The 72,089-nt window shown below is 40.1% G+C and overlaps 1 protein-coding gene and 1 long non-coding RNA gene across 2 annotated transcripts; one reads left to right on the top strand and one right to left on the bottom strand.

Annotated features, from left to right (window-relative positions):
• Positions 1–24,144: 24,144 nt before the first annotated feature.
• LOC146325650 (uncharacterized) lies at positions 24,145–63,775 on the top strand. Its single transcript, XR_014770727.1, has 3 exons — positions 24,145–24,283; positions 55,948–56,220; positions 63,564–63,775. It is a non-coding gene; the product is annotated as an uncharacterized LOC146325650 (long non-coding RNA).
• Positions 27,441–32,774, bottom strand: krt8 (keratin 8). The gene is made up of 8 exons (XM_084721780.1): positions 32,251–32,774; positions 30,404–30,612; positions 29,646–29,706; positions 29,443–29,538; positions 29,055–29,219; positions 28,810–28,935; positions 28,444–28,708; positions 27,441–28,303 (listed from the first exon to the last, which is right to left on the bottom strand). Exons 1-8 carry the CDS (start codon positions 32,647–32,649, stop codon positions 28,050–28,052), a joined length of 1,575 nt encoding a protein of 524 aa, XP_084577906.1. The 5' UTR covers positions 32,650–32,774; the 3' UTR covers positions 27,441–28,049.
• Positions 63,776–72,089: the final 8,314 nt, after the last annotated feature.

Below are 72,089 nucleotides of genomic sequence, written 5' to 3'. Positions count from 1 at the left end.
TGGAGATCTTCACCCATCCTCACATCAGCACAGGGGTGAGTAGATATTGTGTGAAATTTCATTTTTGGGTGAACTACTGCTTTAAGCTACAATATCCTTCAATAAAGTCCAGTAACATGTAATTATTGGTCAGCTGCACTAAATTGCCATCCTGTGAGAATATACTGCTTTCTGCTTTTTCACTTAAAATGTCACAGCTCTACAGGGAAGAGACCAAGCATCTACTTCTGTTTATGGTTGTTAAAGATGACCTTAATACTAATACTTCTGAAAGCCATGAAAGTGGCATAAGAAGCATCTGTCAACATTCTGAACACGTGCCAGTCACTGGGATACACCTTTCTACAGCCCTAATCTTCTGCAACCACACCCAGCACTACAATAGCTAGAGGGCAAACTGGCACAGTGGAGGCAAAGCTGAACTTGAACTTGAAGAGCCTCACATATTTCTTCATTGCCTTCATTGACAAACAAAACTAGGGTAGATCTGTGCATGTCAATGTGTAGTGTTTGCCCACAAACATAAATTTTGAGTGTAGTTTATTTGATTTGATTTGTGCTCATTTACGCTCTGGCTAGTCACATTCACAGTCTGTGTGTGTCTATGTTCGTGCATGGTTAAGGCATGAGACCAGCAGAAGTGACTGTTGTGAGGTCTGGGAAAGAGGAACCACACCCTGGGAACAATACTGGCATCCTGAATGCACACAGGTAGACAAGATAATGTAAGACCGTCATTAAAAAAGGGCTTTAACTTTGAAGTAACCACATGCATGTTTACCACCGTGTTACACCACATTTTCTTTTAATGGCACTCAGTAAGTTAGTAACCGGGGACACTCATTTTTGCAGTTTTGAAAGTGAAATTCATCCCCCTTCTTGCTCGATACACGACTTTGGGTGCTCAGCAGTCCGGGGTCTCTGCTGTAGTGTTTTGCACTTCATAATGCACCACAGATTTTCCATGGGAGACGGATCTGGCCTGCAGACAGGGCAGTCTAATGGCTTCACTGTTTTATACATAGCCACACCATTGTAACACGTGCAGAATGTGTCTTGGCATTGTCTCGCTGAAGTAAGCGGGGATGTCCCTGAAAATGACATTGTCTGGATGGCGGCATGTGTTGCTCCAAAACCTGTATGTACCTTTTCAGCATTAATGGGGCCTTCACAGATGTGACAGTTAGCCATGCCATTGGCGCTTACACAATCCACACCATAACAAATGCTATCTTTTGTAGTTAGCACTGGTAACAATCTGGCTGGTCTTTTCCTCTTCAGCCCAAAGGTCACAACGTCCATAACTGTGGTACAAATATGATAATTATTGCACATAAACACACTGTATATATATGACTTTAGTATTTGAAAATGTTCATCTACCAAAGTCACACAACAAATGTATGAAATCTACACACACTCCTAAAACAGTCATCAAATGTGACAGGTAAGCAAACTTGCCATGCCACATTGAAATGCACAGGCTTATATAACTTTAATCACCTCAGCCTTTCTGTCAAATATGTTTTATATCATAAATCATGTCCTGACACTGCGTGAACTTTAAAATGAATGCACACACAACAGAGGGAGATTTCTTATGAGACTAATTATTTAGATGGTGCTTTTGCGTCTATGATTGACATGTATCCTAGAGACGAGTTAGAGAGGGACTCTGTGTACCTGCTCAGCGCATGAGGCAGCTTGCCACTATACAGCTATGATATAATACCTCTTCTCTATGTTAGCAGCTGCATGATCAAACCCTATAGAACAGGGCGCCCTGGGGCCATGATTCACCCAGTGAGAGCAGATATATATTTACTGCAAAGGTCAACACTCTGCAAGACCGGCACAGATCATTTCAGATTGTAACATTTCATATCAAGATGCTAACCTTGTGTTTTATCAGTGTGGTGCAGTGATTAATTGTTTTAATTCCAGGCTGTCATCCATGTCACTCCCTGAAATAGCTGAAGGTAACTGATGTGACATCTTCAAGGTACAGTGTGCACCCAACCATACTCAACGACTCGGAGGATTAGGCTGGTGACATATTTGTTTTATTAAAAGACGGCGCTTGAAATCTGTAATCGCAAATTATTTGCTGTTGCCTATCAAAGGAAAACAAATGCGGTTTCATGCAAGTTGAGTGTCATTTGAAATTGTGTGTAAGATTACACAATTATTATTGAGATACTGGAGAGGAAGATGATTGATGATGCACCTAGAGGCATCCCTGCGACTGCTGAGTTAACAAACATCATGTAAGAATGTGCAAGCCTAGCTTTTTATGTAAAGTCGACTTAACTTCCGTCTCACTTTTTTTTTAGAGAAAAAAATGCATGTTTGCTGAATGGCCCACCGGCCCTAACCAGCTGCACACTCCCTGCTTTGAACAACCAGGCCCTCATTGCAGAGTGACTGCAGCTGCTGCCAATCACTGCAGCTTCAAGGGGGAGGAGGGGCAGAACAGGAGCGCACAGCAACACACCCACACACACACACCCACCCCTAAATGTCCACAACTGGTGATTTTATAAGCCCCTATTCAACCCCCTTATTTCCTTCCCTAGTGAGTGATCTTTCAAAACGCAAATTCAAGATATCCCCATGAATTCTACACAACCTTGCAATTTTGTCCTGTCCCCGCAACTTCTCTGCAACTTTGACCATCATCCTGAGTTCCACCAATCATAGCAGTTCTCCGTGCCTCAATGAACTGACTCAGTGTCTTATCATTGACAGTTTGTTTTGTTTTGACTCGGTTTGAGCTCCAAAAAGAATACCAGGCAGATGCACTTCTTCATTTGAAAATAATGAAAAATTTGGTAGAATTTCTGTAATCCCAAGGTTTTCTGGTAAGGTTACTTGGAACACACAGAACAGTGTTAAAAGCTCAACTTTTTATTGCAATTTCCACCTGCTCCCATAGCGAACAATGCCTAAAAACATTGCAACAAGCATCACAATTTCTTTCTTTCTTTCTTTCTTTTTTTTTTTTTAGAAAGGTTGCTGTGAAATCTGGCATTTTAGGCCACAACCAGTGGCAGCCTCAGGCTGTCTGTGGGTCAGGGGCAAAAAAAATAAAAAGGGCACCAGCACACTGAAAGTGATGATGTGCATTTTGCTCACTGGTAGGGCACTCTAGGAGGCACTTTATCATTTGTCTGGGACATTGGGACACTCAAGAGGGTACTTTACCACGCTTTGTCTACTGGATGAGAAGGCACTATTAGGCACTTCATGTTTTGACTACTAGAGGACAGTTTTCTCCAGTGGAAGGACACGCTAGAGGGTACTTTGTCATGTTATCTTGAACACTGGGCCACTCTACAATGTAAGGTAAGTGCAGATTCAACAACTTTATCACAGTGTGTCAAAATAAAACAAGATGGTGGACCCAAAAATGTAGACAGTGAAGCAGAAGACAGTTCAAATGGATTTATTATTAGTAAAGAAAACAAATAATCAAAAGCTTACGTCATGCTGAATGCAAAAGCTCAACTGAATGTGAATACATTAATTTACTTTGCAAATAAAGATTTTCCTTCATATCCTTTGCACTTTTTTTCCCCCAGCGTAGACGTGAAAATCAAAAATACATATTTTCCCTCCAGCCTGCAGTGCTATCTATCTATCTATCTATCTATCTATCTATCTATCTATCTATCTATCTATCTATCTATACTGTTGTGGTGTGAGCTGCAGAGTTTTGGAGATATCGGCCATGGAGATGACTGCCTTCTCATCAGTATGATGGAACTAAATGGCACTGGTCCTGTGGTGGTCACAGCACCAAAAAATTTAAAAACTCACCTGCAATGTTTGTCCAGAAATCATGACCCTGTTGCTTAAAATAATCCACATTGTTGTGAGTTTCATGTAGGAACTACTTTCTTTCTGCAGTAGAATCTACCAGAACTACTTTTTTTCTAATGGAAAAAAGCTTGTTCCAACATGAAAATGCTCACAACCAGGTCTGCGGACTGTCTTGAGTAACCAAGTGATGATTTTTGGACAAAGTTGGTTTCAAATTTTTCAAATGTGTTTTCTGTTTTTGCAGGACTAGTGCCATTTAGGTCCATTATATTGATGAGAAGGCAGACATCTCTATGGCTGATATCACCAAAACCCTGCAACAGCACGACAGGCCAGGGGAAATAGTATGTATTTTTGATTTTGGACTGAACTGTCCCTTTAAATTCCATTCATAATGGTTTGCAAAAAGTCTTAAATTTAACCTGCTGAAACCTGCATAACATTTGGTGACTGCTGACATCAGTTTATTTGAGCTCTCTTGGTGACCCGTTCTTGCGTAAGAGACAACTCTGCAAACATTCAATACAAGGCTTCTTTTATAGAGTGATCTCATCGGCGTCAATTCATAGTGACACTTTGTTTATGCGTCTCTTTGGTTGGCTGGCTGTTAATGCAAACAGTTGAGTTAGACACTCAGACTGCTGAGAGTGCTTTTTTTAGCCAAGGTGCCATCAACACTTAGCACCTTTGTCACCACCTGCCTCACCCTGCACACACCTCCCTGGACTCACCCCACAGTTTGCACCCAGTTTGCGACTCAATTCCAATCATTTCGAGATTTCCCATGGTTAATTATTTCAGTGTGAATTAACCTGGTGAGTAAGCTTGCGCACTTACCACTGACCCCAGCACCAGGCTCTCGCTGCACTACTGCTTGTGCAAAGGTGATGAAATGTGTGCATTTACTCTTTGTATTGTCAGAACAGTTGCACATTTGAAGGAAATGAGGGAGTGTAAACTGTGTGTCTCAAAGGTTTACAGAAATCTATGTACTTTAGCATAAGCAGATACAATAAGGTCAGTATATCTGCTGTTTGCTTGGGTGAGAGTGGGATTTAAAGGCAACTTTAGGGGATAGGGGTTAGATCAGGTTTAGAGAACAGGGCTTAGTAAATGTATAATGACACAGCCTGATACCTACTACAAAGCCTAATAACGGGTCAAAATGGGTCAACATCAAGACTGAGCTTTTATAGGAACACTCATCCAACTGTACCACTGTTCCACAGGTCACCTTGTTAGTCCTCTTCTTCATTAGGGCCCGAGCACCGAAGGCGGTGCGAGGCCCTATTGAAACTGAAGGAATTATTAGGGCCCGAGCACCTCGGTGCGAGGCCCTATTGAAACTGCTCGGATTATTCTTCTTCTTTTTTTTCTTCTTACAATAGTAAATCGCTTATTTGGGGGCCTTAACATATATGAAAACTCATGAAATTTGGCGGCGGCGTCAGTCCCGGCGAAAAATTACGTATTTTAAGGGTCTCGCGAATGGGCGCGGCGAAATGACTCAGTAGCGCCATCTACAGACGAGCCCCGACGGCATGTTTCTCCGACGCGCACGAAACTTGGTACGCAGATAGAACACACCGGGACGCACAAAAAAGCCTCTTGGAGCCATGGCCTAAACCCTACAGGAAGTCGGCCATTTTGGATTTTGTGCCCGTTTTTGGCGTTTTCCACGTGTCGTATTTGAACGAACTTGTCCGACACGGTTCGTCATAATGACTTCAAAATCGCTGTGTACCATCTAGACAACTGTGTGATTAAAAGTTATTAAAAGATATACGGCATGTTAAAGTGCCTGGATGTTATGTGGCGGCGAATTTTGGCGTTTCGCCATAAAACAGGAAATGGCTATAATTTTGGGGTACATGGTCAGATCTGCACCAAACTTCATGTGTATGATCAGTGTATGGGCCTGAACACAAATATATGAAAATATTCCATAATTGTCATAGCGCCCCCTGGTGGTGACAGAAAATGACTTTTTTTAGGTTGTGACGTGCTGCTCCAGGCGTGTTGATTATTTCTAGCTCAAATTTGGTGAAGATGACCTTAACAAGTGGGTGATGCTACATTTTGAACGGCGTGATGGTCCGGCGAAGGGTGTCGACGCGAGAGAGCGGCGAAGGACCGCGGCCCGAAAACATGACATATTTAACAATAACTTCTGTGTGCAAGTTTATATCGGCATGAAATTTCACATGTGTGTGACAGGTCCCGGCCTGAACATATGATATTAATTTCGTTGATGGGCGTGGCCAAACGGCTTGACCACGCCCTTTAAACTTCAGCCCCCCCGCCACGTTTCTTGGACATGAATGAAACTTGGTACACATGTGTATCACACCCAGACGCACAAAAAAGTCTCTTGGAGCTATAGGCCAAACTCAACAGGAAGTTGGCCATTTTGAATTTCCTGGTCATTTTTGGCGTTTCACTTGTCATGCATTTTAACGAACTCCTCCTAGAGGAAGAATCAGAATGGCTTCAAATTCACTGCCTACCTTCTGGACTACACTCTCATCAAAAGTTATTAAAAGATTTTACTCATGTTGAAGGGCGTGGCCATAGTGTGGCGGCGAATATTGATGTTTCGCCATGAAACAGGAAATGGCTATAACTTTAATAAAAAAGGTCATATCTGCACCAACATTCACATGTCTGATAATACTCCGGCCCTGAACACACCTATATGAAAATATTCCATATTTCTCATAGCGCCCCCTGTTGGCGACAGGAAATGTCATGTTTTACAGTCTGACGTCCTGCTCCCACCACGTTGATTATATCAAACTCCAATTTGGTCTGAAAAGTCTTAAGACCTTGATGATGCTATATTATGAAGATCAGGACGTCTCGTCAAACGGCGTTGCCCTGGCGGCGTGGCGAAGGTCCATGTTTCGCCATAAAACAGGAAGTTGCTATAACTGGACTGTACATGGTCTGACCTGCCTGAAACGTGACATGCTTATTAAGAGTCCCGGTCTGAACATATGGTATGAGTTTCGTCCATGTCTGTGGCCAAATGGTTTGGCCACGCCCATTAACGCGTTTCGCCAAAACACAGGAAGTGGCTTTAACCTCCCTGTGCTTGGTCAAAACTGCCTGAAATTTTACATGTTCATTAACAGTCCCAGTCTGAACATGTGATATGAGTTTTGTTCATGGGCGTGGTCAAATGGCTCGACCACGCCCTTTGACGTGCGGCGCCGCAAATAGTGAGTTTCGCCAACGTGCACGAAAATTGGTACACATATGTACCACAGGGAGATGAACAAAAAAGTCTCTTGGACCCGTAGGCTAAAGTCAACAGGAAGTCGGCAATTTTGAATTTCGTGCTCAATTTTGGCGTTTTCCACATGACCTCTTTTAATTAATTCCTCCTACAAATATTTTTCAATTGACTTCAACACTGGTGTGGAGCATCTAGACAAGTGTGTGATTAAATCTCATTAAAAGATTTAGTCAGTGTTAAACGCTGTGGCTGTAGCGGGGTGGCGAATTTTGCCGTTTCGCCATGAAACAGGAAATTGCTATAACTTTAATGTAAATGAGCCAATCTGCATCAAACCTCACATGTGTGATAATAAGCATGCCCTATGTAATACTGGGGGCAGGAAATGACAGTAAATTCCTTTAAAAAGTAGTTCATTCAAAAATGAAATTGCACTAAATATCTACTCATTCCTGTGCTGATGTGAGGAGGGATGAAGATCTCCAGTTCACAAGACACTCCCATAGTTTAAGCAGAAAACAGAACTGTAGTCAAATCCAGTGCAACTGAAGTGAAGAGTGATCAGATTTAAAATGAAAAAAAAATAAACAGAAAAACAACAGAAAATGCCTCCATGCTGCACGAATGCTGTAATCCTGGAAAACACTCAGACAACAGGCAGAGTTTTTCTCAGAAACAGTGACCTGTTATGCATAGAGTTTCCTGAGCAAACTTTCAAAAAAGAAGAAAATGTCCGAGCACTTGGACATAGAGGAGAAACGGTGTTTTTTGGCTGCAGCTGTGCCGCTTGGGATAGAGCTTGTGTACGTGCTTCAGCCGTGTGCATGCATTTCCAGTCTCAGAGGCTACAGTTGACAATGAGGCTGAAAACACGGTGTAAATGGTGTCTTTTTGGGTTACATTTTACTGTCGCCTCTCACAGACACTTAAATCACACCGCAAGAGCGGTACAGAGACAGTTTGTGGGTTATTTGTGCGCACTTGAGGTTTTCACTCATCATCGCATCAGCACGGCGGAGAGTGGCTGTCGAATGCAGTTTGGTTTTCCGGGCTCACTGTGGCTTCGGGGCGACGTCCGACGGTCGCAGCCACGCGTGGCCTCTCCGCTCCCGGCCGGGTCCGGCCGGCGGGCGGCGGTGGCCGGCCCCCCGAGTGGCGCGGGGGTGCTCGGGCCCGTTCATCGCTGCTTGCAGCTTTAATTCTTCTTCTTATTATTTTTTATCTTTTTCCCCTAAGATCGCATTTTTGAGGGCCTAAACAGGCTCAAAAAGTCCCAGATTTTTGCACACTCATCAGGTCTTGCGAAAAATTCGATATTTTATGGTCGTTAGAAAGGGGCGTGGCAAAATGGCTCAACGGCGCCCCCTAACAGTTTTCAAAATTGAAGCCCCCTGCTTTAACTTTGCCCTAGGCGTACGAAATTTGGTACACATATGTATCATGCCGGGACGGACAAAAAAGCCTCTTGGAGCGACCCCCTAAACCCAACAGGAAGTCGGCCATTTTGAATTGTATTTTCAAAATAAGGTCATTTTTGGCCATTTTCACACGTCGTACTTTAACGAACTCCTCCTACAGATTTCAGCGAATTGACTTCAAAATTGGTTTGTGCGAGCTCGACAACTGTGTGATCAAAAGTTATTAAAAGATCTTCGTATCGTTGAAGGGCGCGGTCGCTGCGGAAGGGCGAATTTTGATATCTCGCAACACCCACATAAAAAAACACGAAATTGCTATAACTTTAGCATAAATGGTCCGATCTGCACCAAACTTGCTGTGATGGATAATAGTCCCGCCCTGACCACATCTATGTCACAATATTCTGTGATTGTCATAGCGCCCCCTGGTGGCGACAGGAAATGACATGTTTTACTCTTTGAGGTCCTGCTCCAAGCACGTTGACCATATCCAACTCAAATCTGGTCAAACCGTCTTTAACATGTTGATAATCGTGTATTATGAAAATCGTGCCGTGATGTCACACTGTGTTTCCGTGACGGAGCGGCGAAGTTGATGTTTGGCCAAAAATGAAAAATTAGCATTAACTTCACTATACTTAGTCGAATCTGCCTGAAACTTGACATGTGCATTAACGGTCCAGGCCTGAACATGTGATATGAGTTTCGTTAATGGGCGTGGCCAAATAGATTGGCCACGCCCTTTAAACAGAAGCCCCTGCGGCACGTTTCACCGACAGGCACGAAACTTGGTACACATATGTATCACACCCAGACGCACAAAAAAGCCTCTTGGACCCATTGGCCAAACCCAACAGGAAGTCAGCCATTTTGAATTTTGCGTCCATTTTTGGCGTTTCTCACGTGTCGTATTTTAACGAACTCCTCCTACAGGATTGATCAGAATGGGTTCAAAATCACTGTGTACCATCTAGACAACATTGTGATTAAAAGTTATTAAAAGATTTGATCAGACTTGAACGGTGTGGCCGGGACATGGCGGCGAAGTTTGTCTCGCCATGAAACACGACATTGCTATAACTTTACCATAAATGGTCCGATCTGACTGAAACTTCACATGTTTATAAACAGTCCAGGCCGGAACATATGGCATGAGTTGGGTCGATGGGTATGGCCATATGACTTGGCCACGCCCCTTAAACAGCGCCCTCCTCAGCAGGTTTCACCGATCTTCACGAAATTTGGTACACATGTAGATCATGCCCAGACACACATAAAAGTCTGAGGGTCTCATAGGCTAAACCCAACAGAAAGTCGGCCATTTTGAATTTAGTGGTCATTTTTGGCGTTTTCCACGTGTCGCATTTTGACAAACTCCTCCTACAGAAATGTTCCAATTGACGTCAAAACTGGTGTGTACCATCTAGACAAGCATGTAATCAAAACTTACTAAAAGATTTGGTCAACGTTAAACGGTGTGGCCGTGGCGTCGAGTTTTGATGTCTCGCCATGAAAAACGAAATCGCTATAACTTGGGTGCAAATGGTCCGATCCTCACCAAACTTCACAGGTGTCATAGAAGTCCCGGTCTGAACACATCCACATGCCAATCAGGAGACATACTCATAGCGCCACCTAGCGGCGACAGTAAGCGGCATCGAATTCCTTAAGGAGACGTCAAAATGCCGTGACAATCACAGAGCCTCTTCGCCCGGGACGAATCCTGCCACGAGGCCGCGGCCGCCGGCCCCCCGAGTGGCGCGGGTGTGCGAGGGCCCGTAAAACGCTGCTTGCAGCTTTAATTTTGTTCTTGCATCTCTGCATGCATTCCTACCCCAACACTTGACATGTTACTAATGCAATGATGCAGTTTCATAACTGATGCTACACAAAGAGATAAAAGAGGTTTCGATCCATCTTAGTGTTACTGTTTGTGCCGCAGAGACTGTGTCAACACGCAGCTTGTTTTTTAACGACTTGTCATCTCAGCATCATCAGCTTTCACTTTGGAATTAACATTGTCATACGCCTGATTTATGGTCAGATTTACGGTCAATTCTGCTTTCTCTATCCAACGTCTCAGTTAAGGCTTGGTTCCCTGGGGCAAGTGTGGGACCAGCCCTGTCAGAAAAGAATGCCAACCACCTTGAGGTAAAGCCACACCTCTAAGCGTATATTTGAAAAGAGCGCAATGGATTTTTACTCTCGCTCCGTCAATCACAGCTTGTTCCTGTCATGCCGCTTCTGACACATTTAAAAAGGTCAGCAAGATTTAACGACAGGTAGTGAGCAATTAACTGCATGCCACTGGAGTCACTTTCATTGAATGAGCTTTTCTTTTGGCTGGACTAATGCCAAAGGTGATGCTAAGTATTAATTTTATGTTGTAAGACACATTTAAATCCTAGATACATTTTTTTGTATGGCAGTTTCATCAGATGAAGAATTCTACATTGTGGTGCATAATTTCCAACACATTATCACTCCCAACTCGTCAAATATGGCAGTTTGGTCAGTGACCCTAGGCTTCAGATTATGACACTGTAGGCACACCTGTAGCATCACTTTTGCACATGCAAGGCATCACAGTCAAGTGGGCAATAATATATGCAGCACCGGTAGAATTTCAAAATAAGACACAAAAACTTCTTTGTGAGGTTCAGGCTACAAAACTGTTTGATTAGGTTTAAGCAACATTCATTTTCTGTAACCGCTTATTCCATTAGCGTCACGGGCTGCTGGAGTCTATCCCAGCTGACATTGGGTGAGAGGCGGGGTTCACCCTGGACAAGTCACCAGTTCATCGCAGGACTGACACATAGACAGACAACCACTCACACTCACATTCACACCTACTGGCAATTTAGAGTCACCAATTAACCTAGCATGCATGTCTTTGGACTGTGGGAGGAAGCCGGAGAACCCGGAGAGAACCCACGCAGACATGGGGAGAACATGCAAACTCCACACAGAAAGGCCCTGCCCCAGCAAGCCGCTGTGAGGTGGTGGCTTAAGCAACAAAACTACATATTTAAGCTTAGGCACAAAAACTACTTAGGTTTAAGCAACAAAACTACTTCACTCGATTTGAGCAACAACAAATTTTTTAGGTTTAGGCAACAAGACTAATTGGTTGGGTTTAGACACAAAAACTACTTTGTTAGGTTTAGGCAACAACACTGCATGGTTAGGCTTAGGCAACAAAAACTAATTATTTACAGTTAAGCACAACAACTGCTTGGTTAGGCATAGGCACAAAACTTCTGGTTAGGTCTTGGCAACAACATTACTTGGTGAGGTTTAGTCACAAAAACTACTTAGGTTTAGGGAAGAAAAACTACTTGGTCAGGACTGGGCATTAAAAGTAGGTGGTTACATTTAGGAAAAGATCATAATTTGGGTACACTTTTTTAATGTAAGTTGCATACAAAAGTAACTTGCTTAAGTTAACGCAAGTAACATAATTTGCAGAAGTTATAAAGAAGTCAGGTTGTTGGCTTCATATAGGACATGAACCCTGGTCTCCTGAGTGAAAATCCTATGTGTGTGACCCATCCATCCACCCCTCACTCTCCATACATAGACTTAATCACTTTTAATTCAACATTACCTGACTTCGATGGCATGTCAAAACTAACGATAGAGGGGCACCCCCAAAAATAACACTGGGTGACTACCTACAGCATCATAATTTGAAACATAGGGGAATTCTATTGACATGTTGGGAGTGAAAAAGGTTTTACTGACTATAGACCACAACTTCAGTCAGTTTGAGGGACCACCAGAGCCCAGGAGTAGCATGTCAGACAGCGTAAATTTGCATGCTATTCTACTGTGGCAGGTAATAATAAATTGAATGTGTGAACGGTTGTTATTTAAGATCTCTAAAGGACTGGTTGTTGATTTTATTCAGGATGCTGCAGAACAGGTCTCCTCCCTCTTGTACTTCCAATCCCTCTCATGGGAACTTAACTTCAGTAATGCCTTACAGTCAACAAAGCTCATCAGCCACTCATTTATTGAGCAGCTGACAAAGTTCAGTATTAGTCATGAGGCCTTGATTCTCATTGACACAGCTGTGATCTAAAGTGTGTCACAGACGAGGTCCAGACAAATTCAATGACACATGCAGCAACAGAGACAATCAGGATCATCTTCTATTGTTTTAAGACTCTAGCAAGGAGGGCAAAAACTTAAGTCACTGATAAGTCAACCAGTATTATCCGTCTGCAGTCGACTCCCATCAGACCGAAGGTGCATGAAATGCAGGACTTCTCACTTAAGATACTGCACCAGAGAGAGAGAGAGAGAGAGAGAGAGAGAGAGAGAGAGAGAGTCGTATATCCATCACTTCACACTGACTTATGCGAATGTTTGTCTCAAAGCTTCTGAGAGTCACAGTTTACATCCCCCTCATTTATGACACTTCAACTGTGCAACAGGTTTGACAATGCAAAGAGTAAATCAATACCTTTTGTCACCTTTGAACAGTGAGGCAACTATATCAGCTTAAGTTGAATACCAGGCCTGGTCCTCGGTTCAGAGGTAAGAGTCAAAGCTTGTTCACCAGCATAAATAACACTGAGGTAATTAAACCATGGGAAAAGAAGAAGTAATTAGTTTATGTAAGTGTGTTGGGTGCAGACTGTAGGGTGAGTGCAGGGAGGTGTGGGACAGGGCGAAGCCCAAACTCATTCCAATACAATTACCAATTATCTGTTAAACAATGTACTCAAGTATCACAATATTATAATAATGTAATTTGGATTACCTGAATATCGAATGGTGAAATTGTTTAGCCTAACAATGTTTTATGTTAGTTGTTAAGTTTATTCATTGTCAGTTTGTTCTTTTGTTATGCATGCTAACCTTAGTGGTTTCTTTGTGTTGCTAATGTTAGTGGTTAGTCTGTCTTGCTAACATTTGTGGTTAGTCTGACCTGTAAATATTTCTTTATATTAGATGTGTTCTTGGGTGATGACAGTATTTAACATCTGAAGCCAGAACTGACACTGTATTGTGATATTGTTCCTTTTTTTATTTAAAGACAACTCTACAAACACAGTATGTTCCTGCAGTGTTGCAATTGTGACATGCCAATGCGACATGTTATCGACATTACTTCAACTTTACAGTTACAGTGTTACCACTAATTACACTGCTGCTCCATTGTTGAAATGTTACCGGCATTCTATGGTTTTCATGGGCACTGACTTGAGTTGAACATTGGGGGCAAAAAATGGCAGCCTATAAAATGTTAGGGTGTGATAAGGGGTAGGGATTAATATTTTCCCAAAACTTACACATTTCTATCCTGGGAACAGAAGCACAATAACCTGATGTATGTGGGTTCCAAACCTGATCACTGTAGTGCATTATCTGGTGGTTTAATCATTCGTTAAAACAAGTCATTTGGTGTTTTCAAAGTCATGGTATTGACCTGAAACAGATCCACATTCTGTTCGCATTCTAAGGCTGCTGCCGAGCGCAACAGACAGCTCGCACTGTGTGCGCTTCAATGTTCAGTATAGCAGGCTTAATAAAGTTAATGATCACTCAAAATTAAAAGCAAAACTCTATAAAAGCACTCAGTCATTTGGTGTGAGGCTTTGGGTTTATTCTTCAGGAGATTTTGGCTGTCTTTCTCCAGGGTAGGGTGCTTTTGCCACAGCAAGGTAAATCCATTATATGCTGCAGCATTTTATCCCAATGTATTCTGGATAAAATATAAATCTGGTGTTCTTGAAGCTCTGGGCTTTCACCTGGACACATAACTAACACAAAGAGACACAAAACAACTACAAAGAGATGCAAAACGATCATAAAGACATGTACAATACTTACATAAAGACACAAAACCACTACAAAGGGGCACACAACTACCACAAAGAGACACAAAACAACTAGAAAGGGGCACTGAACTACTGTAGAGTTACACAAAATGACTTCAGTTAGACAAAACTCCCACAAGGCAGTAAAAACAACTTCGAAGAAACACAAAGCTACCACAGAGAGAGACACAAAATTACCACAAAGAGACACAAAATTAACCTCAAGGAAGCACACAACTACCACAAAAAGACACAAAACAGACCATATCGCTTCTGATCTGGGTGTGTTCCTATAAAGGAGGGGCAGGGGACCTTTTACATGTCTGTGCCCATGGACACACATCACAAACTACAACATTTCAGCATTAGACTTGCTCTTTCAAAGCATCCCATTGTAACACTAGTCTGTTTAATCACTGATGCAGCTTTTCATGCTGTTGGAATCTTTTCTGAGGTTTAAAAGGTAATTATCTTTAGTCAAAACCGCTTTAGCTATATCAAAATGAAGCCACATCATCTGAAAGTCTATCTTTGTTACAAATCTTGACTTTTCTGCAACTGAATGGACACTTTGGAATGAGATCTCCACTTTGACGGTGGAGCAGAGCTGCTTGTGGCTGTGGGTGAAGTCACATTTGTAGCTTTTGTCTCCATGCAACCAGTGTGAGTTGCTGTATTTTACTACACATTCCTGGTGGTTTTGGAGTTGGCGTCTCTCATTTCTGATTTACGCCTCCACGCCCTTTCACACCCATGCACACACCCACAAAAATGCACAAACACTACATGCAAAGACTAGTCTGCTTCATGGATCATGAAAAAAACACTATAAAATACTATTAAGGTTGGCTAAAGATGGATTTGTATGTTCTATTAGTTCATCAGCTGAGATTTTCATTGATGACTTTTTCTATCTGTCTTTGATCGTCTTTGGTTTCTGCACCACTCCTTCCAGCCACTGCATGAAGACAGGCTCCAACAAGAATTAAACCTACCTGTAACCCCTCCAAGAACCACTTTCTTTTTTTTCATTGGGAGTCAAATCTGACTGGTTTCATACTTGGTGAATTATGCTGATGCCTTGCCCGAACCTGCTTTCTGCTGGCAGTGGTAAAAACAAGCCTTGCCTACAGGCACCAATCAGTAAAGGGCTGTAATAACTGTGTAGGGTGAGTCTGATTAAAAATGACAATGAAAGCACTGAGATGGTTGCCACCCTGTGCCCCCTCCCCTCACACTTGAGAAGCCCCTCAGTTTCCTTAAAGCTTCTCGGTTTTTGTCTTTTTTTTTTTTTTTTGGACTCCAGTACAAGTATATCAAAGCAAGGAAAAAGCCCTGAAGAGATGATTATGTAACACACCTTATGTAGGATTCCAGCTGCTTGTACTGCTGCTGGTGAAGGTCAGGGTTAAGATAAAGTTTATTTTAAAACTACTTTTACAGACAAACCTTTATTTTTTTCCACCCACAACCCTTGTTGTGACCATTTTCATCTGGGATCTATTTTCTTTCTGCAGTAGATTCTACTGAAACTACTTACTTTCTTCTAGAAAGAAAATAGCTCCAACATGAAACTGCTCAGGGTCATGTATTCTGGAAAGAGACACCGCTGTTGAGTTTCTCAAATGTATTTTCTTGGTGCTCTGAGCACCGAGCTGAGAACCATTTACTCGCATTATATTGGAGAGAAGGCCGATATCTCCATAATTCTGCAACTCAGACCAAAAAAATCTAGATGGATTAACAGCACTACAGGCCAGGCAAAAAAATATATAGTTTTAATTTTGTGCTGAACTGTCCCTTTACACTGTTTGGGAACTAAGAGCTTGAAGTCCTCCAGTAGCTGTAGACCAGTGTTGGAAAGTAACTCAGTCTGTTTACTCAAGTTCTTAACTTCAGTAGAATTTTGAGATTCTTGTACTTCACATGAGAATTTGCTAATTTGATGCCACGTTACATTTCTACTCCACTTCATTTCAGTTTTGTATGTGCAGGTCAAGTTATCAATAATAACTATGCAATGTTGGTTAGACTTTTAAAATAAAGCATGCTGAGACGCATGAAAAATTGTGAAACGGTTGCAGTTTGGTTAAGTGTAGGAACCAAAACTATCCGGTTGTGTTAAGGAAAAGATAATGGTTTGGGTTACAATAAGTACATAACTGATAACCCATCCTCATACTTAACTGCCAGAATAGGTCATTCATCAATTACTGGTGGAGAGTACTAACAGTAACCGGCTTACAGGATTTTAACTACTAACTAATAACTTTTAACTTTTAAATAACATTACACGTGGTTTATGTTGTAAAGCAGTTTGGTTAGATTTAGGCCCAAAAACTCATGGTGATCATGGTTTGGATTGAAAGTATGTCACGCGATGACAGTGACGTGATGGACGCAACATTTCAGGTTACTTCAAATTTTAAGTAACTCTGTTTACTTTTTGTTTCACAAAGGCCTTAAACCTTAGCCTCCTGGATGAGCCCTCCATCCATCCCACCTCATCCAAATTTGTTCTTTCTCACTCCTTATTCTTCTCCTGCCATATTTATAGAAGCCACTAGGGGGGCGGCGCATATCAAAATGGACATACCAGTCGAAATAAGCTACATGCCTTTTGATGAGCATGCATGTTCTTCCAGTGAGGATGGGCTGTAACTTACATAAGTTAAGCTGTTAAGTACGTACATGTGTTAAAAAAAAAGAATGTTGAATATTGGTTTCACATGGGACACAAACCCTGAGGGTGAAAGTGAAAGTCCTGTGATGTTTTGACCCATCCATTGACTCCTTACATGGACTTTCTTGCTATTTATTTATGCTACGTCACCTTTGATGGCACATCCAATCATTGAGCAGCCTCCAGACATGATGATTTCACTTCAAAACATAAGATTATCTATAAAATATGCATTGCTACAGGTTAAAATAGCCATCAGCATGGTTGGATTAACCTGTTAGAGTGCCCTGTTGCTCCCTTCCTTCAATACATACCCAAGACTAACTAGTACTCAAACAGTATAAAGAAAGATTTTGACCTAAAACTAGATTTTGACGCAAGGCTGGTGCAAATAGATCACTGTAGGTAATAATGCAAGACCTGCTTTAGTTGATATTGTAATATAAAGGACTCTAACTGATCACTAGTAGTTTAAATGTCTCTGCCCACTACAGCTTCTGCTTACATGCTTATTCATAAGTAATAATAATTATAAAAATTAAAAGGACTTTGTATACTTTTTGGATACTTCTTAGTGGGACGATAAATCTCCCCCATGGAGTCCAGACGCTGGTGGTGGTGGCTGATATCTACACTGCTATGACTATGATGAGTCCGATGAAATGATTAAGATGATGAATGATGAAGATTGGATGGTGATGGGAAGTGAATGGGTGTGCGTAACAGCAACATGTAGATATAAAGGCAGATAGAGAATGAGATTTAAAAAAAAAGAAACAGCAACAAAATGATAGGCTAACAACGAAGGTGTGTCACTGTGCTATTGGATAGAAGTCACCAGCTGATGGAACAGCTGATAACATGATTGTCAGCCCCCCAAATGACTGCAAGGGCATGATTGAGCATGTGTGAGAGGAGTGAATGCAGGATGGTAAGAGGAATAAACAACAGGTCTAAACATGCAAAAGTATTGTTTTCCTCACTGAACTGTTTGCTATAGCTACATTAGTGTGAAATCACTGGAAAATAAGAATTGTTGTGTTTTTGGTGTAAAAAGAAGAAGAAGAAACAGCTCAAAATTTCAAGGCAATTTTTGAGATTTGAGCAAAATCCAAACTTGAGATAAACAAAAAAAAGAAAGAAAGAAAGAATAAAAAACAAAATTAAATGTAACATATAAAAATATAATATATATATTTAGGTTTTGCTGACCTATAATCTTATGTTGACACAAATTACTTTTCCTCATTTTATAAACTTGAATCTTTGAGTTTTAGAAACTCAAAAAAAAAAAAAAAAAAACGTTTTGAAAATCTTGCTCACAGTGAGCTGTGGACCTTATTTGTCATCATTTGGGTGTTGGAAAGATGGTTTTAATTGAAAATATTAAAACATTAACCATTTTTCACTCTTGCTTCAATGACTTTACTCAACAGTCTTTGAAATAACTCCTAATTCCAGTTAATCTAACGAAGAAAAGTAAATTATATCAAAACTCAAACTCAAAATCTATTGCAGTAAGCTGCCTTGAAACTTTGAGTTTTCTTAACTTTTTATGTTTTTACAGTGTAGTGTGGCATATGGATTGGAGTATTTTCCCCACAGCGGTATTCGTACAGTACTTTTGCTTATGTAAAAAGCCGAGCCTAAAAAATGAGGCACAGGAGATGTCCTCAACACACAGCAAGTGAAAGGTGTTGGAACAGACAGCTGATGCATAAAATAACACCTGTCAACTACAATCATTACAATGCTTCGCTCTTCTACGTGCTTTTCATACACACTCAAGCATTAAGATGCAGCTTCTTGGCTCCTGTCCCAGTTTCTGTGAGCTGCAGTGCGTGGGAAATACGTGCACTTCAAAATTACCACAGAGGCAAAAAGGTCAGCAGTGAAAGGTCATTCTTAAACATACAGATTATGCTTTGCTATGCAAACCGAGAGAAACCTGAGACGTTGGTAATCACTGATCTTTTTTTTTTTTTAGGGGAGACACTATAAGGCCCACACCCTCAACCACAATGAGTTTACTCTAACACTTTCTGCCTGTTAGAAGTTGATCTTACAATCTTAATTTGCCTGTGAGGCCAACTGGTGAATCTGAATAAACAGTTTGGTCACAATTACATCGAGACAGACGGCTCTGAAATACTGTATGAAAAACGCTAAGTACATATATATGTGCAAGAATGATATCACTGATTCTAGTCAATACACAGTAACTACAATGTGTATCATTTCTAGGGCTGCAACTAATTATTATTTTCATAGTAGATTAATTGGTCGATCATTTTCTCAATTAATCAGTTAGTTATTTACATAGTAAAATGTCAGAAAATTATGAAAAATATCAATCAGTGTTTCCCAAATGTCCTCAAATGTCAATGTTTTGTCCACAACTTAAAAATATTGAGCTTGCAGCCACAGAAGACCAAAGAAACCAAAAAAAGGTTCACATTTAAGAAGGTGGAATCAAAGAACTTTGACTTTTTATACTTTAAAAAATTATGCAAACTGATGAATCCATTAAAAAAATATTTGTCAATTAATCTAATAATAGATTAATAATCAAACAACCAATTAATAATTGCAGCCCTCAACATTTCAACTAGATAAAGTTAGAAATAACTGGAAATCGTTATTTTGTTTATCTTTTTATGACACCCCTTTATACTAATAATATTTAGATTATCTGAAGATCAACTTATAATTATATTGTTGGAAGTAGTTTATGTAAGTACATGTTAAAAGAGTTCAGATTTTTTGAAGTGGGGTTGTACGAGGCATTTATCCATAGTCAGTGTATTACCCACAGTAGATAAGCTAAGCAATGTCCAGCTGTGGACAGGGTCAGCAGATTTATTTTAGCCATCTAAATAAAATCAATATCAGTTTAACTCTATGCTATGTTTAGAATATTTTTGCCTCTTTATCTTGCCATAACATAGCCTTTCTGACAGGAAACTGAAGTTATATTGCTTGTATACTGTACACTGATCAGGCATAACATTATGACCACCTGCCTAATATTGTTTTGCTGCCAAAACAGCCCTGACCCATCGAGGCATGGACTCCACTAGACCCCTGAAGGTGTGCTGTGCTATCTGGCATCAAGATGTAGATGCAGCAGATTCTTTAAGTCCTGTAAGTTGTAAGGTGGGGCCTCCATGGATTGGATTTGTTTATCCAGCACATCCCACAGATGCTCGATTGGATTGAGATCTGGGGAATTTGGAGGCCAAGTCAACACCTCAAACTCATTGTCATGCTCTTCAAACCATTCCTGAACCATTTTTGCTTTGTGGCACAGAGCATTATCCTCCTGAAAGAGGTCACAGCATCAGGGAATACTCTTTCCATGAAAGGGTGTACATGGTCTCCAACAATGCTTAGGTAGGTGGTACGTGTCAAAGTAACATTCACATAGATGACAGGATCCAAGGTTTCCCAGCAGAACATTGCCCAAAGTATCACGCTGCTTGCCTTCTTCCCATAGTGCATCCTGGTGCCATGTGTTCTCCAGGTAAGTGATGCACACGCACCCAGCCATCCACGTGATGTAAAAGAAAACGTGATTCATCAGACCAGGCCAACTTCTTACATTGCTTGGTGGTCCAGTTCTGATGCTCACATGTCCATTGTTGGTGCTTTCTGTGGTGCACAGGCATCAGCATGGGCACCCTGACTGGCCTGCAGCTATGAAGCCCCATACACAACAAACTGTGATGCACTGTGTATTCTGACACCTTTCTATCAGAACCAGCATTAACTTCTTCAGCAATTTTAACAACAGAAGCTCGTCTGTTGGATCAGACCACACGGGCCAGCCTTCACTCCCCACGTGCATCAGTGAGCCTTGGCTGCCCATGACTCTGTCACCGGTTCACCACTGTTCCTTCCTTGGACCACTTTTGATAGATACTGACCACTGCAGACCGGGAACACCCCACAAGTTTTGGAGTTGCTCTGACCCAGTCGTCTAGACATCACAATTTGGCTCCTGTCAAATTTGCTCGAATCCTTACGCTTGCCCATTTTTCTTGCGTCTAACACATCAACTTTGAGGACAAAATTTTCACTTGCTGCCTAATATATCCCACCCACTAACAGGTTCCATGATGAGGAGATAATCGGTGTTATTCACTTCACCTGTGAGTGGTCATAATGTTATGCCTGATCCTTGTATATTGTTATGGCACTCTCCAAATCCACCAAACTCCACTGAAAAAATCAGTAATTTTACCTTGCAAAAACACAGGAGTTTCTGGTCGGCCACTGCTTTGATCACTTACTTTTTTTTGCTATTGTGTGACTTTGGTGTTTTAAAGAGTTAGTTTGGATTCACCAAAGTCACACAATCACACATCTAATTAACTCATAGAGGCGGCAGGAGACCAGCAACACCTGTGTTCCACAGAGTAAAATTACAGATTTTAGTAAAGGGTCTTGTGGCTTTAGAGAGTGGCTGGTGGCTTATTTAACAGCGGTTTCCTGTCAGAAAAGGCTGTCTGACCGCAGGTAAAGCAGTGACAATATTCTAAATATATCATACACTTAAAATGATACTTATTTTTTTAGGTGTGCCTTTTGTAGATTGCTAAAATACGTAGCTTCTTAGCTTCCTACAATGATATTTCTGCTGCTTCTCCAAACTGGGGGCATGTTGACTGCCACCTACTGCAGATAATACACTGTCTATGGATAAATACTTCATACAACCTCACTTAAAAAAATCCAGGCTACCCCTTTAATCTGCTCCCATAGAGTAAGTTAAGAGCTTTGTGTAGGCCTACTTTTAACAAAGTTTGGTTCAAGGCTTTCACTGACATGACAAATTATCTTTGAATGGGACTTGACTGCAGTGCGAGCTCAAACAACCTCTGCAAAGTTGCGTAGCCATCTTTGTATGAAGACACAGGGAGGGGCTTTCTGGGAAATCACAGCTCACTGAAGCGAGCAGAGGAGCCAACATGCACACCTGCAAAATCTCAGCGTTACATCAGGCATTTCACTTGTTGACTGAGAAGGAAAAGTGAGCCGACAGTAACATTATTGTCTGATTTATTTGTACAGTACTTTATTTGACATTGAATTTTTGGGCATTGTGGACAGGCTTTTGTATCAGTGTGCCCTCCGCAACTCAAACACTGTCCTCTAGTGTTTATTTTAAGTGTTGTGCATGTTGGCAGACACCTTGAAACTCTCCCTCCTCCCTTTTCACACCTCACCCACTCTGACCGTAAATGATTATGAATCAGACTCTTATGGCATCAATGGATGACACAACTACATCTGAATGGACACCTCATTAACTGTAGCACATACACCCAAAGGATCCCCTGCAAAAATGTTCATTTTAAAATGAAACATTATATTTGTCAATCTAAAACTGTCTTTCAATGATTTTGACCACTTCTGGAGCAAATATTGAAACAGAAGTGAATATAAATCAGGCTTGTGAAGGCAACTTTAAACATATTTTCTGATAAAATTACTAATGACCTGTTTAACAATGTAGTCAGTAACCTAATCCAAGTATCACAATATTAAAGTAATCTAACTTGATTACTTTATATGTTAAATAATACTTTTTTGATAAATAACTTATCTTGCTATGTTTTATGTTGGTTCTTAGGTTTAATAATTGTTTGTCCAGATATCTTTCTTTTATTGTGTGAATGCATATTTAGATTAATAGCTGTAATTATACTCATTTAAATGTAGGCTAAGCTAATTTGTTTGTGTGTGTGCTATTCACACTTTACACTCAGTCTTTAAGTAAACTGACATGTTTTTTTCTTGGGCTGCTGCTTTCACACACCATCCTGGTCACCAGTATCATCACCCACAGTCCCAAAACATTTTTGTACAAATAGTAGTAGTAGGCCTATTGACAGGTTAGCTAGTAGCTAGCTAACTGGATTTTTGTGTAGCGAATGCTAGTGGTTGCTCTGTGTTCTGTGTAGCTAACGTTGTCACCTAGCCTTTCTAGCTAACAATAGAGGTTGGTCTGTGTAGCTAACATTGGCGGTTTGTCCGTGTAGCTAACGTTAGTGGCTGGTCTGTGTTGCTAACGTTAGCAGTTAGTCTTGGATGATGACAGTATTTCACTGTTGAAGGCAGAACTGTCACTGGCAGAACCTATTTCTGGGGCTGCTGTGTTTACTCACACACCATCCCAGCCATAAGCATCAACACCTAAAACATTTTTCTCCAGGAGTAGTAGTAGGCCTATTGACTGGTTAGTCAACTAACTGGATTTCTCTGTAGCTAGTATTAGTGGTTGGTCTGTGTAGAGGAGGTGTGTGTAGCTAATGACCGCAGTCGGTCTTTGTCGACTGCACATTCATTAATTCATTGGGCCATATAAGCAGAACGTAAACCAGGAAACTTGAAAACTTTTTCGGCTGATGCACCAGGTGAGCAACTCTCAACGGACTGATGGGCTTTGTTCAGTATAATATATCCATGGTTCTGTGAAGCTAACGACAGAAACTGATCTGTGTAGCTAATGATAGCAATTAGTCTGTGTAGCTAATGTTAGCTGTTGGTCTTGTAAATGTTACTTTAAATTAGATGTTGAGTTCTTGGATGATGACAGTGTTTTCACAGCTGAAGCCATAACTGTCACGTACTGTGATGTTTTTCCGCTTTTCTCATTTCAAGACGAAATAATGTCAAAATTTCACTATAATTATTTCACAAATGTTCAATTAGCTGGTTTCATCTGAGACCAGAGTGGTGTTGTGAGACTCAAGTGTGTGCACTGTGCATGGTGCATGTTTTTACTTAATGTATTTATAATCTGATTACATGGTTTTTTTTTTTCCTCTGTAACTATAATGGAAGACCTTTTTTTAAAAAAATCCTTCTTATGTAATCCCATTACATGTAATCCACTACTTCCCAAGCCTGGTAGTAAGTAGTACACAGTACATACAGAAGCTATAAGATCTATTCAGCAAAATTTGTCAAAACTGAATGAATGTGAAGTGGTTGCTAGTAACTCCCTTCTAGTGTAAGGTAGTAAAATGGATGCCGGCTCAGGTTTCTACATGCTGAACTGCTGAATCTTACTGCTCCACCCTCCTGGGTATTCTTCAATAAAGGGCGATAATTTCTGTCTATGTCATATTATGCGATTTAATTTGTATAGAACTCCTGATATGAGACAAAGATTCTTCTTCTTTTCTTTCTTCTCTTTCTGTGGATCAGGACTTACTTTTTGGGAAGCTGCAGGGAGACACTTCAGAGACAACGCATCTAGCTGTGTCATGAGCCAGTATGCAAAGTAAGCAAACACACACTGACATACACGCAACCGCTTTGTGTTCATATTGTCTCGCTGATCTTGGCATTCATGGAGTCTGATTGACAGCAAGAAACATGTAATTTAATTACATTACAAAGGGTTTGGGAACATTTTAATACTAGTCTCTGAGTCTTACTGCATCCAAGAATCTGGCAACACATTTCTATAATGTAAAGGCATGTACTGTTCAGTGTTCACGCCTTCCTGCCCGCTCAACGGATACAACATGCATTTCATTCCAAAATAGATTGTGTTTTTCCCCCACGTCGTGTTTTTGGCTTTTGTCACTCTCATCCTGTTCAGCACTCAAGCTTGATATTCCAGTCATACACACATGCACACACGTACACATAGAGGGTGTGCCTGACAGTAACCTTGAGTACCCCTGTGAGAGGGCACATCCTGACCTGCAGGGTGACACTCTCAGTTCTAGTGATGAGATGTTGCCCCCTGGTGGTGAATTTGTGAAACCAGATGGAAACATTATTTTAATATTTTCTGTATGCACTCATGCCTGTGTGTCTGTTTGCACTCTTACTAAATTATGGGTAAGGATAGAGTTGCTTATAAAAACCCAGGACAAAACTTTACTTATTCTCAAAAAGCACACTTTAGGAAGAAATTACAGTGTTTGACAAGTTACTCAGAAGGAGTATTAAGTTACTTTTTTGGTTATTGCTCGTATAAAAAGTAATAATATTACTTAACTTACTCCTTAGTATCAAGAGTAACTTGTTACATTACTTGTTACTTCTGTACCAAAGCTGAACTGCTGATCCACTGAACTGTTAAAAGGACAGTTCACCCAAAAATACAACATATGTTTTCCCTGGTCTGTACTGCTATTTATCCATCTAGAATTTTTTGGTGTGAGTTGCAGAGTTTTGGAGCTATTAGCTGTCTGTCTATTAGAAAGGAAGTAGTTTCAGCAGATTCTAAAGTAGCTCCAAAACTCCTCACAACGAGATCTGTGGATTAATCTTCAGTAACCAGGTAATGATTTCTGAATTTCTGTTGTCCCAATATATTGGAGTGAAGGCAGACATCTCTAAGGCCGATATCTCTAAAATTCTGCAACTCACCCCCAAAAATCTAGATGGATATCCCTTTAAAGTGCTGGGAATTTAATTTAGAGTCATGTTTTTACCAGATCCATGTTGTTTCTATTAAATGCAGTTAAATGGAATTAATGCAGACGACCTCAAACCTCCACACAACAAAGGTGAAAGTTTAGAGTTCCAATGATTATTCAATTAATCGATTAGTCATTTGAAAGAAAATTAATTGCCAACTATTTTGATAATCGTTTTAGTCATTTTTCAAGTGAAATTGCCAATCATTTACTTGTTCCAGCTTCTTAAATGTGAGAACTTGTGGCATTTCTTTGTTGTTTGTGAGTAGGTGAACAAATTACTAAATTGAACTAAATATGAAATATGAAAGCATCACTTTATTCTTTGGAAAGTTCTGTTGAGCATTTTTCACTTTTTGAGATTTTATAAACAAAATGATTAATCAATTAATAATAAAAACAATCAGAAGATTAATCATTATTTGAAAATAATCATTATTTCCAGCAACTGGATTGGAATTTTGGAAAATTCAGCTGAATTTTAGTTTTCTTTTCAAACCTTACTTAACAGTTTCAAGGCAGCATGGAAACTAACTTTTTCAAATTAAAATGAAGAGTTTATTTTTTTACAGTGTACTGCCAAGATACACAGAGAAGGGAAAAAGTTGAAAGACGTCAAAATTCCAGCAACACATAGTACATAGAAGTAGTAATACTGTGTATATTACAATAGTATATCACTCATTGGATCACTGTATTTTTAGGGGGGTTTGATTTTCACTCTTCAGTCATGCTGGAAAATATATTTTAAAAGATCAAACCTTGTAACAGGCGAACCTCCTGGTGATTAAATTTTTAATTTAATTGAGACATAAACTCAGTCAGAGCAAGGGTGTTGCTTATTCCCACTTTTTTGAAAGCAGGAAGTGAGATGGGGGACCTTAGAATATAGCTAACCCTTTTTTTTATGCCTGATTAAATCATGTTTCTGTAAAAATCTGAGTTGATCATGGCCTTGCGGGCCACATGAAACCTTTCAGTGGGCTGCTTCCAGTCCCCTGGCTGCATTTTGCCCAGGTCAAGTGTGGCTATATTATTTTAGTCACAGGTGTCACTATTTTACCTATCATTCTACCCAGTTGTATCACTGATATGAGTCATTAGTACACCCAACCACCAGAGGGCAGCAACATCTAAAGTTTAAACCTAGAAACTACAGGACAACTTTGTAGTCTTTTATTAGACCATAGAAGAGGAAGACCCACAGGATGTTAACTAAGTGTTGCTAGAGATGATGCCAGTTTATATTGGAATATGTGTGTGTGTGTGTGTGTGTGTGTGTGTGTGTGTGTGTGTGTGTGTAATGCTTAAAATGGATTCTCAGTATCTAAATATGGCCAGTGAAGTGTTATTTATTTTAAGCTGAGACAGATCCTAAGGTTTACCTCAATCCAGATCAGTCATTGGTCAGTTTTCAGTTTCTGACATATGCTACCCGACAGTCTGGGAGTCAGACCCCTCAGTGGGGGTCACAAGATAATTTCCAGGGGTTGCCAGATGATTGTGGAGAATAAAAATATTGTGGCAAGCGGCTAATTCAATAAAATGGCAACCTCAACAAGAGTTGAAACTATAATGTTTTGTAACATAAATAGCAATACTTTACAAACTACTCAGTCCAGCACTAGGCATGATGGGAAATGAGGGCTGTAATTTAGACTGGGCAAAAGGTTGAGAACGACCATCCTTCAAACACTATTAAACTTGTATTTGACAAAATAAAAATATATTAGGGTTTTTTAATTTAGTGTTCAATACATATACAGTAATGTACTGTATACAGTATATATGTACATATATTCACATATAACATAAGTCAAGAGTGATGAGTAATTTGGAGGGCTTTTATTAGTTGCCATTAAAGGAATGAGAGAGACCTTTTTCCGATTACAGACTCTAGATGCTATTTAAAATTGTCCCTGTGAGGTTTTTTTTAGAATTTAAGTTAGGTCATGTTATCTACATTATCTCATTGAATCATCATTGGCAATTAAGGCAAACACATTCTTGTTTTCAGTAAACACATTTTTATTTGGTTCGGTAGCAAAAACAGCACCTCAGGACAACAGTATGATGTGGGCAGTCTCCTAAGGGGTCGAACAGTTTCAGTTACAGGACACGCACAGGGAAGACATGCACTACCTACTGTAGCAGGCAATTTTAAGACATTAGCTAACCAACAACGCTCAAGCACTGTTTCAGTACATTCACATTCCTTTGACAACACCTCAGTCCATTTGATGCAACACCGTTTGAAGGAAACAGCCTTTCATGTATGAAACAGCTGTAGATTTCAAGGGAGTGTTATATATATCTTTTCAAACTTGCAATTTGCCCAGTTTTTATCTCACTTTGTGAGACAAAACCACTTTTTTTAGTACAGACAGTCAGACATCAGACATACAAAATAAACTCTTTGGTCCCTTTCAGATCTTTGGTAGTGTTAGGATCGTTTATTGCTTCATGAAAAACATAATTAGGCTCTATCACAGAGTGGCTGGCAAGCGTTTGACTTCAGACTTGTTTGTTACAATAGTTGGGGGGTGAACTGTAAGTATAAAACTACCACAGAGGAGATAGCAGACAAGTAGCTACACCTCTAAACTAGACAGCTCAATCCTCAATGACCTCAGAAGACTCGGACACCACTCTGCCATCCTTGGTTTCGATCATCTTGATTACAACGTTCTTCTTGCTCTGGGTGCTGTAGCCGCCGGAACTGCCACCACTGAAGCCACTGCCGCTGCCGCTGCCGTATGCGCTGCCGCCATAGCTGCCGCCTCCATATCCGCCGCTAGAAAAACCGCTGGAGTAGCTGCTTGAGTAGCTGCTCTTCATGCTGTCCATGGGGAAGCCGCTGTAGCTTGCTGGTGAGAGAAAGGAGGAAGGAAAAAAACAATCAGGAATCAGTTCAAACTTAAGAATGAAACAGAACCCAATCATTGAAGACTGTTTGGTCAAAGAGTCAAAGAAGTCAAAGAAGGCAAGGTCAACGAAGACGACTTACTGCTCTGTTGGGAGATGTTGATAGCCTTGATGCCGTTTGCCAGCCTGTCCTCCTCTCCCTCCAGTAGTTTCCTGTAGGTGGCGATCTCAATGTCCAGAGCCAGCTTGACGTTCATCAGGTCCTGGTATTCTCTGATCTGGCGGGCCATGTCCTGTTTGGCTCTCTGCAGGGCGTCTTCCAGGTCCTTGATGCGTGCCTTGGCGTCCTTCACTGCCATTTCACCGCGCTCCTCAGCCTCAGCAATCTGGGCCTCTAGGTTGGCACGCTGGGGAAGATTTTTTTTTTAAATTAGGTTTTGTCCCCATTCCTGATTGTTAAATGACACTACAAACTATAAAATGAGATTAAAAACACTCCTTTCCATACCTGTCCCTTGACGGCATCAATCTCTGATGTCAGTCTCTGGATCATGCGGTTCAGGTCTGCAATCTCTGTCTTGGTAGACCTCAGGTCATCTCCGTATTTGCTGGCGGATGTCTGCATCTCCTCATACTAAATAAAATGAGAAAAACAACTTTACAAACTGAAAACCCTACTGACCAAAATTCTTTGTGAAAAAAAAAAGAAAGAAACCCGAACACAAGGAAGATTCAAAAGGAGCTGTCAATCACCTTGGTCCTGTACCACGTCTCTGCCTCGGCACGGCTGCGGTTGGCGATGTCCTCATACTGAGCCCTGACTTCAGCCACAATGGCGTCCATGTCCAGGTTGCGGCTGTTGTCCATCTCCACGATGACTGAAGTGTCCTTGATCTGGCTCTGGAGCTCACGCAGTTCCTGAAGGAAAAGCGAGAAAAAGAGAAGATTAGTACTGCCAGGGATGGCAATAGGCCAGTCAAGATACTAAACAGATGTTGAGAAAACCACAAACATCTCAAGCATGATATGACTGGATTGTTACATTACAAATAATGCTGATGAAAGCAGTGAGTGGTTTGGAGGTTGGCAGCTTTAAAGCCAGGAGGAAAAGTTGGAAGTCAAGAACGCCACTGAGCCGTACCTCCTCGTAGATCGACCTGAGGAAGTTGATCTCATCTGTCAGACTCTCCAGCTTGGCCTCCAGCTCAACCTTATTCATGTAGGCCTCATCGACATCCTGGAACCAATAAAAAATATTTGTTAGACAAGGAAAAAAGTACTAAAAGAAACTGCGCACAAGGTATTAAATTTGCCAGGACAAGCTGAGCAAATGGTGCTGCTGACCTTCTTGATGAGGACAAAGTCATTCTCACACTCTGTGCGCTTGTTGATCTCATCTTCATACCTTAGAGAAACAAAATTACAGTTCACAGTTAGGTGCTGAATATTCATTCACTCAAAGAGTCAGTTTTTAAAGATTATATGCTAATGTAACACTAGGAGGCGCAAGCAGTCCATCCCTAACACTTGTACTCCTTTGGGACATTTCTCTCACACGGTTTCTGTTGACTCAGGGCCAAGCGTGAGAGGTGTGTTACTGATATTTCTCCCTTGGGACTCGTCTGAACTCAGCCGATATGATCCATCTGGCTGTGGACAACTGACAATCATGTGCAGCACTGTTGTACCTGCTTGTGTTCGAGGCATGTGCGTGTCATCATGCAAGCAAGCATTAGACGGCTTCGCTGACAGCCAACTCTGTTAAATGATTTTATACCCTCGGTCATATGTAACTGAATTAGGTCATGCTTCCTTAGTGTTGTAATTCCCTCGAGTTTGTATGACGCAAGACAATGGACAGATGCAGGGAGTTGTCCACAAAAAGATTAACTCAATGTACTGAAACACAAATTCTAAACTGTAGTACATTTAAAGAAGTATTTTACTCATGACCAAAGTTTCTCTGCTATTTGAAACCCATTCAGTACATGAAAAAGATGAATCCTAGGTAGGCCATATGACTCTTTATGTGCTGGAACAGGCCTAACTTTTGAAGGAATTGTTCATGTTTAGCCCCCCTTTGTTGCCCCTTCGACACTCACTTGTTCTTGAAGTCCTCCACCAGGCCCTGCATGTTGTGCAGGTCGGCCTCCAGCTTCATCTTGTCATTGCCAAGGCTGTCCAGCTGTCTGCGCAGGTTGCCGATGTAGGCCTCGAACATGGCGTCGATGTTGGAACGGGTGGTGGTCTGTCCCTGCAGCAGATTCCACTTGGTCTCCAGCATTTTGTTCTGCTGCTCGAGGAAGCGAACCTGATGTGCAGAAAAGAAGCAGAAAATGAAGTTTATTTATAAAGGTCATTAGAAGGCAACCAAACAAAAAGTCCTCATGAAGAATTGGTGACTTTCATGCTTGTTTCCCACAATGAATATGTGAAGATGTATCCCTTGTCATTAGGTATGAATTATTATGAAATTCTCTTTAAAAGGTATCATGTCACTGCAGTCTGTTCTGCCTCAGGGTTCCTAACAATCAATCATCAGGATCAACCTTGCACTCTTTGTTGCTCTTATCTATCTAAGCTGCTGTTGCCTGTGTGTCCAGGCTGGCTGCACTTTTCCAAAGGAAGGCCTGACGTATACGTGCATCCTGACAGGAGGTAGGGGGTGTGGGGGGAACAAGACAAGGTTGGAAAAACCCTGTGATGGAGGAATTGAGCTGATTAACCCTTCTCATGCATGTCTTCCTGTTTTTGTACTGCCAGAGAGGATGACAAATGCATAGGGAAGAGGGGGATGAACCGACATTGCATCCCCTGGTTGATGCAGAAAAGTAAATATTTAACTGCATTATGGATGTGATGAGGGAGGAGAAAGTCAGAGGGGGGGATGAGGACTTATTAGCTAAAGAGAGGGGGAGGTGTAGAGTGAAAAGGTGGGGTGTTTGCATATTTGTGAACAGTAAAGGCAAGGTAGTCAAAGCAGATATGTGACTCAGTGGACCTTGCTCCCTGACAGGTGAGATCCACTTATGGGCTTCATTTGGAGTAAATACAGATGATAAAGTGCCTCCAAATGCACCAGAAGATAACCACAGGATAACAGATAATAGCGTGGAATTCATCTGGTCTGCGTTGGAGCATGCAAACTCCTTCCTTTGATCATTGCGCCGGCAAGAGAGTTGATATGTAGCCAGTTAGATGGCATTGACCAGAACATGAAACCAACCGGCCTTTTTAAATATTAACCCACTGCAGAGGCCTCAGAGGACACATATACTCCTGAGTATTACATAAAACTGGACTCACATGCTTATTTCACTTAATAAAACTCAATCTTTTAATGCTCCCAGTGGACACTCCTTTTAAAATGTGTCTTGTGAAAGAAAGTATTGTGATTAAGGTAACAATAGCGCTCACTTCTGCCTGTGTGTCTATGTGTCTGTGAGGGGTGGGGGCCACCAGGGCAGTAGAAAGGGCCACACCCCAGCTGAGGGAGGGACCATTCCCAAGGTAACTCGTATCACAAGCCCTGAGCTCTGCCCTGACACACCCTTTGCTTTCTCTCCCTCTCTCTTTGTCTTTCTCAGTCTCTCCTTTCTGCAAGTCTGTTTTTCATCACTATAAAAGGGCAGCCTGAGCCAAAAGATAGAGCGCCTAACCCTGAGTTTGCAGCATGTAACTTTTTTCCTCCTTGTGGGAGGTGACGAAAGCAGACAGGGGGATAAATCAATTTTCTACGTGCAGCAGTAGAGCAGATATCAGCATTACAGGACATGTGGCAAACATATGGCCTCTACATCAAATATTACATAACAACGTCACAGCACTGAAGAGTTTAGCTTTTTGGACTCCTCTGGAACTGAGCCTTTCCACCCACCTAAAGAAGTTTCTGTCTGTTTCAAGAGAATAATAAGTGCCTTGGCAACCTGCTCATGACACACACTCTTACCTTGTCAATGAAGGAGGCAAAGCGGTTGTTGAGGGTCTTGATCTGTTCCTTCTCCTGGGTGCGGACAGCCTGGATGGTGGGGTCAATCTCGAGGTTCAGGGGTGCCAGCAGGCTCTTGTTCACAGTCACGGCGGTGATGGGGGCCTGAACAGCCATCCCACCACCAAAGCCACCAATGCTTCCACTAAAGCCTGCGCCACTCATGCTTGAGCCCAGGCCATAGGAAGAGCTGGCGGTGATGCCAGGTCCTCCAAAGCTCCTGCCGCCTCCTCCGATGCTACTCTTGACAGTAAAGCTCCTACGGGTAGACATACCTGGTCCAGCGTAGGAGCTGCTGCTGAAGCTCCGTGGGGCTGCAGAGCTCCTCACAGTGTAACTGCTGGTCTTATAACTCGACATACTGAAATCTGGAGAAGGTTTTTTCTTTTGGATGAGTCTGTGAATGTCAGACCAGATGGCTCGGTCGGCAAGGCAGGCAGGCAGGCAGGCCAGCAGAGGGGAGAGACCGGAGTTGATAGAAAGGAGAAGAAACTACTGAGGAGTTTTAAAGCCTGTTGCTGTGGGAGGGGACTATGGTGAGCTGCCATTGGCTGCAGGTCGGGCTCAGAGAAGGAGGCAGGGCTGTAACACTACACTTGTATGACACATAGTCCAGTCACTCAAAACCATTACCTGGTCTTTCTACAAGCTTCTCTGTGTTGTTAAAGAAAACCTGGTCGTTAGAGAGGATTGTGGAGTGGTCAAATTCTTTGCTCTAATCTCATCTGTGTGTGTGTGTGTGTGTGTGTGTGTGTGTGTGTGTGTGTGTGTGTGTGTGTGTGTGTGTGTGTGTGTGTGTGTGTGTGTGTATCTCCAGGTAAAAGTATTCAAACACACCCCAGCTAATTCAAGATGTAAGACTGGGAGGTCTGGTCAAATTTAAAAAACAATCACTTACATCCAGCAGCTAGCTATTAGAGAAAGTGCAGTGTGTTTGTGTGTGGTTAATGAGAGGTTCAGAGTTTAGACAGAAATGTTAAAATTGTTGACTTAATTCAGTTCATCGTACAGTTCAGTTCAGTACACTACAAGCTCACCTCAGCTGTTTTACATACTGAAATATACAGGAGGTTACTACATAACACACAACACAGCATAAAACTGCAAATTGTTTTTGTAAAAAAAATACATAGAATTGCTACCAGGCGAGACCATGGTCACTGGATTATTCTATATTTCCATGTTTTGCAATTTTCACAAGACCTAACACTTGACTAATACTGGGTCTGAATAATACCTAGAACAATCATTACTGTCATTACTGATTGGTAATTACTGATGGTCCCAGGACCAAGTAACCAGTAGGCTAAATATCAAGTCTATGCACTCAAGACTCAAATCACATCCCAAGTCAAGTGTCATCATTAATTTACAAAGTTACTTAGCTGTTAAGCAGGGTTGGGTTGCAATAGATTCCATGTAATCACGATTATTTAATCAGATCAATAAAAATAAGTAACTGTAATCAGCCCAGATTACAGTTGAACATGTGTAATTAGATTATAGTTACACTGTCATGTATTTCTTGGTTACAGTTTTAGTTATATCTTTAACCTACAGCAGTTTTAAATTATCAAACTTATTTTTTCATGATAAGGTATACTCCATTAACTCATAAAAAGCATGAAAAAAGTAAACTGTGACTGTGTCCAGTGTTTTGGATGAGGCTCAATATGTTCAGTGTTTGATTTTGAAGTAATCCAAAAGTATTCAGAATAGATTGCATTTTTTTTGTAATCCAATGATTATGTTACCAATTACAAAAACTGTAATGTAACTTGTATTCAGTAACTGACTACATTTTAAAGTAGTCTGCCCCAATGCTGATGTTAAGCTAATGTTAGCTAAGCAATGATTGCTAACTATGTTAATATTTGCCTTGATTTACTGTTCTTTGTGCAACTTCAAATGTCAGACAAAGTTGGAAGTTGTTGCATCTCCTTCTGTATTTCTCAGCAATCTGCAACTCAGATCATTTGAGTGGTCATAAATACTGAAAAAGCAACTGGATGTCATACATCATATAGCATCACACCAAAGCATCACATCATCAAACTCAAAAAGATTGGCAAGTCCACCAGCCAGGTAGCATATGTTTATTTCAGCATTCAAGCATTTGTAAAGCAAGAGTATAACCGTTACCTAAGCAGTTTTGGATGCTTTAGGGCTCAGAATTCCTTGGCTGCTGCAAGCAACCCCTAGTCTTGTTCTGAATATAACACGTACCACATGTACTGCTGTGTATGTGCAAACCAGGTGAACTGCACTAACCAGCTGGCTTTAATTACTGTGGAGCAAGAAGTACATCAGGGTAACGCCACTGAGCCTGAGGCTTTTAAAAACAATGGATGCAGGTGTCAGAGTTAATTTATCATTAAGCCCATATCTGCCTGTGTGCAGGCTTGGGAAAATGTACTCAAAAACCTGCATGTTTAGATTCATAGCAGTAATTATGATCATTTAAATGTACTTTGTTAAGTAGCTAACCACACTTCACACTCAAACTTCAAGTAAACTGACAAAAAATTATTCTGGGGCTGGTGTTTATACCCCAGGATACAGTCCCAAAATATATATATTTTTTTTCAGTCACAGTGGTGTTAACAGGTTAACTAAATGGATTTTATGTGTGAAGCTAATTTTCCACCCAGCGAAGCCATTTCCACCCATGTATTGGCTAACATTAGTGAATGATGGCCAGAGTACCAAAAGTTACACTGACTATAAGCGAATGGTCGGTGTTGCTAACATGAGTGATTGGTCAGTTTAGCTAACCTTAGCAGTTGGTCTGTGTAGCTAGCATGAGCAGTTTGTCTCTGTTGCTAATGTTAGTGGTTGGTCTGTGTTGCCAACATTAGTGATTGTCAGTGTAGCTAACATTAGCATTTAATCTGTGTGGCTAACATTAATGGATGTTCTGTGTAGCTAATGTCTGCAGTCTGTTTTGATAACATTAGCAGTCCATCTGCATAGCTAACATCAGTGATTGGTCTGTGTAGCTAATGTTAGAGGTTTGTCTTTGTAGCTAGCCTTAACGCTTAGTCTGTGTAGCTAACGTTAGCAGTTATAATGTTGAAATGTCCCCCAAGTTTAATATTTTTTACACTAGAGGCTATGATAATGAACTGACTGTAAGATTTGCTGGTTTCACTCAGACCATAGTGGCATTGTGAGACTGTGTGCAGACTGTGCATGGCTGTAGATCATTCTTTATTTTAAAAGTGGGTGTGACTATCTATCAGAGCCGTGATTGCATTATTATTATAAATACCTCGCCATAATTCAAAACTGATGTTCATGAGAGAAGTGCTTACTGTGTAAACATTAGTGAAGAATTCTGATAACAGAGCCACGCTTGCTCGTATCATTTCTGCCTATGCTGGGAGTTAACCGTGTTTCCCACCATGCTGCAGGGTGAAACTCAATGGCGGCTCAACCTTCAACCGTCCTTCCACCAATACCAGCCTTGCATTCCACTCCTCCCTCATTCATTTCCTCCTCCAGTCCCTCACCACGATGAGTCATGAGTCTTGGCATCACCAATCCAACCCCTTCCACCATACCCTCTCTCCTCCATCTTCTCCAACCGTCTTCTTTCCCGCCAGTGGCTTTTGGCCTCATTATCATCATGGAAACATACAGAAATAAAACAAAACTCCATCTTCTTTTACCCGGATCAAGAGCGAAGCATTTGCGACTGCAGGGTTGCAAGGCGCAGAGGGACTGACTCAATCATCCTGAAAAAGAGCATGTGGCAATATCAATATGATGTTGTGAATATGAGTTTGAGCTTTCGCCACATAGGAAACCTCCAGATAAACACTGCTAAAGGGGAATTCACATGACTGCAGTGAAATCACAGTGATCACACAGCAGATTATCACCAGGTTCTGAATCATGCGGGATGTTGATTCTAAACTCCATAGAAACAAGAACAGAGCGCTTTCTCAGAGCGCTCAGAAGTTAATTGAATTTCACTCATTCCATTATAAATTATGAAACAAGTTTTGCTTGATCGCATGACTCTCATTACTTTGGCTACATGACTTTTAACAATATAATAATGTTCTAATGTTCCTTTTGTAGTGTGGACCACTTCTTCTCTGGGCTCTCATCAAACTGCTAAAAATAAAATTCTGGGCTGTGAAAAATAAAAGTAAAATTTTTTTTACTCAAACTTCAGAGTAAAACTTATCAAAGTAAAAAAAAAGTTTAAATTTAAGAAAAATCCACAGATCTCTAAATGACTAAAGTTCAGAGACAGACATGACCACACGCACTTCGTTTTCAGGTGATTGTTCATTAGGGCGGGTTCACATCTAAAGGTCTGGTCCCTGAAATGACACATACAGTACTACACTTCTGTGGTCAGTAAGAATGGTGATTACACAAGAAATCAAGTGCTTTAGAGTTCACTTGACAACAGTCAGAGACCAGCCCCTTCGAGGTGGACCGGAGTCCACATCAGAGTTAGAGTCCAGCATTTACACCAATCGATATGCTCCGGGGTTTGGTTCAACCAGACTAAACAGGGTTGGAGTGAAACCACCCTTAGTTTTGTTTTGTTTTTTTCATTTTTATAGGCAGTATGTATATAATATACTGTCTTTGTTTTTTGTTTTTTTTACTGGTTCAAGTCTTTGTGATTACCTGTCTGACTGGCAGCAGTCAGTGAACTTGTGAACTATTACTGATTAAGGTGTTCTTCAGGGTTCAAGTTCAGGTCCACTTCTTTTTACAGTTTATATTAATTATTTTATTTGATAATTAAATAACTAAATAACTGCCATGCACATCTATATGCTGGTGATACCATATTGCATTATAGTGTTGACTCTGCTCAACTATGTGTAAATGTTTGTTTAATGCTTAAATGTTTTCCAAGCTGCACTCAATGATGTTAAACTTGTACAAAATTGGTTTTCTTTACAAAAATAGAACTGAATTTCCTTGGTGTCAGAAGAAATTTGATGGTTGAAGCTGTTTTTTTCTCTCTGTTATGGATTATAGTGATGTGATTTATAGGTGTTCTTTTGCCTCCACTCTTAATCCCAGCTGTTTGTCATTCTGCTCCGAGGTTTATTACTGGTGATGTTTATAGCATTCATCATTGCATTTTGCTTTCATTTACTTTGTAACTTTTAAATCACTCAGTCTTTTACTCAGCATCATTGTAAATGAGGATCAGCCCTCAGTGATATTAAATTTTAAAGAAAGCTAATATTAGCATTCTATTTGTTACTGCAGATATCAAGATTTGATAAAGAAATTCATGACACCCTTAAAACCATGAAATCAGCAGATTCTCATCAAGTTTGATTTTTCTTATTGGCATTTGTGTGGTCTTACATGTGTGTTCAGGAGATACATGTACATGTGAGGTCAATCCAGCTGTCACTCAATACTGTACAAACAACTGAGAAAACAAAACCTGTTGCAGTAAAACCTGTAGTTTCTTGAAGCCCCCGGTTCATCCAGCTTCTTGTTATAGTGGCGAAACAGGCTTCCAATCATATTTGGACTCTTAACCTGGAGTAAAGCTATAATTATGTGTGGTAATAACAACATATGCGTATGTGGAGAGGTCGACTGGAAGTGTCTTATTTTGAAATTTACCGTGCAGAGGGTGGTGTCAGAGTGCACAGGCTGCCATTCATTCCATTCGGCCTAATCAATGCTAATGAGGCTTTCATCAGGACCAGTCACATGCTTGAAGTGATTGTCACCTTCTGTCATTGCAGCATGAATGGACTGAGGCTGATACCGTATCTGCTGGCTAATCAGCAGGAGGCTGGTACTTCTTGTTTGGTTGTGAGCAGGATTTTACAGCAGGATAAATGGTGTGTTCAGAGATGGACCTTTACACTGTGTGCGCCTTAAGGCTCTATAAACATTCAGAGGACTTATCCAGCTCTGTGTGTCTGTGTATGTGTGGGCAGGCGCTGAGGGTGTGTGTTGATGGATGGGTGTAACTCACCCTTGTGCTCCACTCGGCCGTAAGTGATACACGCACACACACACACACAGGGTGAGGAATGTTTGTCGCGTTAATAATCATCGTGAAAAATGTGTCAAAGTTGCAGGATCTGCAGGGAGAACTCATCATTATCATGAGGCGTGTTTGTTCTCCCTCGACAAAACATCTGTAATCTAGTTCTGAAGAAATTCTGACAGAAACTGATCTCAGACTGTATTTGGCTAACAATAACTTGAAGCTGTCCAGCAGCCCTTCCTGTCAGGATACAGCACAATCACCCTGCATATTTAACAACACTTCTTGTTTTAATGCCCCATTGTGTTGCAATGGAACCTTCTACCATTAAACAGTGAAAGACGACCCTCCCTCTCACATTGCACAGACCTGTTTTACTTCACTTTCCTCTGGAACAGCAGGTTCTTGAAACCTGCTGGAAATAATGTAAATGCCCTAAAGTAGCATTAGCACTTACCTTGCATCAGTTTATCCATGGAATTTATTATCTGTCAGCAAGTGTAACAAAATAATCTCAAAGCTGCTTTTAGAGCTTTTAGTTGGTTTTAAAGATTGAGAGACAACAATTAAAGGCAAAGGTCACAATTTGGACTGGGCTGGATGGGGAGAGAGAGTGCCGCTGTCATGTTGGCCTAAACCATATGTGAGAATGGCAAAACATGACTAGTTCACCATCACTTTCCTTTGAACAAATTGACCCTTCCTCAGTCTCACTCCTTTTTTCTCTGTGCTCCAATAACAGTTGAGCAAGCTTGGTACCCAGTGGTACCTGTTTCCTCTGTTTACATAAACCATGTGATATGCTGTTATTAAAAATATGTTGCTTTCCCTTGAAATATAGTGAATATGAAATATTTTCACTATCCATTTTCTTTTCAGTTGCTGATCAATCAGGGTACAGTGTAATGTTAATGATCTGTCATCATTTTTTCATGATCAGTCAGATTACAGATACATTTCGTAAAAGTGGGGATTATTCGCAGGATTATAATTCCATAGTGAGGAACGATATACTACCATGCAAAGTGCACACAATTTCTAATTCATTATCATGCCCTCTAAAATTCTTCACGAGTGAAAATTTCCCTTTTTTTTATCAATCAATCAATAAATTGTCCACAACAAGAAAAGAACAGGACAAACTAATAAACCTAACAACAAACATAAATCTGCAATCATTAAAGTCCACAGAGTCCAAATTCTCTGATTCAGATTCATAATGTGAATGTTTTCTGGTTTCTCTTCTCCTCTCTTATAGTAAACCGAATATTTTTGAGATGTGGACAAATGAAGAAATTTGAGGACGTCATCTCTGGCTTTTGGAAACACTGATTGACATTTTTCACCATTTTCTGACATTTTATGGACCAAACAACTAATTGACAAATGGAGAAAATTGCTGACAGATTAGTCAATAATGAAAATGATCGTTACAGGAAAGACTTGGAAAATAGGCCCAAACATGGGGAGTGTACGGACATACAAGTCTATGACAGGATTAATTAGTTGAGTAATCATTTTTAGGCATTTTTGAATTAAATAAAGACAAGATTGTGTTTTCAGCTTCTTAAATATGAATATTTAATGGTGTCCTCACTCCTCTCTGACAGTAAAGTGAATAACTTTGAGTTGTGGACAAAACATTCATTAGTTGAAGCCAAAAAAACACTATATTTGGCTAAACTGTGTCACCATATTTTACACTGAGGTAATCCAAAAGTAACAGAACGTAATCAAGTTACATTACTTTAATATTGTGATACTCTGATCACATTACTGACTACATGTTTAACAGGTACTTAGTAACTGTATTGGAATACAGTTCTAAAGTAATCCTCCCAACTCTGGTAGTAGTAGAGGTAACTGTCAAACAGCTGGGTGAGAGAACATCTGTAGCCTATGACTAACATTGTAAATCATAGAACATTGAAGTTTACATGATTCTATACCTGTAAAGCTGTAATTCTATGGGACATATAGGAAAGCATGTTCATCCAACACACCTCTTTCTCTGAGGATATATTGAAGTTACTTGAAAGCCCAGATGATACAGCACACCTTGTGTATCTGTATGAGTTGCCGAAAGGCATGATATAACGTCTGTACTTGACAGCCTGAGAATGAGAACAGGCTTGGAAGACAGTTTTATGCAGACACACACAGAGACATGCTCTCTCCCTCTTTTGGCCTAACATGGCCTATTTATTAAACATAAAAGACAATAATGTAGAAAGATCATCTAGTTTATTTTAGACCAGTATTATCTAAATGTGATTGTGATCTGCCTTGAACAGTGTGTACTCTGGGTGTTTGACAGCTGGTGTTGATGGTGGTTCTGGCAGGGAGCTGCAGCATTTTGTAAGTCTTTTGCGTGCAGAAGTTCGGAGGCAGTCTGCTGAGATGAAGTAAAGGGCTTCTCCACAAGTCATACAGCTTTCTGTAAGCATATGACATAACTTGAAGTGAAAATATGAGAAAGCAGACAGTTTCCTTCCCGGTGATGTAATGGCAACAAACATATGGTGTATGCTATGTAATCAATGTGTTTGTCATCCAAGAGGGAGTAACAGCCAGTGTGAGAGGTATAATGTCATCATGCTACTGACAAACCTTTTAAATTTATGTGAAAAACTACCATGGGATCAAACTTTGGAAAAAATATGTATTGTAGTCAATGACAACAGACAAATCAGTTTTGATCCTGTGCTATGGATTACACATGATGTGGATTATGATCAGCACTAAAACATCTCTGTGCTGGCCGTCCCATTGTTTTCCTATGTACAGAGCGGTGGTGCCCAAGTAAGTAGCACGGCCACTAAAAAAGTAAAAAATTATTCGATCTTTGACTTCATATAGCTGAACTACTGTCCATATTTTTGTATCAGCTATGGTCTCATGGGGAACACTGGAAGGAGCATGACTTCATCTCTTAATTAAGATGACTCTGTGTTGCAGATTTAAATCATATATCTCGACCAAATGTTATTCCAACACTGAATGATACAAAAATAGCCACTGCAAAGCTCACTAGGAATGCATTTATTGTATTATTGTGCTAATTTATGAGTCAGGAAAAATTAATAATATAATGAAGCCAATTATTTGATTTTCCTATGAAAAGAGTCACACACCATTCAAAAGAAACAGGATAAGTTTAATGGTGCTTTTAATTGTGTTTGTTCTGGCTCTGGCTGAGCTTCGACTGTACTTTTTGAAGTTCATTATGTTGTCAACTGTAATAGAAAAACTATATTATATTCAAATACCCAGCCTGTCAAAAGTTAATTGACATACTGCAGACAAAGTGCATCTATCCAGTCAGCGCTGTATGATTAATATTTCATATCTTCACAACACTCAAAGGGATTAAAGGCATGGAGCTATGATGTGCATGTGTGGTCAATGCACCACATTTACCACTACAAGTCATGTGAAATATGTGTTTGTCAGTCGGTGTTGTTTGCGATGCTGTTGAGACACGTGGTATTTTGTTGTTTGCCACATAGAGCTGGCTATTCAAGTTGGCGCACTGTGAGCAGTGTGTGTCGACACCACGCCCACCCTGCTCAAAACCAACACGGCGCCCGTCAGGTTTCAGAGTGCACACTTTACAAATGAAGGAGGTGTGAGTTGTCTTGTTTGACAGGTACAACAAAACTAAAAGTGTGCGAGTCTGTACAAACCCACACATTTCAGAGATCTCTAATCAGACACAATAACACCTATGTAGGTGGACTATGGGTATGTGGGTGTGTGCATGAAACACAGTTTTGACACCAGTGCTATTTCAGTGCTTTGGTCCACAGTGATGAAAGGACTCAGACTACACTGTAAAAAATATACACAGGAGTTTAGTAAAATCAACTAATCATTTCTCATTAACCTAATAGAAATGCACAAGATTATTTATTCAAGTTCATTGAAGCTACTACAAGGAGTTTTTAACTGGTTATGAAACAGCCCCAGTTTAATATTCACACCACAATATGACCTACATAAGCAAATAAGACCATCAGCAAGAGTATTAACTATTTCTATATGGTTATTCTTCTGCCATCTGGTTGGATCCTTTGTAAAATCAAATGAAATTAGTCTGCATTTACATTTTCCAAACCAAAGTTACGCTAAATTTTGTTGCCTTGGATTCTGGAACACTACCACTTTTGTCCACAGGGGTCTCCAAAATCAACACATTGTGAAAGTTCAATGCAGTGGCTTTAAACTTAAAATTTCTGGTATTTAGTTTGAAACGTTATAAACATGAGTTCTTCTAACTTCAAGTCTTTTGACTTTTGACTTGAAATTGTCAGTTGAATTAATGTACTGTACCAAGTTCAGTCAACTAATTAAATTAATATTCTAAGGAAGCACAATCAGCATATTTCTGACTTCCCAGAATGCGTTGTTTGAGAGTCAAAGCTCTTCTGAGACCCTTGTTTTAAGAAAACCAAGGATGAAAACTGGCTGTGCCTCTACTACACTTTAAGATAAGTCATGGTTGCTTATTTTCATAATAATGAAAACATTGAAAACTGATGAACATCATTGGAGTTAGACCCCTCCCCTTACACTTAAAATTTAATAAATTCACTGAAAGCAGTTTCACGTGTTGATACTGGACCAAAGTTAAGAAACATTACAAAATTATGTCAACTTGTCTTTTTGAATTTAGTCAACACAAAATTTTAAGGCAGCATGGACACAAAGTAAATAATCAACAATAATTTGATTTTAGCACATTACTTGTACTTGTGTCTTAGTATAGTGACCTACATCCATCCTAGCTAGTCATAGTTCACCTTCAAACTAGACTCTTAACACAAGCTCCATGCGTGTACAGGTGCAGTAGGCTACCAGCCCCACTCTGTTCCCCAGCAATAAATCCTCCTACAAGCCCAGAATCATCCTTCATACCAGGCTCTGGCCTATTATTTCAGACATGCTTATCATTCCAGCTCAAGCACTCAATTGTACACTGACTTTTGCTTATAACTCCCATATGACAGCTTTATGGTTACATACATTTGGTACATATATACACAAAGAGTCTCCAGCAGGTGATCACACAAACTGTAAAATCGGTGTGATCCTCAGTTTACTTTCCATAAGCAAAAACACAAGAGCATGTATAAGGAATGGATGTTTGTTTGCTGAGCTGACTGTTTAGGTTTCCACATTACGTGCAGTAATAACACATCACAAACACTGTTAAATAACAACAAATCAATAGTCTTATTTGTTGGGTTGCAGGTTAAACAAATAGTTTAAATTCCTGTCAATTCTTTCTGGACTGGGGAAGTTTACACTCCAGCCAATATAATCTGATGAGACTCCATAAAAACTTTTCGCCCGGGGGCGGTTCAAGTCCTCCAACAGTATTGTGTGCCTGATGGACATTCCTGTCAGCTTGCTTTGGGTCGTCGTGTGACCTTCTGGATAAACTAGCAAAACTGTAATGTAAAAAGTTGTTTAACAACCTTATCTTTGCCTTAACACCAAGATTAAACTCACAGCAGACCTCACTCCGAATTGGAACTATAAACACATATTATATTTATGTGATCATCGGTTTATGAAAATACACTTAGATTTTGGCTCCTTGCACTGCTGCACAGCTGCAGCCTCGATTAACAGAATTTCCAGACTTCCCTAATTTTCAAGACTTTTGCCTGACTGTAAACTCTTAAAATGACCTTCATAATATTAAACTGGAAAATATAACTAAATCGGGGGAGTAGTGGCAAAGACAGTAATACATTATTTATTTTCCCTCTTTGATAGTTGCAGTTGAGTTAAAATAGATCTCTGTGGCCCCCCTGCAATGCCCCTGAACTAAAGAGCACTAAAATATATTGAAAAGATGAACTAAATTATGTCGAACAACAAAACTATACTACGATGTGGGGTCCAAACAGGCTAACAAGGCTTAAAAACATCAAATAAACTGATCTCATATTGCGTATGTGTATTGCCCAATCTTCCAAGCTTTAGAAATAAAACTAACCTACAGTTTGTCACTCAGTCCAACTGTTTTTCCGTGTACTCATAGTACGGGCTGCAACGGTCACGGATCTCGCCAACGAGCTCACCGAAGTATGCACTGCTGTGTCCTGCAAAACCACACCCATCCCAGTGAAATACCCTGTTTTTAAGGAACCCTGTTACCAGAGACAGCATTTTATAACAACTTATGTTAATCTTAGCCTGTCAAACTTGCTAGCTGGTTCACAAAAAATTATGGCTGCCATTTAAGCCAGATAAATCGCTTCCATGAACACTTCTCACTGTCGTCACACCTAAAACCACATCCGTAGCTGCCAGTAATCCTTCCTAGGACGCTACTTGGCTGCACCACTTTTGGTGTTGATACAAACAGATAACGTGAAGCCTGGCAGGATTCTCACATGATCTCATGTGATCTCGCACAATACGGCCTCGCACAATAGCTTAGCTAGCTTACAGTTGGAAGAAGGACACTGCTTCATTGTCAAATGCATTAAATTTTAAAATCTGAACAACTTTTTATGGGCCTTGAATTGGGGTTTTTAGAAAGAATAAAAGCATAAGCACATTTTTAGGATGATTTTGCACATCAGTGCAATCAACAAACTTGGTGTTCCTTTTTCTACTACAGTACCAACTCCTGTCTGATATTTATAACTCTCTCCCAGCAGTTTGAACAAATAAAATAAAGCATGGATAGAAAACAGAGGGAAAGAGGAGAGAAAATGAACATGTTCCATGGAAAAACCTGGTCCTACTCAGCTCAGTGGCCCTGCGCCCAGTTTACCAGTGCCCACAAAACGCTGGGTTCCTTATTTGATTTCTGTCTCCTGCTCTCTCCTTCCTGTTTAAATTTCCTGATTTATAAAACAAAGACTTCATTTGTAGTGTGTGTGGCAGAGTTGTGCACTTATTTAGATAATCACATATGCATTTTATCAACACACACGCACACGTACACACCACATGTTCCTCTTATGTTTCTCTATGCATGTGTCCTCATGTGATCCTTCCGTAACAGTTTTGCCTCCACCCACCGCCCATGTCACCCTACCCCCTCCCCCTCACCACACCCACCATTGCCATGGCAACGGGGTTTACCACAGAACAAAATGATGACTTTGCCAGATGTATATATGACTGCCGTGGAAACAGTTTGAGCACGGTTGCCATGGATATGGAGACAAATGGAACCATACAGTGTGTAAATACGCGCAGTATGGCGCGTGTGTGGAAACTCGGTGTGTCACTGCCGATCTGACGTCGCCTCTCTTCCTGGCAGAAGGCTGGGAGGCTCACGGCCGTTACTCCGCATGTAAAACAGATTTGTGTTAATACACTGAGGCTCATACTGTGAGCCTGACTGTTCCCTTGGCATCTCTCTGACGGAATGACTGTGTGATAACCCAAACAGTCCCTGCAGGCTGTAGAACAATGCAAAGACAAATAAACGTTGGCAAAAGGCTGAAGCGGAAAAAGGAAGTCCATGATTTTTTTTTTTTGATTTTTTTTTTTTTTTTATAATCCGTCTTTTTTTTTTTTACTTGCAAGTACAGAAAATTGTGTGTATCCAATCTGTTTCCAATTAAATCGCTGCTTACAATAGTCTCCCTTGTTTTTGCTTCTGTGTGGTTCCAATTACTCGAATGTAATAAATAGACTTGTAGGTCAAACGTGACCATTTTCATTGATTAAAGACAACAAAGACGGATGGTCTGTCTTTTGTAAGAAGTCAGACAATAGTCAAAAGCCATCTTGTACCTTCAGGCTATGAGCTTTCAACTAGACAGAATGCAACTCTGTGTCTTCTGCTTGCCTGGTGGTAGCTGTCTGGACATGATGGTTACTTTTCATGTGTGAGTGAAACCAGAAATGCTTAAAATACATAAAGGAAGGGATAGTCGAGTGTTATGCAACTCAGCAGAAGGCTGACTAATACTCATACTATAAAGTATGAACTCATTCGCCAGCAGAGCTTATGTTGCAGGCAGTTTTTAGACGTGTGTCTTGTATAAGTGATCCTCTGCAGAACAGTCATGCCAAAATGTGGTAAGTCGGAGAACGCAAGCTCTCCAGCAATCATACTTAAAAAAGAGAGACTTAAAAAATAGGGAAGATTTCTAAACCAGAAAAGTTTGAGTGTCAGAGACTTTGTTTCCTCCATTTTGGTGACTTTTAAAGAACAAAAATAGCAAAATAACAAGTACAGTGCAATAACTAAATAATTTTAAATTACTTTTAATTCCCAGGAAAGACTACAGACCCATTCTCCCATTCACTTATTTTTCACTCCTGACATGGCATATTTTGCAAAATGCATGGCCCCTCTGTTTGAAACTTTACCTAAGAAACAGGAATTCTTCTTAGTCTTGTTTGGTGTAGCTATATTGTCTGGGTGGAAATAGAATACTTTTCGAGTAGTAGGGCTTACACACGCTGTGCAATACTTAGAAAAAAGGTGTAAAAGTTTGTCATAAATAAAGAGATCAATAAAAAAATGGGAGTCTCCTAGGAAAATCAGGAGGGTTGGCAAGTATGCCAGTTGTCACATTTAAAATTCAGAAGATAAATTCAGCATAGTGTGATACATATAAATGTCACCAGTTACTTTCTAATTACACTTAATTCATTTCAATGAAGCTTTATTTAAATGAAGATTTGACTGAAAAAACAAACAAACATGTTGCATAGAGCAATGTGGATTGTGGGCAGAAGTAAACAAACCATCATCACCATGGAGACGCATCACTTGCAACGGATGTAGTGTACGTAAAAGGTTTCACTTGCTAAATAAATAAATAGTTTCAGAACATCCTGTAGAAACTTCTGCATGTTCAGTTATATCATCAAAATGCCCTTAACCAACATTTATATGTAATCTAGACATTTTAAAAAGCTTTTGCCACAAGCCTCTGCTTCATTTTCATCTCTCCACACATGAACCAGTTGAAAAGAAGAAAAATCTACCTTCCAATTTGATTTGATTTGATCTGAGTTATATCAGTATTTACTTAAGGATATTTACCTGAGATAAGTTTCCCAATCTCAGCGATTTCATCTTCAGATCTCTATCACATGTAATTGCTTAAATGTACTTAAATTATACACAAGTAAACATTTATGTCGTTGGTTAAAAATACCTTTTAGTGTATTTGTAGAGCAAAACCCTGCACAGCATTATGTTAAGAAACAATAGCGGTACATCTACAGTATAAATGTTGAGTAAATTTTGTCACTAAAAAGGAAATTTTAAAAAGAAAAACAAAATTAGTAAATAATAGCTAGGCTACAAAATGCATAGCTTCATCAGATGGTGGTAAAGGCTATATGTTACCCATGGTGCTAATAAACGGAGTAGAAGAAGTAGTGGTTGCAAACCAGAAACCAATACATCCGTTTGCCAATCTCCAGTAAACCTAAAGTTATTAAGGTGTTTTCTCCCACCTCAAAAACTTTTTTTTGTGACATTTAGGAAGTTTTTACAAATTTTGCTTTTTCGATCAACCCCTTCTAATGCTATACTTCAAAATGTACATGTAATGTAGTCTTTATTTTTTGTTTAATAATACTATGCTACCTATCAGGGGTAACATCATTATACTATACATCATTACACTAAGTAATATCATGCATAATTAACACCCTTTTGCAGGTTTCTAATTTTTAAATTTGTCAGATGGGAGCAATAGAACTCAACTAAGTCACAGAGTTAATGTGGGTTAGCCAGCTAGCTAAAGCTAATAAAATCTACCAGTGACAGTTGTCATTTTGGTGGACAAAGTCAATGGTCACCCACTTAAAACTCTGGTCTGAAGTCTAGCACCCATAGTTCAAAGACTTAGATAGATTGATTGATTATTATACATACATTAAACAGTGAAACAAGTAGCTAAGAAATTCTGTCTTTCTGTCTCTTGCTTTACTGTACTTCAGTAGTAAAAGTGCAACTCTCCTAAGTCTCATAAAGTGAGATGTGTCCACCCCCATGGAGCCCCAGAACAATACCAACAGTGTGTTTCAAATGCCAGTGCTTTACATCCAAAAGGCTCAGCGGTGCTGAGAAGGAGCATGGAAAAGAAAAGTCACAGGAAAAACATTGGAGCCGAGCCTGGAAAAGAGAGTGTTTTGGGTCGTAGTGGGAATGCTCAGAGGAGAATTTTAGAACCTAGCAGGGATAAGTGACACTTACTACAACAAGTGGCATTTATCAGACTGATAAAACTCCAACTTTAGCTCATCCTCATGTCACAGCTGAATGATAAAATGTTTTAGAGGTGTGGTGGAGCCTATGGATGGACGAGGGAGGCTTTAGGAAACGGGCATATATTTATACCCTTTATGAGGCTCGTGTGTGTTCTTCTGTTTGTTTCTTTCTCTTCCTCTGCAACTGTGTGGGTCTAAATAATTATGTGTTGGACTGAATCTGTAATTACACGTGTCAGGTTGAATGTGTAAAAGGCAGACATACAGTATCTGCTCATAACAAATGCAGCTGTTGACTCATGCACGCTGCATGATTCATACTCCAACAATGCTGTTGACTGATAGGAGTGAGAAATCCATTCATAAAAATAACCCTTATCCCAACTTTATGGTGGTGATGCCTAGCTACAGTTAACGTGTCTGCAGATAAAATGTGTCAAGGCTTTTTGTTGCAGTGAGGAGGGACAGTTGGCATGGAGACGTAGCAAGCCGGAAGAGAAACAGAAGGATGGCTTTGTGTGAAAGGTTTGTTCAAATCATATAATTCTCGTAGAGTTCAAACTCTTGTGGCTGATGGTTTCAAATCAAGTCCCCATGGTGTACCACAAGGATCTTTATTGGGCCCCTTGCTATTCACTCTATACACAAATAACTTTATTGCCCCACTGAATATTCTACTGGGTCTGTTTTGATGCTGACGACACAATCTTGTGTTCCATCAGCTCTACTGCAAACCATGCATTCTCCGGTTTAGTCCGCATTTAATGACCTCCAGACATCTGTTTTTGATTAAAAGCTTGTCCTTAACTCCAAAAAGACAAAATGTATGCACTTCACAAGAGCACAGAACCTAGTCTGATCCATGCCCTGAATAGAAACTATTTGACCCACTCCTTCATTGTATATATTTGTTGCATATTGTCCCACAAAGCTCACATTTAACACCTTGCTCAAAAAGACTAAGATTATACAGCAATGCTTGCATCTCTGTGAGGCTGTACTTGAGCCTCATTACCTAAATGCTAATGTTAGCATGCTGACATCCTCACAATGATAATGCTTTCACGCTGGACTCGAGTCAGACTTAAGTCAAGTGGACGAGTGGTGTGTCAGGTTATGAATCCTTACCATATTCATAGAATCCACTTGCGCACAATAAGACAGGCACATGCTGTATATACAACTGTATATACATCATGAATCAAATGTTCAACAGATAGATTTATTTGTTTGTTTGAATTTATTTATACAGTTCATAATACATATGAACTGTATAAATAAATTATAACATATATATAATATTATATAATTCATACATTTCCATAATACAGTGCATGAAACTGATGAGCTGCACAGAGAATTTAAAGCTATTGTCCCTAGTTGTCCCTTTTACCTAGTTTATGGTGTGTTGCAGCCTTTTCCCCTGGAAACCATGTGTTTTGGTTCCTATCTGCCTCAGATAAAACAAAATGAGCAGGTACAGTACGTTGCTATGGAGATCAAATCTTTGGACACTCAAACACAAGGACTGACATGCCTCCCCCTCTTTCCAGCGAAGCCACACCCCCCCGTGGGAGTCTCGACTTCTGCCTCACGCTGCTCCACATTACTATTATGGGCGTCAGCATATTTCACTTTGAAGTAGGAATCACAATAGCACGTTTATACTGCATTTTATGTTATTTTGCTTGTATTGGATCACTATTGTATGGCTTTTATAATCATCTCAAGGATCTATTACATAATATAGTTGTGTATAAAATAAATCTACTCCTCCTGTGAGCTGGTGTTCAAGCCTTTTTGAGCCTTAGTAATACAATATGCCATTCAGCCAGAACAAGTTGTATGAAACAAGGATATGACATAACTGCCAGGCATTTTTGTGTAACATTAGACTCCAGACAGCCTGCAGACAGCAGACAGTAGATTAGTACTGTGCACAGTATTAAGAGCCCACGTGCAATTTCAGTTCCACAACATGTTTTCACCTAGTTTTTATCATCGTGTGATCTTGGATGAGAGAGTTTGTGGACAGAACTGCAGATGAAACATGTCAAAGTGTGTTTTTTCTATAGTGAGCCACAGTATACAATCATGCACTATATATTCATCTCCCTGCTTGGGTCTTGCTTGCTTTGGCCTTTGCACATACTCGGGTGTGTCCGTGTTTAAACTCACACGAAAGCGTATGATATACAAAGCCTGATTGCAGTGTTTAAGTTGGGCCTCCTCTAATGTTTGACTGCTGAGTGAAGTCCTCTTCATGTTGGTGTAATGTGGGGTAATTTGGGTTTGAAGACAAACTGGTGGCCACTTAATGTGGGAGGCATGGGCGAGAACAAAGTTACACAACATTATGAACCATATCTTATCTTTTGTACTTTGTATTATGGCATTAAGTATGTATTATAGTAGAGAGCAGGGTGATAATATTATGTGGAAAGTACAGCAGACCTCAGAGTCATTAGCAGAACTATTTGACATACAGCCTATTTTGAAGGGACAGTTCACTCCAAAATCAAAATCTTACCTGTAGTGCTTTTTAGCTGTCAAAATTGTTTTGGCATGAGTTGCAGAGTTCACGACATATCGGCCGCAGAGATGCATGAAACCTGCCAATTGTACCACTCTGCAGAAGAAAGTGTGCATCTACTCATGGACAAAAGGTCAGCCAAGGAGAACGCAATTAATATTTATATCCCACGCTGTAACAAGCATGAGCCTCTCTTCCACGAGTAGATGCACACTTCCTTCTGCGTGGTTATATAGTTAGGTGTAGTTTGGCAGAAAAAAATGTTCCTATTGGGTCATGATTGCTGGAAAGAAACATTGTTGTTCAGTTTTTCAAACTTTTCTTTGGAGGGCAGACATTTCCATGGCCAAAATCCCCAAAGGAAAGTATGTAATTTTGATTTAAGGGTGAACTTCATTATTTAATCTGGACAAAAACTTAAGTGTAAAAACAGCACGTTGTGGATTTATGGGGGGGTTATGTTTCCATTTGAACTGGGAAATAACCTGACCAACCCCAACCTCACGCTCCATGCATCAACACAAGCGAAACTGTAGTAATATACTGTTTTGAAGTACTTTGGTCTTTTGTGTCTCATTAAATCAGTCGTACACACAGTACTGTCCAGCTTCTATCTGTGGACATGTAGCTGTGGTGTTTGCATGTACAGATGACCATGTAATTGGTTGTTATCAAGCACAACAGAAATTTTCCTGGAGGCGTCTATCTTTGTTTTCCAACTTGTTGAACACGGTCACACGGTTGAACACGAGTGTGACATCATTCCCATCTCTGATGACTGAATTAAATGGAACGCAGAATTACATGCTGGTGTTTCTTGGCTCGCCGCAGTGACTTTCAGGAGACTCCACTGGTTGCCAAGCGACATTATGATGTGACAAGATTCCGGACAAGATATAAGATATTGATTGGTGCTCTTAGGATGTGCTGATATCCAGATTTGTTTTCAGTCATACTAAGCTAGTCGTTAGCACTATTATGTGTGTATGATAAATATTAAGCTAAAGCAAGCAGCTGGTTAGCTTAGCTTAGCATTTCAAGTGAAAGCAGGAGGAATCAGCTTCTGTGCTTCTGTCTTCTGCTTTGTGTCTTATTAAATCAGTCACACACACAATAAGGTCCAACTTGTATCGGTGGGTATGTTGCAACAAGGTTCACATGTACAAAATAGTGTGTAATGCGTTATCAACATCAGAGGTTTCATGGCAGCATCCAATTTTGGTTTCCAACTTGTACTGGAATGTGGTTAGCTTGGGTGTGACGTCATTCTCAGGTACGGCTTCTGATGACTGAATTAAATAGAACGCAGCATTACATGCTGGTATTTCTTGGCTGGGTGCAGTGACTTGAAGGAGACTCCAGACAAGATCTAACATGTTAATTATTGCTCTTAAGAGGTGCTGGCATGCTGATTGTTTTTGGTTTTGCCTTGAACAGATCTTCCATCCATGCTAAGCTATCAGACTGCTGGATCTAGGTTTATATTTTCCAAATGAACATATCATGTCAAACTATTCCTTTGAGACTAAGTAGGCCTATCCTAGATTTTTCAAATGAGCAATACATCACTCCATAACAAACTCAAACAATTATTTCTAATTTTCACACTAAAACTTTATGTTTTAGCTTAAACCACATGTACAGACCTTGTGAGCAGTTTCATGTAGGAACGTATTTCTTTCTGCAGTAGAATCTAGAGGAACTACTTTCTTTCTAATAGAAAGAAAATAATTCTTACATGAAACTGCTCACAACAAGGACTGTGAATTATCTTGAGTAACCGGGTCAGTATTTTTGGAAAGAGACACTGTCCATTCAGTCCCGTTATATTGGAGAGAAGGCAGACGTCTGTCTAGCCACTATCTCCAAAACTCTGCAGCTCACACCAAAAAATATAGATGGATAAATAGCACCACAGGCCAGAGGAAGAGTATAGATTTTTGATTTTGGGGTTAACTATCCCTTTAAATCTTGCCCCAGACAAATACTGAAACTAATAAAAAGAAAACTAAAACTAAATATTTTAAACAATAAAAACTAAACTGAAATAAACAAACCCACTGAAAATCTAGATGGATAAATAGCTCTAAAGGCCAGGGAAAGAAATGATTTTGGGTTGAGGTGTCCCTGGTATCTTTGGTCAGGGGCAGCCCTATAGAGAACACAAACTGGTGAGATGTTCCACTGTGATAATACGGACAAGAAAATTCAGTGTGTTGTCCCCTAAAGCTACGCAGGTTGAGCGTTGGGTTGCAGAGGCATGTTTTCTTACAAATCCTCCTCACTGAGAGAGAGGATAACAGAGTTATGAGAAAAATGCCAAAAAGGTCAAGTAGGGCTCCCGGCCTGTTCACCATAAAAGCTCAAAGCTCCACTTTGGAAACGCTGTGAGGGGAAATACAAGAATAAGACTTCATTTTGGACGTGTGCTCCAGAGTCAGCAGCTCTGTGCTCCAAAAATATGATTTATATCCAAACAGAGCTGTTACATGACTTTGACGATGGTTGTGTTTGTTTACTGCAGTGTGAGGAATGTATCATGGCCGTGTGGCAAACTGATGGTGAAAGTCGGGGAAATTGGGACATCGTGATGAATTAGAGCTGAACTCCCTGCACTGTAAAAGCTGGATTTAAGTTGTTGTTGAAGTAATGTAATGTTTTCAATGACTCTCATTCAGTTCTTGTCTTGATGGGAGTTTTTTTGTGGATTATAAGAACTTGGAATTACACCCATGTCAGTAAAAGTGCATCAGAGAGGTTTCTCAGAGTATTTTGCCTCTGACGTCATGACAGCCATGTATTTTTCAGATTTTTTTCCCCTGCTGTTGGGCCAGAAAAAGGCAAGTCTAATGCAAGACAAAATAGTCCACCTGAATTGGTTAAATTGTGTTAAGTTTTCTATCGTTATTGTTAGACTAACATTAGGTAAAGGATAATCAACAAGAAGGTAAATGGTTTCAAGCCACAATATAGAGGCGAAGAACCACCTGACGTAAAGCTTTCGCCAAGTGACTTCAAACTCTTTAATGCACACCTACAAGTTGATTATCCTGCTTATACTGTAGTTATTTGACAACAATTTAAAATAAAAGCATCTGAAGATTTTTGGGTAAAGCTTTTGCCCTCAAAATCAAAAGTTATGAGGCCAGAGCTTAACTGTTGTAACTCAGAACTCCCAAAAGTTCCCTTCTTCCTTCCAAACCCCCATTCGTATTGAGGATATTCCTATAAAAGGCTGCTGTGGATCATATAAAAGGTGGCGCTTCTTCTCAACCTCGTTAATTAGTCTCTCGTCCGCCCTTTCGACTACTTTGAAACAGAAATGTCAAGGATGTCACATCAATTTTAACCAAATAAAATAGATCGGAGGTGCTTGAAACTTACCTGAAATAGAGCCAGTGTGAGCGATTTTTCAAGCAAGCTGACGTACAGAGCAGGTTAGGGCACTCTAATTTAGGAAAATTGAAGCAATCAGCTGATCACTCGCTCACCTGCATTGCCTCACCTCGCCTCACCCAACTTTGACAGCTTTGCTCTTTACTGTCGCTATGGTTACAAGTTGGGTAGCGGATGAATTTTGAACAGTGATGAAACTTGAGCCTAACTACGTGTGTGTTAAAGGGATTTAATGCAGACTTGCTGGCCAGTCGGAAAGGAGTATTCGCCCAGACCATGGTATAAACTACAATAACACACACAAAAGGACATTTCCTCAAACTGGACTATTAGGTTGTTGAGGAGCAGTATTTTACTTTTGGTTAAAGCACATAATTGTGTTGGAAAATTGGAAACTTGTTGCCTTAAATTTAAATTGCATTAAGCCAAACTTGCTTGGAAGAACTCAGATTATTAAATACATCTGACTTAAAGCTATTATGTTCAATGAACTTGTTAATATGATTTGAAAAAACTTTTATTCGTGTGTTACTAACTGAAGTAATTTTTTTTTTACGTTGGTCCAACAATTTTCTTTTGTCAGTGTGAGGCTCTTTTGAAACAGATGATTGAATTTCACTTTGTGATACATTATATATGCCATCTGGTGTAACAGAGAAGATCAGAGAATCAACATAAACAGAGGGGGTAAAGGGTAATCTGGCCGCTATTGTACTCATGCCAAGGTGTGTCATTTTGGCACCGGTACAGTAAGATAACACTGATGATAATCTGTGTTTTTTTGTGGTTGATGGAACACTGGCTGTATCAAACAGGCGGTGTTTGGCCCTTGAGGTGTTCACTCTGAAGTGTTTAAGCACTTTTAGCACCTTTGATTCCTGTTTGGTCCGGGGCTCGGCTGTTCAAACATCACAAATCAGCCTGCATTTGCAAAACGTTACTACTTTCCCAAGCATTAAAAAAACCTGGATGTTGGCATCTCAGACCCTGCATTCACACCCCCCACCCCAAAACATAACTTGAAATGTGGTTATGCAATTACCTTTTAACACCTTCCAAAGTAAACAAAATTGTACACTGGCATGGTGAGAGGGGAACAATAAAAGAGAAACACAATGGCATGGCCAAACAGCAGGCACTCACGAAAGGGAAATAAAGCTGACGTGACTCACTCCCTCATGGCTACTCCTTGGTGAGGAAGAGAAAAAAGAAGTGGCACCAAAAAAAAAAAATCATCTGAACATCTCCAAATCTAAGCCTCAAATCTGGATCTGGGCTTCCTGTCTTGACCGCGGATGACTCATAAAGGGCTATTATACGTGGAATGCAAAAGGTTCTTTGCCTGAGAGTTTGGCACTGGACTGATGCTTTATAAAACCAATGACAGGCTAAACAATGTCGAGCAACAGAGCATACACGGCGGGATAAATGAGCATGCTCAAAATCCTTGAAAAGAAATCTGCTAAGGGCACAAATAAACCGAGTTTACTGGCAATTACATCCACTTATTATGCCCTTTCTCTCACAGTAGCTGGGAACAGTGAGCTGTCCAGAGTAACACCAAAGAGTCTTTGTCCAGAAGCTGGTTTACTGCAGAGAGGAAAAGTTGGACCCGCGTGAAAAGCAGGTATGATGGCAGAGGATTGGAATGCACCAAAATGGGCAAAAGGAGCAAAGGAGGACGAGGAATGGGAGCGAACGTCAGAAGGAGTGGAAGGGAGTGACCGTAGGAGGGCGGGGGCGTGCAGATAGGGAGAAGAAAAGAAGATAGTGGAATGGCAGCAGGACAGAGCAGCGGTAGGTGAGTTCAGGGAGGGCAGGGGAGGTGAAGAAGTGGCACAAATGTTACATGAGAAGTCTTACCATTACTATACATGCATTCTGAAAGCTCTTTTAAAGCAACGTGTTTCTCTTAGTTTTAACGACCTGTGACAGGAATAGTCCAGCATTTTGGGAAATATGCTCATTTGCATTCTTGCAGAGTAACAGCATGTCTAAACAGGAGTGGCTGCAGCTTTTTCAGTTGTAAATCATAGACTGCATATAAAGATGGACGACACGTCTCCACTTCTTCCACTGTACAAAAATGAAGCCAAAATACAGTCTTTCCAAGAAGTTGTGAATTTTGCAACTGCAACGATTAAGGCTTATTCAACAAATTCCTGTGAATTCTACACAACGTTTTTGCAATTTTGCCCAATCACTGCAAAAAACTGCACTGTTACAAAAATATGATTCATTGTTGTAGCGTCCTATAGGTTCCACCAATCATAGCAGTCTTCAGGGCAAGTGGCATACATGTACATGTAAATGTACATGTTCATGTAAATGAACCAACTATTTTGACCAAACTTGAGCTCCACAAAGGTTTTGCTTCTCTCTGGAATAATAACGTTTTGTTTTAATTTTTGAAATCCTGAGGCTTTTTGGTAAGGTTATTTAAAACACTCAAAATACTTATCGTCCCCAGAACAAGTTACCCTTTATTTTTAATTAATTATATGAAAAAATAATTTTTTGCAAAAAAAGACTGCAAAATCATGAAGAGATAGAGGCACTACCATCTTGTGATGGTGACATCATTTGGAGTCTACACAGTAGGATTGCAGTCCCGCCCATACATTCTACTGACTCAATCATGAGCAGAGCTCAGCTGTCAATCCTCCTTTTTATAGCATCTAATAATAATGAAGTAAAACCAAATTTAAGAGAAAATTAACTCTTGAACAAGCAGCATGAAGAACTACCAAAAATGACCGAATCCATCTGTGGCAAAAATTTATTTGTTTGTTTGTTTGTCTCACGTCTCTCTGCTAACATGGAAGTGGTGGGCCTCTTTACCTATACTGCAGCCGTCCACCAGGGGTGATCAAAATGTTTTGGCTTCACTTTTGGGGAGCTGCCAAAGTGATTTTGTACTGTGGGAGTGTATGATGACCTACACAGAATACTGCACCTGAATGCATCCTGTAGAAGCACACAGAGAAATGAAGCTGCTGCTAGCTCTGCTAACATGCTGGTCATGCTAAACCATCCTGTGCAGGTACCATGTACGTAGCTGTTAAATATGAAGCTGTAGCCTGGAAACAGTTAGCTTAGCTTAGCATTAAGACTGGCAGAAGCTAGCGTGGCTCTGTCCAAAGGTGAAGAAATTTGCCAGTACCTTTAAAGCTTACTGTCTCTAAAAAACAAAGCGTAAAAAGGTGAGTTGTAGTTTGACTTTCTCCAGTCTTTATGCTAACCTAAGCTAACAGTTTTCTGGTCATAGCTTTAGATTTATCCACCAAGCATAAGGGTGGTATTGATACCCACTAAGCAAGAAAGAGACTAAGAATATTTCTAAATGTCACACTATTTGTTTAAAGTGTGGGTCTTCAACAAGGGGTCTGCAACCCCTAAGGGGTCCTCAGAGTTACTGCAGAGGGTCCACCAAATTATTGTTTGATAATTCTTTGAAAGTTTTTTCAACAAAACCCAAGTCAGTTTAAACAACACTGACAAAAGGCCCTCACCTCAGAAACCACTGGTGAAACTGCACAGAGGAAGGCTAATGTCCCTAACGTTAGCCATGCTACAACTGCTGCTGATTCAGCAGCTACTGGTAAGCACAAATGAGAAAAGACCCAGAAATATTCAGTGCCATAATATATGTAATACGGGGTCCCTGGCCTGAAAAACGTTGGAGACCCCTGCTTTAAAGACAAAAGGCTTTTAGCATGACAGCAACTTTAAATCATAGACAATAGGGGGTGCTACAGAGCGCCATGAGTAGACAGAGCAAGAGAGAGAAAAAGAGGCCTTACAACCTCATGTACTGTGTCTCATGCAAACTACGGGGTAGGGAATAGAAGCATGGATTATGGGCTGAGCAGTGGGAGTGGAATGGAGTGAAAGTGCAATAAAGAGAAGAGAGAGTCTGAGCCAAACAAGAGCTTCAGTGTGGAGGGAGAACCAGATTTATGGGTTTCAGGGAAGAATGTGAGGTGTCCAATTCCTCACTTGTCTTCTGTCCACAACCCATAATCCTGCACTCAGAAGCTGGTTGAAAAGGAGCCATTTCAGCCTGAGCAGGATTGATTGCTGTATGACCTTTCACCTGTAGGGTCAAAGCTTTGGTGACTTTAATTTTTAGTTTTTTCTTTTTTTTGGATTTGAAGTTTTAAAAAAGGAAAGGAAAATTTTAATTCTACCAGAAAACCTCCTCTGTGGTGGAGGTTGAATTGGTATGCAAGTGGATTTGGATGAAAGTGTTTGCTGTAGAGATTTGTGCTGCTGGACAGCACTCACAGTCATGCTGGCCCAGCATGAAACGTACTGTTGGGTTAATTTATAGTCAAGAAAATAAGTTTTGGGATACTGTGTGAAATCCGATCTGGCTTCTTGGTCGCTTTAAAGGGAGAGTTAGGGATGTTTGTATTGTGGTTGCATGAGGTACCCATTCACAGTCAGTTTGGAGAGGCAGCAGGAGTACTGGTGTTGGAAGCTAAGCAACATACTTCTGTAGACAGGGTCAGCAGCAACATGTATATTAGCCACCCCAAAAAAATCACTATCAATATTTTCACCACTTTATTTTGCTGTCTGAAAGTTTTTTGGCAAAATCAGTCATTTAACCCTGCAGAACACAGGAGCTGCTGGTCTACCACTGCCTCGATCTGTTAGTTTGTCTGTGTCATTGTGTGACTTTGGTGTTTTAAAAGGTTAGTTTGGATTCTCTCAAGGTCACACAATAACACAAAAAACTAATTGATCCAGGCAGCTGTGGGCCAGGAAGTCCTGTGTTCTGCACGGTTAAATGACTGGTTTTGCCAATGGAGTTTGTTTGACTTAGAAAGAACAATACTCGGCTTATATAAAAGTGAAGTGGCGAAAATATTCTAAATGTAGCATACACTTAAACTGATATAGATTTTTTAGGTGACTAAAATACATTTTGCTGCTGACCCTGTACACAGCAGTTAATTGCTTAGCTTCCTACACCAGTGTCTCCAAACTGGGGACGTGTGAACCACCATCTACTGTAGGTAAGACACTGACTATAGATAAGTAACATTTTTTTAACACATTTAGAATAAAGATGTGTACATTTTAAACGAATTCTGGTTATTTTCTTACTGTTTGCTTTGTAATATTAAATCTGTAATAAATGTGGGAAAATAATCATAAGTAAAATATTAGTCAATTAGCTTCATTTATATTATATATTTACTTTATAATCTACTTTCTTTGGTTCTTTTGTATTCTTATCATTTATTACATAACAGCTAACTCCCAGTGAACTACCACACCCGGCTCAATAATTCAGTCAGACATTTGGATTGAATTATAAGTGAGGGAGAGGGCTTGTCTGGGAGTGGTCTGTGTGTGTGTGTGTGTGTGTGTTTGTGTGTGTGTGTGTGTGTGTGTGTGTGTGTGTGTGTGTGTGTGTGTGTGTGTGTGTGTGTGTGCGTGTGTGTGACTGTGTCAGAGTGAACACATACTGTCGGGGGGGGGCACATTCAGAGGGGAAACCTGCTGTGCTGAACTATGGTTACCTAATCTATTTGTTATAACAGGCGAATCGTCTTTGATGTCTGTCCCATTGTTTTAACTTTTGTGGCACCTCAAAACACATGTGCATACTTTTTTGTAGTTTTGTTTTTGGCTCAGTTGAGTCACAGTTAGTCTGCTTGTTTCAGTTAAGTTTCTATTGTTTCAAATTTTCAGTTTTAGTTTGGTTTCTAGTATTTGTCAGGGGCAAAATTTGAAGGAACAGTTCACCCCCAAATCTAAAAAATACATGTTTTTCCCTTGGCATGCGGTTCTTTTCATCTATCTATATTTTTTTGGTGAGTTTCAGAGTTTTGGAGGTGTCTGCCACAGAGATGTCTGCCTTCACTCCAATATAATGGAGCTAAATGGTATTCTGCTTGTGGTGCTCAAAGCACCAAAAAAAATTCAAAACCAGTGTTTCTTTCCAAAAAGCATGACCTGGTTACACAGGATATTCGACAGAACTAGTTGTGAGCAGTTTCATGTAGGAACTATTTTATTTCTGCAGTAGAATCTACTGGAACTACATTAAAATCTACAGGATCTAATTTCTTTTTATAAGAAAAAAAAGTTTTTTTTCTTCCTTATAGAAAGAATCTAGATGGATAAACAGTACTACAGGCCCGGGGAAAAATATGCATTTTTGATTTTGGGATGAACTGTCCCTTATATGTATATATGCAGCAAATATGCAGCAAAATGTTTTTCACAACTAACTTTAGTTTCTAGGTTAGTTTTAGCTAACTATGATGTCCTTCATGCAAATGCACATTCAGGCATGCAGACACAAACATACATAACAATGGAGCCGAACCAAACTAGTCCAATGCTGATATAGTTGTTCTACAGCTGAACTCCTCTGCCCTGTTAGTCCGCATGTGTGGTTGTATGAGGTTGTGTGTGTGTGTGTGTGTGTGTGTGTCACACAGGTTAAAATTAAACACACCCACACACAGGTGATTAGCATGTGGCAATAGATGTGAGGATAGATGTTACTGGATTTAAGTTTGTTGCCCAACAGGTTGAACCACCTGCCTGAATTGGGTCAACACTGGATTAGCAATTGCAGAATGTGCGAGTGTGTGTGTGAGTGTGTGTGTGTGTGTGTGTGTGTGTGTGTGTGTGTGTGTGTGTGTGTGTGTGTGTGTGTGTTTGTGTCAAAGGTAAAAGGTTAACATCCAGGATCGTTTTCCTGTTGAGATTTAGAAAGATGTTGTTGATACTGGGTTCGTTTGTTCAGTGACGTGTTGGACGGGGAGTGGAATTTTGTTTGGGGTTTTTTGGAGTCACCACATGCAGTTAGAGTTTGAGGGGCCACACAAGGCCCCGGTGATTTATCTGACAGCTTGAGGGGCTGGATCTCGTTGTGTAACAAAATTACGCAACTCTCATGACTTGTCATTCTGTCTTTATATCCTGAAAATGTCGCTAATTAAAGAAGGAAGTTTGCATTCAAACTGCGTCAAAAGAATCTTGATGGGCAGCTGATTTGCCTTCAGTCGAGTTTGCATTTATTTTAAGGGACAGTTCACCCCAAAATCAAAAGTGTGTATTTTTCCTCTGGCCTGTAGTGCTGTTTATCCATCTATGTCTGTTTTGGTGTGAGTTGCTGAGTTCTGGAGAAATCAGCCATAGAGCTGTCTTCCTTCTCTCCAGTATAATGGAACTAGATGGCACTCCTGGTGCTCAAAGCACTAATAGAAAGAAAATAGTTTCTGCTTGTGGATTATTTTTCAATTTTTTGAGGTACCTTGCACACCACAGACTGAGTGCCATCTAGTTCTATTATATTGGAAATATGTATTTTTGAGTTTGGGAAACTGTCCCTTTAATTGCATTTTGTTTACTGGATTAATCCATTCCATAACAATAACAAGGCCTCTGCAGTGATGATGTATGAAATATGAATGCTTGGATGTATGAAGAGTATGTGTGCAGCAGTTCATTGGCCTTGTATGCCTGTGAGCATGCTCGCTTTTGTGTGAGAGTGCACGGTTTTCGAGCCTCTGTGTAAACTATCACATGACCGCTGCTGACACTTCAACACCTTTTGTGGTCCCACTACAGACAGTGTCAATTATTGATGCGGGTCCACACCTGGTCGGTGTGTTAACACCCTCACACCCAGCCGTGAACACATAAAAGCGCCTTTCACAACTTGCATTTCAACCTTATCTAAAAAAAATATGAGAGTTCGTTCAGAAGAAGTACACACCCTGGTTAAAGAGGTGGTGCAATAATTATCAAAACTTTGACCATGTATGAGAAAGTTTTCCAGCAGTGTTATCTCTGTCACCAGTCTTCTGCAGGTATTTGCTGCTGCCATTGCAGTATTTGGAAAAATTGATACTGATAGCTGAAAATAGTTGACACAAGACATTTTAGGGTTTTCACCGATTTTGTAATTTTGTGGCCATTTTTCTGGAGGGGTGCAGCTGCAGTATTTATGTCCATCATTTGGTGCAGTATAATTTTTGTATTCATTATGGTATGATGTACAGAAAAATATTAGAGCCAGGCATAGGGAAAAATGGGTGAAATGTTGAGAATAAAGTCTAAATGTTGGGAGTAAGACTTTCGATATTAGAACCAGGCCAAGATTTTTTTAAATTATTTTTGTTTTTTTAATTTTGCAAATAAAATGATGATAAATAAGATGAAATGTTGGTCATAAAGTCAAAATACTGAGAATAAAATCAAAATGTTAAGAATAAAGTTGAAATGTTGAGAATAAAATTCAAATGTTGATCATGCAAAGAAGTAAAAATACCAATAATAAAGGTCGAAATGTCGAGAATATGTCAAAAAGTTGATAACAAGAATAAAGTCAAAATTATGAAAGTAAAGTTGAAATGTTGAAAATAAAGTCAAAATGTTGAGTATAAAGTTGAAATGTTGAAAATAAAGTCAAATTCAGTCAGGACAGGCAAAACAACTGTATTGTAAGCAGCTGAGAACAAAAAGGACATGTTGAGAGGTTTTTCCGGTTTCCTATAGAGATAATTTCCCAAAACACTTATACACTTGTACGCTACTTGTACATTACGGCTACCTGCTTGTCCAAATGTAACTCATATAAATCACCTCAGCTTGCCAACTCTCTTTGTCCCTGGTTCATTCATTCACCACTCCCTATACTGTAACAGACACTCAATAGTTCATTCTAGAGTGAATCAGAGTCTTAGGAATCATCATTTGGTGTGATCATTACCAGATGTAGTGTCTCATAAGGCTGTAATATACACATCAAAACATACCATGGACATTAATCTTCTCCCTGCATTGTGGGAGTTTCTGTGGTCACAGGAGTGAATTAATTTTATACTCACAATGAAGACTGTGTACAGTGGGCTACATTGGTGATTTTGGCCACAGCCAGTATTATTGAAGCTAATGTTTTCGCTGTATTGCTTTTGCAGCAGAGTGGACATAGTTTACACGTCCTGATACAGTAACTATTTACTGTTATCTATGTTTGCACAGAGCTTTGGTCCACAGTCAGTCCCTTGGGTTTTTCAGGAGGGGATTAACGTGATGTCAATGTTTGCTAAACTTCTGCAGGACTGGAGTGTAACTTACTTTGTGGGTTTCTTTCTGTTCTTTATTTTTCAGATATCGGGAGAGCAGAATGTGAAGACTGAGAGTGTGAAGCAAGATGGAGGATGATGAGAAGGAGCCCAGTTTACAGGCATTCATGCATTTTAATCAAAATATTATACAGAAGAGGTTGTGATTTTTCTTTATGTTGTTAGTGGGTGAGGAGTTTTCTTACGTGTACATTTCTATATATTGGAAGTGATTATATATATTTTAGAATCTTCTAAAATGTAAATTTTACTCAGGAAGGGACAGTTTTGTCTGTCAGAATATTTGGAATGCCGTATGTTTTAAAGGGACAGTTCACCCCAAAATCAAAATGCATTTTTTTCCTCCTACCTATAGTGCTATTTATTTTCTTTCTACTCACCAAAATTACCAAGGTAGCAAGCTAAGTGGTGGTAACGTTACAGCTATATTTCAGCTGTCATGGGCACAAGCTTCTCCTCCATGAGTAGATGCATCCTTCCGCACAGTGACATGTCTGGTGGGTGTAGTTTGGTTTAAAGAAAGTAGTCCCATAGATCTGTGGATTATCTTGAGTAACCGGGTCATGACCTCTGGAAAATGATATTGCTGTTGAGTTTCTCAAATATACTTTTTTGGTGCTTTGGCCCTGGTCAGACCTGGTATTAACGTGCATCCTGGGTGGTCCTATCACAAGTGGACAGCTCTAAATAAAGGTTCGAACACATTCAGGACGCATTTGAGATCCAGTCTCTCAGATGACATTCAGAGGTGGTCTGGGTCGCATGTGGCCACATTCTTACAGCAGCGTGAACGCAAATATTAAGTCCAAAATGTTTGTGAACATAAAAGTAACTCCAGACTCCATTAAAAAAAAACTTTGTGAAACGCTGTCTATTCTTTTCTTAATTATTTGGGCCTGCTTGTACTGCGAATTCAGCAAATGTTATACATTAAGTTACTTGTTTGTGGAGTAAATATCCACAATTTGTCCCAGCAAGACACCAGTTAAAACAACGTGTTTATGAACATCAGATTCACACACAGTCACAGTGAAAGTGTGCATTGTCCTGATCATAGCAGCGCCCCGTGGAGCTTTCCTGCAGGGATCCTAACAGCACTGACTGGACAGCGCAGGTAAAATATGAGGCTCATTGTCTGCTGATGGAGGAGTTATGTGTGGCACTAAACTAAAACAAAGGGACTTAACAAACAGCCATGTTATAAGCCACAGTTCGTGTGTGTGTGTGTGTGTGTGTGTGTGTGTGTCCAGGTATGGCACCTCCCCCCCTTGCAGCTGAAATGATTGGCAGCATCTGCAATCAATCATTAATCAGCCCTGCAGCTTAAAAGCAGGGAGGGACCAGCATGACAGGGCCGGTGGACCATTTGACAGATTTCATTCTGCATGGCAGGCTAAACTGGTAGCAGACTACAGCTTGTGGCTATTGTTGGAAGAACGATGTTGATTGAATGACAAGCAGAGTAAGTTACTGTAGCTTCAAAGCTAACCTGCTAGGCTGGAGCTATGCTAACTATGGTAATGCTTGAGCAAGTGCTAGTGCTAATCACTTAGCCTAATTGCAGCCAGTCAACATCGATCACAAAGTCACATCTGCGATGACACACACGATAAGTTAAGCGCTTGAGGTGCAACAGGAATATATCAAGATTAGCCTTACACAACAACAAACTCCCAAAGATCCTGCCAAACCCAAACTTTACCTACCTATCTATCTCCTGGCTTGAGGCGAGTTAAAGGCTGAACTTCAGTGGCCAAAATGCTGAAAATCTTGCCCCTGTCTGAGAACTTCATCCCCACCCAGGATTTGCTCAGAAAATTAAAACTTTTCCCGGAAAAGCTGATTGAGCCCAGCCGGACAAATTAGACAGCAATTGAGATTAAAACCTACAAAAACAGCACTTGTGTTTATTTGGCAAGTGAGATTCGATTTAAAAAAAGAAAATCATCTGGAGATGCATTTTAATGCTAGATGTGAACTCATGTAGCCCAAACCTTCCACTTGTTGATTGGATGTTAATACCAGGCCTGAACGGAGCTGAATGCCATATAGTTCTAGTATATTCAGGACCCACTTTTTAAAAAACACAACCCATTGTGACCCACGTTTGTGCATAAATGAACATTCCCGACCACTTTTACTGCCATTTCCGCATTGCCCTATATTATCTTGACACTTTACTGAAAATTTATACACGTTAAAACTTTAGAAATGAGAAATAAATTGACTTAGGCCAAGTTAACAGGTGGTCACTGTTTTTATTTCCTCTTATCAGGAAAACAACATAGGACATTGTATCCTAATTCATAAATGAGACAGTATAAGTGCTTTTAGATGGAATTAACTCTTTTTTTTTTCCTCAGTAAAACAACAGACACATTTTAAATGCTTTACAAAAGGTGTACTACAGATATAAATCTTAAATTTGCAGAATTTCCTCCATAGTCTTGTATTTATTTGTTTTGGGACCCAAATAAAATCTGACCCAGCCTTTGGAAATGACTGATGTAGATGGATAAATAGGACTGATGGAAAAGTATTTATTTTTGATTTTTGAGCGAACGGTCATTTAAATATTTATCCTACTGTATATCTGTGTTTTGTTCTTCTGGTTTTTCCTTCAGAGAAGTCAGCCCTGACTCTCATCATGGTCCATTAAACTTTCTGCTGCTGTTCAGGCCGACAAGAGGAGCTGATGCGATTTGCCAATATTAACTCCACCTCCCGCGACTCCACCCACTGATACGGCCTCCGTCTAACAGTATATCCATTGTGTTTTCCACATTGTACAGTGCAGTTACAGCATTGCTCTTGCACTTCTTGTTACCAAAGCTGCATGTGCTGCAGGAGCCAAGAGCTGCTTCCAATTCTTGGTTAAGAATTTAATGACAGGAGTTGTGGCCTCAGGGAGAAAACCTGGAGATCAGACTGCTGCTGAATGTTACACACACAAAGAAAAGAGAGAATTTAAGTCACTGAAGTGAGGGGAAAAATCAAACAGCTTATGGCAAAGTAAGGGGAAGGTGAACCAGGGAGGGGTGAAGTCAGCATGCAGACCTGTTATTTCCTATTCAGTCAGTATGCTGCATTTAGATAACAGTCGGACACTTTTTTTTATCAGCCTGTGGGAAAGCATGATTTATTTTCTCTGTAAAGCATTGTTTTGGAAACCAGTCACAGCACCTTTAATGTTGCTGGCTCCCCCGCCGCTGATAGGAACACTGATTCCGGGAACGCACACATACGCCCATGCACACAAAAACACACACACACACACACCCCAACGCTTTCGACTTCCCACAAAGGTACTTTATGCCCTCCACTGGATGTCTCTTTCCCACACACACACACACACACACACACACAGATTCCATCGGCCCACATCAGATAAACCTGCTAGGAAGGGATCTGAACATTACGCAATAAAGGACAGTATTTGGTAAAGCCCACAATGAGGGGAGGAGTGCGAAGGTCTGGAGAGATTACCTGACACAATCTGCTGCCTCCACCTGTGCACCAAACACCTGCACTATACTGCCCTCTCCTGCTGTAGCTGCTCCTGTTAAATGAAAAGTGGGCACTCTGAAATTATTTTCCTGAAAAATATGCATCAAACCAGATCAGTTGCATTCTGAATAAAAGCTCAATTTGGAATAATTTCACTCAAAAGTTGCAGATTTCATTGAAGTCTGCTCTTCATCCTGTATTTCCTAGTATGGAAATGCCCAGCTGTCTGTTCATGGCGGCAAACAGAAAATACAGCCATTGTTTGGCCCGGCTGCATGTGTTTGCATGTAATCCGACACCTTTACGTAACGCCTTACTTGGGAGATTTATGCAGCAGAGGGACGAGATCCTGGGGATGTTAAGTCTGTCGAGAGAGAGAGAATAGGCTGGATGTTTGTAGCAATGAGCAACATTTCCTATTTTGAAGGGAAGTTGAAGATTTATCCATTTTGGTCAATGAGTCAGTTGCAACGTCCTGTTTCCATGGAGACCGGTGCGTCCCCGCCCGTCGTTTCATGGGAGATTGGCGCAGGCATCCATGACTAAGTAGTTCATGCAGCTGCTGCTCGTCTGTAACTCAAGGTCTCCATTGGCTGTTGAGTAAACCGCCGGTCAATGATTGAGCAGAAACGGTTGTGTGTCGTCTCTGCAGAGGGCAGACAAAACAAAGTGTCTGTCATATGATCATCATCATCCTCATTTCAGGGAAACCTGCTTTTTTTCATTCTTCTAATATTTATTCACAAGCAAAGTATCTGCACTCTAGAAATCACTAAATTTGCTAAAATTATTGTGTCAACACTGAGTCAAAATCAACATATTTTAGTTAAATATAAATAAAGTTAAATAACTCAATAATATGTTATACCTTACCTCTGGGTGAAAGCAAGCTGTTGACCCTGATACCAACCCAAGTGTCTATTATCCTCAGGTATAATTGTGTATTTGTGCAGTGAGAGGTGGGACCTTGGTTTCAAATAACCATTTGACATGTATATTTGAATGTGTGTCATTTTCTGTTGTATGTAGTCTACTTCTGTTGTTTGTACAAGGTTAATTTACTTAAATAATAAATCATAACACCAAATGTATTATTCATGATGGAGTGTGGAGGATAAATTTATGATGATCACAGCCTGAGGAAAGAGCTAGAATGGAGCAACAATTTTTTTTTGAGGACTTGAACAATGAAGTATGGGTGCTTTATTTTATATGTGTATGGTCCCACTCACTAGTGTTGTGACTGGTAGGACTATTAAAATTTTAAATAAAAAGATTAATCCATATTGCATGTACGTCTTGCCACCCCACTTGGGCCCCCTCAGTCAAAAAAGTCTGGAAACACCCCTGCTCCAAATCAGCCAAACTCCATTTGCAAAATCTGTAATTTTACCCTGCAGGAGCTGATGGCTTACTGCTGCCTCAATCTGTGAGCTTGTTTGTGTAATTTTGTGACTTCAGTCTTTTAAAGGGTCAAGTTAGACAAGGTAAAATGACAGATTTTACTAAAGGAGTCTGGTGGGTCTGGTGGGAAGCAGTTTTCCATCAGAACAGGCTGTCTGACAGCTATGAAAATCTATGAAAATATCCTAAATATAGCATACAATTAAAGCTATAACTATGTGTGAAACAGATATTTAGAGATTTTTTTTTTTTTTTGATGTCATACTTTGTAGTTATTGAAATAGAAACATTACCACTTTTGCCCACAGGGGGCTCCAAAATCAACAAAATATGAAAGTTACTTGTAGTAGTGTTAAACGGATATACTTTTTTTTTTAGGTGGATAAAATTTGTATTGTTGCTGACCCCGTCCACAGCACTACAATGCTTAGCTTCCAACACTGGTCCTAATGCTGCTTCTCCAAACTGGAGGCGTGTCAACTGCCATCTCCTGTAGGTAATACAGTTACTATGGATACAACTCCACTTCAAAAAACCCAAACTACTCCTAAGCATTTCTTCTCAAAATAGTAATCACATGTTGATTGTTTTAAACCCCTGTATGTTTAGGGCCAGCACTTTTAGTGCGTCATTGACCCGACATCAGGAATTCCCCCCTACTGAACTCAGAACTAGAATTTAATGACTAATCATGTCTTCCTTCCTCCACAGCTCTCCTGATAGTATTGTGTTACTGGTCAGAGAGCTGTCCTTGTGTAGACACGGTCTTATCAGTCCTCTTGTTATGTTTATGTGCAAACAGCACATTCCTGTGGAGGAGACGGGCGTGTAGGACAGGATCCGAGCAAAGCTCCGCAGCTGGAAGGTCAGGAGGAGATAGAAGGGAGGGAGGAGTGAGAGGGAAAAAAACAAAACACAAGAGCAAGAAAATGATTAGAGGACAGACAATACTGCTGCACATAAGATCTGGATGGGATGAAGAGAGGGGGAGGAAGAGAAGGAGTAACAGACAGGGTGGTTAGGAGATGGATGGCCTTGGGAAGAAAAAGGGAGCAGAGACAGAATACAACAGCAGACTGTAAACTGTGGTTATAGTTTGATGGGAGAGAAGGAGCGGAAAGGCGATAGTCGGTCGGAAGCAAATGAGACCAAGGACGGATAAGACACCAGAATTACAACTAACACATGAACACTGTAAACCCCCAGCTTTTAATGTGCACAGTAAATGATTTTGAGCTGGTTCAACTCAAAAATGCGGGTTAACTGAACCTAGGTTGAATAGTTGGTTCAAAGTCTTATTTCAGTTTTGTGAAAGTGATGGAGAAATATGTATATTCACTGTTATAAATCATAAAATTCCCACAATAATCAGAGATCAAATAAATATTAAGTTGAAATACTCACCACTCTGACATTAATGCTCAGCTGTAGTGTCCTGCTTTGAAATTTTTAATTCAGTTGGAACACCTGTTGTTGTTTGCCTGTTTCATGTTAGAGTTCAAATTAATGCCGATTTGTTCAGTGAATGAGTAAGTGTCTGTTTATGAGTGATAAGATATTATTAATAATGATGTAGAAGGTGTAGATGTGTAGCATGGTTAAATTAAGAAAAATGTTGATGGAGTTTGGCAGGCACTGAACTCACAGTCAAGAGTGTGTATTTTCAGAGCAGCTTGTTTTCAGGATAACAGGCTTAACTTCACATTGACAGTCAATTGACACTTATTAACAGCAGATCAGTTTACAGCAGAGGACTCGTCGTCACTTGTTATTGTCAATTTACGATGCTGTGGGAGTCCTGCACTCCTGCAGAGCTCCTGCAGTCTGCAGAGCTTCCTCAAGTCTAGGGAGAAGGGGGCAGGGAAAACAGCTCACCTCAACCATAGATCATATATTAAATAGGATTTCAACCTATTTAATATACAGTCTATGACTCCAACTTGCTGTTTTGACAGCAGCTGTCATTTTTGCACATGCAATTATTGCTCCTTTGAACTTAAGGAAATGTGTTCAATAAGCTTAATATATTAATTAATTGTTCAGTCACAATAACAAACTGTTTTTACATTTTCTCAGTTTGAAAAGTCAGTTCTTTGACTCATTTTTAATAAATTGTGTGTACAAGAAACATATAAGTTGGTAAAAACAAGAAATTGCTGCTGATTTCCTGTTAAGCAAAACACTGATGAATTGGGGTTTACAGTGAGGACACAGAGAAGAAGACGTGGTTCATACAGGAAAAGATACAACATGAAACTGAACTGAAAAAAAGACGTCCTGAAGCAAAAAAGAGAAAGTTCCAGGCCTGGGGGAAGTGAGACAGTTTCAGAAAGGAAAGCGAGGCAGGAGGCCCCGAATCTGGCAACTTCTGCATTCTTCTACACAGTCCATGGACATCATCCGCCACTCCCAGGTCAATGTTCAAGACAGAAGACGAACTGACAGAAACTCCTGTCCACACCCACAAGTTACACATGCAGACTGTAAGAAGACACATGAGGACACATGCACACAAAAAAATGAACACACATGGAATTATGCTTGTAAGACAAATACAGCCATGCACACATGAACACACACTAGGACACTCATGAGCTCCCATACAAATAGAGACACGTAGTACTGTATGTTCTGTATATACATACACAAACGTTCACAACGTACAGAATGTACACACTGAACAAGAGTGTCAATAGCTCATAAGGTCATAAGCTTGAGACAAATAAAAAAATGTGAGAATTATTAAAGTTAAAGTTTTTTTGTTTTTTTTTACATGAACTCAGTATATATCACATTAATGTTTTTGTAGTTATTTGATCAAAATTGTAATTACCAAAAAGAGGAAATTAAAGTATTATTATTATTTTTTTTTTTCAATTTCCCCAAAAATGTATTTATTTTTCCACAGTGACATCACCTGCTACATTAAGTTCATTAATTGGTCGATTATTTTCTCAATTAATTGGTTCATAGTTATTTGTTGTAAAATGTTAGCAAATTGTGAAAAATGTCAGTGAGTGTGTTCAAAAGCCCGAGATAACATTTCTTTCCTCACAGCCTGAGGATGTTCAGTTTACTGTCATAGAGGAGTAAAAAAAACAGAAAATATTTACATTTAAGAAACTAGAATCAGAGAATTACTCAAACCAATTAATCAGTTATCAAAATAGCTGGCTGTTAATTTAACAATCAATCAATAATTGATTGATTGTCACAACTCTATTACAAAAGCCTTGACAGACAAGTGAGGGGAAAAATCATCTGGTAATCCATTTCTAAATTAAGCTAAATTGTTTTCTTTCTTGTCTTTTTGACTCCAGAACAAGTGAATAAAGTTCTGCCAGCATAGAACTTTCTAAGAACTTTCTAAGTTCCTTTTTTTCATTTGTGAAACAGGTGGGGGGAAAAGTTTTGCCAGGATCATTTTTCTAAGTTAGCTTGTTGTAGTCTAATACTCATTTTTGCCACCAGAGGCTGGAGTGCACGTCTACTACATGACTAAGTAGCATTCAAGTTTCCTTCCAGGTGAGTTTAAATACCTCCATGCACTCTAAACACAAGGTACAGCACATATATTGTGTTGCAGAAAGTTATGCAACATTGCTGTTGTGTCTTTTAACTTGAGATGTATTTTAATATG

Source organism: Lutjanus erythropterus, chromosome 6, assembly GCF_056507025.1.
Source record: "Lutjanus erythropterus isolate fLutEry1 chromosome 6, fLutEry1.hap2, whole genome shotgun sequence".
Classification (NCBI taxonomy): Eukaryota; Metazoa; Chordata; class Actinopteri; order Lutjaniformes; family Lutjanidae; genus Lutjanus; species Lutjanus erythropterus.
The sequence above is the reverse complement of the archived record's forward strand: the minus strand, read 5'-3'. Positions and strand labels throughout refer to the sequence as shown.

Coding starts and splice junctions, on each gene's coding strand:
- krt8 (XM_084721780.1), bottom strand. CDS start 32,649: ATGTCGAGTTATAAGACCAGCAGTTACACTGTGAGGAGCTCTGCAGCC. Junction 29,707..30,403: donor GTGGAGGACTTCAAGAACAA/GTGAGTGTCGAA, acceptor TGTTTCTCTAAG/GTATGAAGATGAGATCAACA. Junction 29,220..29,442: donor TCAGGTCGATCTACGAGGAG/GTACGGCTCAGT, acceptor CTTTTCCTTCAG/GAACTGCGTGAGCTCCAGAG.